Below are 71,217 nucleotides of genomic sequence, written 5' to 3'. Positions count from 1 at the left end.
GGCGTAGGCCACACTTTCGGACATTAGACTACTTGATGCAGATCCTGCATCAAAGAAGGCTCTTTTTTCTAGAAATCAATCCAGGGTTGATTGGTATGTCGATTGGCCCTTTATTGGTTTGGTTCTTTGTAGTCGGCCAACTTAATAGACCTAACATGGGTTGATGGGTTGACTACGGAAATTCCAACTTAGTTTATTAACTAGTCCAGTTTAGGTGAGGGTAGTAGAGTGTTTTTTCTATTTAATTTATGTCATTAGAATGGGAGTTTCAGTGAATGAAGTCCTTAAAAGAGGTAGTCTGGTGGTAAATGTGGACTGAGTAGTTAGGTTAATGTGGGTTATTGTCTTAGATTTCGAACTATTATATTTCCTTTTTTTTTTTTGGAATTTTTTTACTGCAATTTTCTTTTCTGTTTACAAATTTTGTTATATATCTGGCTATAATTGTTTCCATGGTCACTTCAGCCCATTTGAAGGTGGATTCACTGTCTGATTTATTGTCCATATTTTGCTAACAAAACCTGACTTTTTACGTGGGCTTCATTTGTTTCCATGCAAGTAGGAGAAAGGAAACTTCCCTGTAAAATAGGATTTTCCAGGTGCTTTTCTGATGTAAACGTGAAATAAAAACAAAAGATCAAATAAGTAGGTTGTGGATGATGTAAAATCACGAGCTCTTTGCAGGTGTAGCCATAGGAACAAAGCCTAAAAATCAGTTCAATTGATGTGGGATTCAGCTGCTGAGAGACTGCCTGGTTCTTGGTTGGTTCACTTGAGCAATAAACGTCTGGGATCACCCCCCCAATCATCCAGAAGAAAACTATTCATTCATTTGTGTAATTAGAGTTAGACATGATTTAGGATTATTTTTTCTTTATTTATATTCCCTAGTTTGGTTGGCTGTGACAGCTTGTGTGGAGTAGTTTGGTTGATTTTTTTAGTTTTTACATAGGGTTAGTAGTTTATTAGTGTAGTTATTTTTCAAGGGTAGGATTAGGGGTTCTATTTTAATTAAACTTTTGTTTTGGCATATTTCTAGAATTACCTACAATGCAATTGGTTGGGATAATAAATGAAGGAATAGGCTCATAATCAGCCAGGGCATTTTTGAGGGAAAAAAAGAGCTTCGTTAAGTTTATAAATTACAGTGAGAGGCTATGAGTGAGAGACCTGGGAGTGAGTGGGATACTGGATTCAATCCTATCTTCCTTTGTTCATGTGGATGTCATTCTACGTTAAAGAGGTTACGATCCTCCCGTGGAATTGGTTGCAACCTTGCTATTTTACATTGTACGGGAAATATAAACTATAGCTCTATTCATCCCAAAAAAAACTGTTAGCGCAACAGGAGTATGGATTTTCTAATCTGGTTATGCATTTTGGTTGGAGATGTATCACTAGCTCTTGCTTTTTGTTTTTGATATTGCAGGGCAGTCTAAAATTTAGTATTTTATTATTAACCATCATATGGTTTCTAATTTTTTATCCTTCTTTCTCTAGGCTTGCAGGAAGATCAAACTGTCCATCTTGTTCGTGGTTTTGCACCTTCATCTACCAATACGACTGCTACAGCCAATGTAGGAGGAGGTTCAACCACTACACCTGGTGTTGGAAGGGGTGTTGGTTCCACTGAAGCTCCGGGCTTTGGCGGGGGTCTTGGGGCGTCTCTTTTCCCTGGACTTGGTGTCAATGGGCTAGGTGGCAGTGGGGCGCCTGGATTATTTGGAGCTGGACTTGGAACTGGACTTCCTGAATTTGAACAAGTGCAGCAACAACTGACTCAGAATCCAAACATGATGAGGGAAATAATGAACATGCCTGTCATCCAGAACCTAATGAATAACCCTGATTTAATGCGCAGCTTGATTATGAGCAATCCTCAGATGCGTGAAATCATTGATCGGAATCCTGACCTTGCCCACATCCTAAATGATCCTAGCACTCTTCGACAGACGTTAGAAGCTGCAAGAAACCCTGAACTCATGCGAGAAATGATGCGAAACACTGATAGAGCAATGAGCAATATTGAATCTTCTCCTGAAGGATTCAACATGCTTAGACGCATGTATGAAACTGTTCAGGAACCATTTCTGAATGCAACTACCATGGCTGGAGACACCGGAAATGATGTGGGCTCAAATCCATTTGCAGCCCTTTTGGGGAATCAAGGTGGTGGACAGGCCAGAGACCGGTCAACCAACCCTACGACCACTGGTTCTGAAACAACAACTGGATCGCCTGCTCCAAATACGAATCCACTTCCCAATCCATGGAACACTGGTGGTAATTTGTTCTCTTCTGTTTCTTTTGTAATGGTTGTGTCGATCCTCACTTTTTGGATGAGCAGTTATTGGAAGAGAGTAACTGTTAAGAAAAGCTATGCCAGGGGCATGGCAGATCCTGGAAAACAGGATTAAAGTTTCTATTGGAGGATGATGATTTCTGATGCTAAAAGGTTTTCTGCCTTTAACATTTCAACTAAAGAATCCTTTATCTCATAAAGATGGTATATTTGAGGGCATACAACTAAATTAACTATTGCTTTGTATTTGTTCAAGCTAACCTAATGGACCATTTGTAAGATTGTTCTCCTTGAATTTAATTATTACTAGAGCAATTAAAGTGTACAATGAATACAAGTGTGCTTATAGAGCTCTTGTTGTTGCTGTATTTGAACATTCTACTGGCCCTTTTGCTCTTTAAACTGCCTCCATTCTTGGTGCTTTTAGTTTCTAGTTCCTAACATTCCCTCATTTGTTAATTGAATTCTAATCTTGCAGGAGGAACTCAACAGACAAATACTGCTGCTAGATCTACTCCTGCTGGGGATGGAAGGGCACCTGGAATTGCTGGCTTAGGTGGCCTCGGTCTTCCAGAGATGGAACGTATGTTCTCTGGCACACAGGATGCTTCTTCGATGAATCAATTCTTACAAAATCCTGCTGTTTCGCAAATGATGCAGAGCCTCCTCTCAAACCCCCAGTATATGAACCAGGTAGTTGAAACTATGTTGTTCTTCTGTTATTGCCTATATTATATAGATAGATAGATAGATAGATATATTTGTTTTCTAACCTTGTTGCTTAACTGTTAGATTCTTGGTCTCAATCCACAACTGCGGAGCATGCTGGATTCCAATTCTCAATTACGAGAAATGATGCAGAACCCTGAATTTCTTCGTCAGTTGACTTCTCCCGAGACCATGCAGGTAGCATAATTTTAAGAATAAATGTTCATTTCATCTATGATACTGTTGCATTAGATATTAGTCACGCACATACACCCCTCATTCTTGCAATGGTACCGATGGTGTCTTTAGCTTGGCATTTAGGTGTTAACTTTCAAAGTTTAGAGTTTACGCAAGTCAACTGGTAGTTTACATTGATGGTGCTTGAACTTGATGGCACTTTTGGTAGAAGCTTTTATGGTTGGGGATCTTGTGTTGCGTCCATCCTTAGATTGACATTTCTTCCTTCTATTTCCTTCAGCAAGTTTTGTCTTTGCAGCAATCACTTACGTCCCAGATGGCACGTCAACAACCTTCACAGTAAGTTGGCACACATCTTTTTGCTCTCTCCCTCCCCCCCCCCCCCAACGGGGGAAAAAAAACCCAAAAAAAATCTTAATCTAATGAAGAATATGTAAACAAAAAAGACCAGTAGGCTTTTATAGGTGTAAATGCACATAATAATGAAGGGCCACTTCTGGGCATTCCTTTTTGAATATTCCCGAGGCAATATTATGGCCAGCCAAATTTGATATTCATCATTTATATATAGTCTTTTTTGTGTTTTTCTGTTCATCCATCCAATTGTCTGAAGTTACAATTTTCACCGTCTCCTTCTCAAGAAATGTAGTTTCCACTGCTTAACATATGGTGTGTGTGTGTTTTTCTTTTTGGTTGCAGGGAATCAGGTCAGACTGGTGGGGCCACAGGTATATCAAATAAGCTCCTCCTGTTTAGCTTCACTTGGAGAATCTTCCTCTCTTAGATTGTTCATTGTTCAATATTGTCATTATAGTTTGTGATCCTCAGTGTGTTGAATGGTTTCATCAGCTATGTAATGGTGACTATCCATAAATTAATCTATCTGGAACCCTCTTATTAGGTCAAGAAAGTCAATACATACGTTAGCATAAATTATTACATAGTAAGGATAGATTTTGCTCCATTGGGAGGAATATTTCTTCACCATTTGATCTGCTAGATTTTGGTCTTTGACCCCCCTAGATTGAGGGACTGAGCTCCTCTGAATCAGCTGTAGGCATGGCATATCAGCACAGCTGCTGATCCAGAAGTCCATTGCTGACCTACATTTTTGAGAGCCACATATTGAATTTTGAATGGATGCCACCAACCAGCCGCTGGATTGGCATCTTTGCTGGTGTAGCACCCACAGTGTGTGAGTTCATGGAGGGACACACACCCATAGAGGTGCTCGATCCCTAGATTTTGCTTAGTTCAAAACCTGTGAGGTCCAGAGCCTGATGCATGCTCCGAATAGGTTGGATTGCATTAGCCCGTTAAGTGTAGCATTGCTGTAGTATCCCATATAATGTGTCTTAGGAGTTAAAATTTATATTGTATTTTTATATTATCAGCTATTTTGTTTGTGTTCCTTTTGGTCCTTGGCTGTTTGTCCAAATGATCTCGCATTTATAGGAACACCAAACAACATGGGATTGGAGTTGTTGATGAACATGTTTGGCGGGCTTGGAGCAGGCGGTTTGAGCACTCCAAACGCATCTAATGGTATCTGTTTCTCCCAAGTCTTTTTCTTCTTTTTCTTCTTTCCTACCTGTAAACGAGTGTATGTTAAGCTTTCCCTGCATTTCCACCTTCATGTTCGGCCCATTCAGACTAAACTGTCTTTGTTTCTGTAGTGCCACCAGAACAACTTTATGCTACTCAGCTGTCCCAGCTCCAAGAAATGGGTTTCTTCGACACTCAAGAGAATATTCGTGCATTGAGTGCCACTGCAGGGAATGTCCATGCAGCGGTGGAGCGTCTCCTGGGGAACCTGGGTCAGTAATTTGTTATATTTCGTGTTTCATATGTAGTCTGCTTTGCTCATGTGGACCAGTAAGATTAGCCAGATTGGACCAGGGTCTTTCTTAAAGACAGCAGCATATGCGGGCTCATCTATATTCCATTTTGGGCATTAATAAGTAATTCAATATATATATATTGGTAAAGCGTCGTAAACAAAGATGTAGGCTATATGAATTATTGGACCATTAGCCTCTCTGCCCTCCTTTTGAGATAGATATCTGAAGACCTGTGATCTCTTTTGCCTTTGTACATACAAGCTTTTAAAAGGGTTTGTCTTGTGAATTGTTTTTCAAATTTATTATGACTTTCTGTTATTTGGATCAGTTTTCTTTCTGGTAGCCTTTGCTTCTGATAAACATTGAGGTTTGGTTATGGGTAATGTTTCGTCCGACTCCCCTTTTTGTGCTTATCATTTTGATTGCTCTTGAGGCTCTCAGAGGCAGCGCACGGTTGGGATTTCGATTCGATCTTGATAGTCTGTTTCGCTTTTCACCCATTTACGAAATGGACGGTGATTTTGATCTTGACCGTAGGTAGCAAGTGCTGCGCGTTTAATGCGCAACATTCAAGTTCAACTGTGTCTTGAGAAGGGGGAATGGTTTCCTCCCCAAAGCTGAGATGTACACTTTCTACCTGGGGATTATCAGACTCCCATTTAAGGCGTGTTTGGATGGGGCAGGGTTGTAAGGTGGGATGCTTTCTTGAGTAAAATATGTTTTTGAGGGAAATCTCCCAGGTCCGAGATGGATATGGATAAGCTTTACAATTTTACAAATGCACACCTAGAAGGAGAAGCTGAGCATTAGATGGTATGCAAAATGGACTGAGAGAAGTTTTCACCGATGAACAAGTTAACCATTTCCTTTGGGCTTATTAGGAAAGAGGGAGTTGGAAGGCTCAACAAGGTTAGTAGCGCTCGTATCTCCTTTCACAGATCCTAATTCGAAAAACAATCCCTCCAAACAGCGCTGATACGAAATCCAGTGTGGTTCATGTTGTATAGTCTTTTTCATATCACGGTACCCACGTTCCATGTAAATTCTTCTTCCCTGGTTAGTCATGCACACAAAAGTGTAGGGTTCGGTGCCTCTATACCCCCAACAAAAAAACAAAAAAAAAGAAGAGAATTTTACGTTTGGGTTTTTTTAGTGGATCACAAACCAATGTTAAGTCCCCTTAGTGCAATATATTATATAAACTAATGCTGAGTCCCTTTAGTGCAATATATTATATAAACTAATGCTGAGTCCCTTTAGTGTAATATATTACGTGTGTGGGTTCTGATCACTAGCCAGATTAACACCATTAGTTGCTATTTAGTATATTCAAATTTTAAACGTGGAGTGACAAAAATAGCCTTTAGGTTATTTAATATGTTGTGTTATTATTTTCCCTCTTTTTTGGATATATATTTTGAATCATATAATTAACACTTAGTGATCAATTATCTCTTTTCAAACCATATATTAACATAATATATTAAATAACATGAGGGTTATTTTGGTCTCTTTATGTTTGAAATTTGAATATAGTTAATGGTGATTAACGATGTTAGTTTGCTTGGGATCCACATGTAATATATTACATTAAGGGGACCTAACATTAGTTTATGGTCTACGAAAGGAACCCACATGTAAAAAACTCAAAAAATGAAAGAAAGAAAGTTGCATGCTACATTCCTTTTTTCACCCCCTTCCAATAGTAATTGGCACATATCATATTAAATCCAAAGGCTATATGTATTACCAAAATTGGACTTTTTTTTTTATTCGAAGAGAACCTTTATCGAATTAGGTTAAGACAAAACAAGTACAAATATATTGAGGTGTGAATAATAGGACTATATTCCTAAAGGAGAGTTTTGTACAAAGAAAGGAAGTGGAGATTATCACTAACCATCATTCAAGGAGAACTTAAGATCTTCCTTTGCTAGGAAGTTTGCAAAAGTATTATCCACACCATTAATAAAACAAAATTGAATGAGTTCAAACCTACGAACATAAGTAGAAATGTCATCAGAAATACTGCAACTAGCTCCATTTAAGCAGCTAATAGGACTGCATCTCTAATCGCTTCCATCTCTATCATTCTTGCTAAAATATCACCGCTCACTCTAGTTTTTGCCGCAAAAAAAATTCCCTCTTGGATCCCATAAAATGCATCACCTTTCAAATTGTCGATTCCAAGCTCCATCTACAAAACAACATAATTCATTGTTGGATCTTGGATTATGTTAGAAGAGATAAAGGAGATTGAGGGTGTTCTCTAGGTGATACCTCATAATTAGAGTCGTTGATTCCAAATTCAATTACTCTTCGAGATAACCAAGTTAAGGCCCAATATAATATAATATTTCATGTGAGATAATATGTCTTTTAAAATCACCTAGTTGATATATTATTTGATATCGATACTTTAAACCTTGGTCATAGAGAGAATGATAGTTATAAACAGTTTCGTTGTAATGGGATTATCAAAAACCAAATATTTAATTAGACTGGTATATAATTCTTATACTATTTTTCATCTAGATAATCTTATTCTTCCTTTTGCTTTATAAGGTTTATATATAATTAATTTAAATAATTTTGTTTTTAAACCGAGACTCAACGTTCTATCCCCAACTGAGTGATGCTATGATAAGCTTAAAAGCAATGTTTAAAGTATCCCACGATACCATATGATATATATTGATACGTCTCTCCATTGAATTACACTAAAATACATTAGTTAGAGCGATACAATACTCGATACACATGGATCCTCTTAAAATCACCTTACCGATAGGCTACGCGATACTGATACTTTAAACCTTGCTTAAAACTATATCAATGTTTATAAATCATGGTGCTAAAACAATTTAATAAATTTGACGGTTTTTTTCATAATTGAAAAGAAAAAAATGCATTCAAAGAATAATAAGGATTTTTTTTTTTGGTAAATATAATAATGAGGTTTACACATGCAGATCTTTGTGTATAACGAGATTTTTCCTGCTAAAAGTGTATAACGACATTCAAAATCCTGTTGTGTTACATTAATTATCTTTTTACTTCTACGCTTACATTTGCTTCAGAAACCGTTCATTTTCTTTTAACCTTTTATGATTTATGGGAAAAAAAAAAAAAAAACTCATGGTTTCCCGCCAGTGTACCGTGGTTATATTTAATAATTATAATCGTTGGGTTAATTAAAAACACTTAAAAGGGATAATTAATTAAGAAAAATCAGAAACAAAGAAAACCTTTTTTATCTCGTAGTTTCTTTTAAAAAACTGAGAAGGTTTCGTTGAAGCCAACGTCTTCATCCGGTTTTCTCCACAACTTTTCCTTTTTTCTTTTTCAATAATCCCTGCTCTCTCTTTCTCGTGTCTCTCATTTGAAGCCTCTTCGATCGGATGCAATGCTCAGAGGTGATACTCTAACCAGAATTTCTGCATACCTCTCTTTTTTTCGATTCGAGCTTCCTTTCTGTTCCCTTTCCATTCTTAATGTATTGTTGCTTTTTTGGATGTATTTTTCTGTTTTCATTAATAGAGTGATTAAAAGATTTTCCTGCTTGGAAGTACACGGAGGCTTGTTCTGATTCGCCTTCTCCATTTGCCGGTAAATAATTACTTGATTTTTCGGGTTTCGATAAATCTTAATTTGGTGGGAATGGTGGAGAGAGGACAGTTGTAGAGTAGTGTCTTCTGCTTTATATCGGAGTAGTCATTTAAGAGTCACCGTTAAAATTCAATTCTGCGTTTGACTTCGTTTAATATTGTTGAACAGCAAAATTTCATTCTCTTTTTTGTTTGGATTGGGTAGGAGTTGGTTTTGCTTTCTTTAACTTACTGATATCGAAATTGTAGGTCTTGTTGAAAATTTTTATTTCAAAACTTTTTGGTAGTGATAGTATTTTAGAAATCTATATTTCAGTTTATTAGAATCTGTGGTTTTTATTCTCCCAGGATATTTGCATAGTTATATTAAAGTGTTGGAACATTTAGATGCACTATTTAATATAGGAAATGGCTGGGTTTGGAATTTGTCCCCCTTCCATTCTGGGTGGGGTGATTGGGGTTCGTTCAATTTCCTCTGATGAATTGAAGTGCTATATTTTCAGGATGGGGACTCTGGTGAAATTATAACATTTTGCATTTTACACTATTGCTACTATAGTATGCTGTTCAACTTGCCCTTCTTCCCTCTGATGAATTGAAGTGCTATATTTTCAGGACGGGGACTCTGGTGAAATTATAACATTTTGCATTTTACACTATTGCTACTATGGTATGCAGTTTAACTTGCCCTTCTTCCTCTCACCCCCTATGTCCATGGTGTTTATCTTTTATGCATCGATGCCATCTTTTATTGTAAGATTAGAGGTTCAGTAGCATCCATATAATTGCTTAGAGAAAATTGCTGCTATAAAATGGTGATTTGTGCTTTTGTAAGGAAATCTTCTGATTATCCAGATGCGGTTCTTGATGATTTACTAGGTGGACTTTCTTTCTGAATGTATCTTGATTTTATTCAATTCATATGTTTCTTATCTGGGAAAAGAGCTATTTTTATGATTGTATCTTGATTTATTCAATTCATATATTTCTTATCTGGGAAAAGAGGTATTTTTATGAATGTATCTTGATTTTATTTGATTCATATGTTTCTTATTAGGGAAAAGAGGTATAGTCAATCAATACACCAATAAGATAAGACAAGATTTAGTTTCCAACCAATTTCAAGGGGATGGGACTCCGGAATTGTATGTTGCCATCTTTCTACAATTTGACTCACATCATGATTGGATGAAGTTCCAAGAGTATCTTAGAGGAGTTTTTTAGGTGTGGAGGATCTGGAAGCTTATTTGAATACTAAAAGATGAACAAAGAAAAGGCTTCTTCTTGTTTGCTTCTATAATCTTCTTGGGGTTTGTGGTGTAATTTTTTCGTGTTCTCAATCTAAACAATGTTCAGTTTGTTTTAGATTAGCATATACTAGGAAAGCTTGAAGTATCAATGGACCTGGAATCATTAATGGCTCTAGTGAAAAGCTTGAAGAATCAATTGACCTGGAACCATCAACTGCTCTAGTGAATGTCTAATTGAGGAGAACACTTACTTGAATTTAGCAATTAAATTAGAAATACCTGGCACAACCAATTACCAAAGCAGAAGAAGTGTGGAAAAAAAGGAGAGCATAAATAACCACATTGAAGAGACACATTCGATGCATAGACAGTCTTCATTTCATACTTATAAAGATATCATAGATTAAAAATTGCAATACTGCAAGGACTAGCTAGTAGATGACAAATTAGACTAAAACATAACTGCTAGGAATTGTGTCTCTACCTGCTGTATCTATGCTCGTATACCTCTGAGAATATCGATCATCCTTATTTGGATGCCCTATCCTCCAAGCTTTGTAGTGGTCTTCTTGCTCATTGCTGGCCTCGCAGGTGAAGGATTTTGCTATTTTAGCATGAGTGGATTTGGGTTGACATGATGCTTGTGGGCAAGCTAGTGTTCATTGCTGGTGTCCACCACATTTGGATGGAGCACATTCTCGGAAGACAACTCAAGATCTTCAGATGATTTGGAACTTCATCTCTTTTGGTGCCAAATACAAGCTTCCAACTGTGCCCTTCGAATGTGGTGACTCCCTGAGATATCATTGTATTGTTTGCTCCTAGTGCCTCTCATACTCCTTAAGTTGTAGGATTGCTTTTTTAATTTATCTTTATTGGGCCTGATGCCTTGTATTTCCTTACCCTTCAGGGTCCCTCCTTGTTTCTTCTTCCTTGGAATGATTTTTTCATTGATCCACTACCCACCCACCCACCCACACATCAAAAAGCAAAAAACTAATTGCCTCGTGGTCTGACATCAATGCCCATGGGGGTGTTAGTAAAGCATCCAAAAGTAATTGAGACAACTGTTCTACTTATAGTAGTCTTAAGAAGCTTGACATCAAGCTAGAGGTTTATCACATATTGCCAATTTGTGCTCTCTGTCAAGAGCCTTCCTTATTTTCTTATTTTAGCAAGAAGAAAAAGAAGGCAAAAAAATAAGTAGGACCTTGTGTATGGGTTACACAAGGTATTGCCTTTTTATTATATATATATTAATTGTTTATTTATAGACATACTTTTTGTTTCCTGTAGTGAAGTGAAACTTAATAATGAAATATGAGATTATTTGGAATTAGCGTTATAATCATAACTTTTTTATTTATGATTATTTAGATATTATCTTATTTTGCTTTAATATAGTGGAATTTGATATCCAAACATGAAATAATTTGGAATCTCTTTGATAGTCATGTTGGATAATAATTACAAAAGCTTCCGTTTCAAGCTAAAAAAATCTGCTTCCCTTACCTTTGATTTCTCCTGCATCCAAGTGTGGCCTACACGAATTTGGATTTTTATCCTGATATTGCAAAATTGTAAGCACCATCAAGTACACAAGACTTGGACTTTGCCTCTCTAGAGTGGGTTTGTTTTTTCCCCCTTTGATTGGTAGGCCGCAAGGAGTTTTGAACTTATAACCTCTTAACCATGAAGTGTTGGTCTTTGCCAACTCAGCTAAACCCTTGAAGTAAAGGTGGTTTATTATGGTGATTGTTTATTTTTATGGAGGCTTCACTTTTAATTTGTTTTGTTGATAACTTGTAGAGCACTTGCTAGGCACTTTTATAGCGGATTTGGAATGAAAGCACAAATTTTCCCGGGGAATCGGTTCTTTTAACCTTCGTTATAAGATAGGATGTTTGAGTGATGATTTAGTGGTGTGTATGTATATTTCCAAACTGGTGAGAACATAAAGTGTAAGTCTGTTATACTTTTTATTATTGGTCTATTATTTTCAACTTAGGCTTTATTTTAGGACCAAAGAAGCATGAAGTTGGATTATTTTTCATGTAGTAGTTGTAGGATTATTAAGAATGTCACATTTTATCGCATGCCCAAAGATAAAAGCTTTCAAAGTAGCTTCCAAATGAGAAGCTTGTTTGGACTTGAAACTTAGGGTTTCTGGTGGTCAGGTGGGGCAACACAGGTAGGCTATGTGTCGTGGTTTGAATTTGAGAGGGTTGCTATGGTCTGTATACAGCTATTGTGGATCCCAATGAATGAGGGCCTCCAAAAACAAAAATAGAATTTAAATGGGAAAGAAGTGCAGTGGGGATCGATCTTCCTTACCTGAACAGTGAAGGAAGGCGGCCGAATATATGTAGATAGATCCACAGTCAGCAAAAGGAATTAGGTATTCAATTCTTAGTGCCTTGAAACTTTCTTGGACTTCAACCACCCCACTTGATGTCCACCAAGGAGGACCTCCATGCAAGAAGTAATGAAACTCAAGTTTGCAGTGCAAAGTTTTAATTCCATGTGATGCAGCCTTGCTTAAATATGTTGAGGAATTTGCACGAACGCTTGAAAGATTATTGTAACGAACTTTGTCAGAGCTGAAACGTACTAGAAGTACTTTCTTTATGGTATTTAGACACCCTGATTTGTGCAATACGGGTACCAAATGTGTCTTCACCATTAGTCAGTCCAAACCTTTAAGGATTCACCCAGAAAGGTTACTTCAGGTGTAATTAGGTTGTTTTCACTACTTAACAGAAAGACAACAAGGGGAGAGAGGAGGAAAATTCATTGTAAAAAATGAGCTCGAAAATAGGTTTATATAGAGCTCCAAAAGCTGTGGGTGAAAGGGTAAGGTCATTGTCCTTTGTGAGGGTACCTCTTCAGCTCAACTCCCTACAGGAAGATACCTATTCAGCTGACCTTCTTAAGGGAAGTGCCTCTTTAATGACATCTCCACACTTCCACCCAATAGTGGGCTTTCCGGATTAGGGCTCATGACAAAATGGACTTTCTGGATCAAGGCCTATGACCCAAGACCCACGTCCCAAGTCCCAAGTCATATAGAAATATTAATATCAATTAGTATATAGCTATATAGCCGTGGTTGGGTCACACAAGGGTTCAGGCTTGGTTCACGTCACACATGGGTTCGCATTGTACTGTGTGAGTGCGATCCTTAACCCCAAAGATATATTACATAGGTCCTTACTAGATGTAAACGAGATAACCATCTCCTTTCTACCTGATGTGGGACTAAAGTTTCCATTATAGAAATCATAAGATAAAACAACATAAATAAAATATATATTTTAAATTAAAATAATTTACATAAGTTTTAAACATTTTTCAACAGAATATGGCTGTAGCTTCAAGGATCTCTAGGGCTAGACTTGAATTCCAGGCCCAAAACTAGAGTTGGGGTTAGGGTATATGGGTGGTTTTTTCCTCAATTGGTTCCTAACAATTGTGCTTTGACTCCCTAGTTGGTGTTTGATTTGTTGATGGGATATTGATGGTTAGAGCTGGAAGGATATTTAGGGTATGAAAGATACTTAGGGAATTGATATAAAACTTTAAAGGAGCTTATATTTTGTTTTTAGAACAGCCTCTTCAAGTGTCAATGACTTTGGATTGGTGGATTGGGAGATATTGGGTTTCTTGATTTTGGAGGAAAATAGGATGACAATAACAAGGATGGGTAGATCTAGGGTTTGGTTTGGTCCATTAGGGCTGAGATTAGGATCAGAGGTCACTAGGGTTGAGGGGATGATGTTCTTAAAGTTTGGATAGATCTAACAGGTAGATTGGTATATATCTGACCTTGAATTTTTGGATCTCTAGAAGAGTTCCAAAATTCAAGAAAGTTAAATGATGTGAAAGAAAAGGGGGGGGGGGGATGATAGGTGTAGGCTATGGGATGGATTCTAATGGTTAGTTTGGGCTGGAGATATGCTTTAATGCCTAGGGTTTAAGGAAAACAAAAACAGAAAGAAAGGGGAATTTAGGGTTGGGGCATTTTGAAGTTTAGAAGAAGAATCAAGGATGGGGATGATTCAACTTAGAAATTGCACATGTGAGAGAGAAAGAGGGGGGGGGGGGGGGGGATGCTTTGTCCTTGAACCTCACTGTCAGTAATAAACAATATTGCAAATTCCAATTCATCGAATCATGGCTCAGTTGAGCAATTTATATTTATAGCCACATCGGCTGACATGTTTTCAAACTCAAATTAGGACTCAAAATCCTCACTCTAAAATAGACTCCTACGCTAAAAGGAAACACCTAATCCAATCCTTAACCTATTTAGTAATATAAACTGATTAGGAAATTGAAAATAAAGGAGAGAGATTTAGAATTGGATTCAAATTAAACCAACAAATGTAGGAATCCCATTTTCCTATTTCTACCCATATTTTAGGTCCATCAAATTGGCCAATTACAAAATAAACCCATGGTATCAGAGGCCAAATATGTATATGACCCAGTCCTAAACCATTCTTAGAAAGAAGCCAAATTTGTGTGATTCTGCATTACTATGAGCTGAAATTTTGTTCTTCCCTCGTGGGGTTTTATATAGTTTCTAATCTGCCTTGCAAGTCATAATTCAAATAGGAATTAGACTCCTAAAAGAGATAGAGCTTAAAAACATATTAGACCAAGGACTCCTTCTTGACCTCTTTTTTTTGGTTAGACCTTCTAGACTTACAACTTGGACTTTTAAACTGAAATAAAACATAGGAAAAGACTATTCTGCCTTTATAACTTAAATTGGGCAGAATTTACATAATTAAATGAACTAATTATACTATTCTTCGTACTTAAGACTCGACACTCAAAAATGGTACAGAGGCCCAAGACCCATATCTATCAACTTTTGTTTTTTAAAGGAAAATACTCTAATTTGGTCCCAGATCCACATCAGTTGATTGCATGTCTCGTCTAATACTTCAGATTTTAATTATAATGTTTATTTTATAAGCCAAAATATGCAAGTACTTTTTGGCACCTAAGCATCAACAACTTGATTGATGGAAAAGCAATTGTAATTGCTTGAAGTCTAGACATTTATTTTTTTGTTGGTAGGTAGTGTTATAGTAAGGTGCAGGCAAGACTCAACCTTAAGCCTTCGCAACAACATGCTGCACTCTTTTCCTGCTGGACCTTCTAGCGCATTCATTTTTGATAATTCAACAGGAAACTGACTCCGGAGCATTGCTTATTTATCCTAGATTGTTCTCTGATACCTGGGACATTGGTTGGCACATTGTAAAATCCATGAGGATTTAAATGAGAAATTGCTTTGAGCAATGTCTAATGCAACACTCAAGATTGTTACAGGTACTCAATCATCAACTTTGCATGTATAGATTGATGAACAGTAGCTAACTGATGTCTGAGAAATTTTCATGTAGCCTTGTCCAAACTTAATGGGGGCTGGCTACATGGATCTAAACAAAACAAAGTAGGGAAAACTGCGCTGCAAGCATAAAAAATGTCTGAAGAGATGGGGGTAAGAGTGGTGGGAAATGAGATGAGCAATGAAACTTTAAAATGAGCAGTTAAAAATGAAAATGGTGATAAGAGGGATGAGGCTCAGCCTGCCAGAGCGGAATATCTCAGCTAAATGGAGTTGCTAATAGATCTTTGTACTCCAAAAAATCTCTCTCCGTGGTCATACTAAGCAAAAGCCTAGATTTTGCATGTCATGACCTAGCTCCGGTCATTTTAGGTCTGACCCTGTTCTTTTGACTCCTTTAGCAACCAGAATCATATCGCTCCTCTTCGTTGGAGCATTAAGCAAATTGTCCCACCTCGGCTGACTTTCTTGAAGTTTGTCATTGATCAAGGCAACTTCCAAGTCATCTCCAACACACTGATTTCTTACTTTATCCACATCTATCTTAACATCCTCATCTCAACTATAGAGAGCTTTTAAATATGACGTCTCTTAACTACCCAACATTCTACTCCATACATAATAGTTGCTGTTATGTCAATCCAATAGAAGTTTTCTTCAAGCTTTAAGTCCTTCACAACACGCTGTATGTACCTCTTCTCTACATCCAACCTTCTTTGTTTTTTGTGAAATATCCTCCATTATGTCACCTTCCTTGTTTACTAAAGGCCCCAACAAGCTGAAATAATCACTTCGCTGCACCTTTGATTCCCCAATTGAGACATAGTGTTCATCATAGTATGACTACATTACAATTCATATACCCCACCTTTGTTCTATTAATTTTAAAGCCTCTTAATTCCAATTTTGATTTTTAAATCTCCAGCTTAGCTTTTGTTGTAATGTGAGTGTTTACAGTTATTTGGGTTTACTAGTAATTTTATCATGCTATAAGGGCCTACTTGTAATTTCCTTCTCTTATTATAATTGGACATTGCTTTGAAGACACAAGTCATTAGTTTCCCCGTTCTCTCTCTCTCTTTCTCTCGCTCTACAGCTTTTAACCCTGCTGTGGTCTCATCCACCAAGATGACAGTAGAACCTGGTACAACATCTGGAAATGGTTGCTAATACCTTGTATGCTGAGGAGCAAAAGTAGGACCAAGCAATGAGAGCAAATTTGGTAATGAGGTGGGGGTTTTCAGTGAAATGAGACTCTGGTTTCTGTTTATGGGACGTGTTGATTGTATCTTAGAACAGGGCTTGACTGGAAAAGTAGTGAAATGGGAAACATCAGCATCAAAAGGAAGGAAGAGGAAGGGAAGAGGAGAAAGAAGACACAAAAAAAGGGAGGGAAAAGAAAAACAGGAGAGGGGAGAACCAAGGAGAGAAAAGGGGACGCAGGGAACGAAGGAGGAAGCAAAGGGAGAAAAGAGGAAGAACGAGGGAAAGAAGAAGGGGGAGAAAGGAAGAGGAGCAAAAAACACGCGGGCAACGAGGGGGCCGAAAAAAAAAAAAAAAAAAAAAAAAGAAAAAACCACCACCCAAAAAACACCCAAAAACAGTGGAAACATTTTCTGGAAATTTAGTTTGAATAGCCAGGTCTAAGCACAAAAAAAGATATTTGTACAATTGTACCTAACCTGAATATGCATACTCATGCACTTTTTGTTATTGACTGCATATCATTATACCTGAAACAGGTGGATAGATTTGTGTCTTCTAAATTTGATCTTATTTATTATACTTCGAGTGTATATCCTGGTTTCTGGAATTGCAAGTTACGACAAAATGAAAGGAGAAAAAATTTAATCCTATTTTTGGCACCAAAGCTGGATTCACAGGGTTCATGTGATGAACTGTGTATTCACTCACAATATGACTTTTCTTCACTTCTGTTTTTTCCTTTTCTGCTCATTTTTCAAGTGCTCATAGTTCTAGGCTTTTAGCTATAGAGTTGTAAATGGAAAAGGGAGCCAAAAGCTATGAAACCTAGTACTCTTGGTGTCGCCTTGGGTAAAACTGAGGGCCAATCAAACAGGACCTCCCAAGAACCAAGTTAATTTGTGTAGTATTAAGATATGGGGTTTCTTAAAAGATGAATTTGTGGAACTGAGGTTTCTAGTTGTCTTATAAGGTTTATGGTTTTGATTGAGTTTAGGGGCAAGGGGAATGTTAGTTCGATAAACAATTGAGAGAATTCTAACGGTGGGAAGTATGTTTTTTGAAAATACGGGTTTTGGGTGACATTGTGGTTTAGGTGGTTGGATGGGGCTGTATCGGGGCTTGAGTGAAGGTGTATGGGGTCGTATTATAATTAAAATATGGAAGGAAGTTGATGGTTAGTTGGGCTGTAACAGGGATCAAGTGAAGGGCTGTATGGTGGCTGCTTCAAAATTAGGATTATGGTTGGATGGGCCGTAATGGGAGATTGATTTTATCAGGGTTTTGGAGAAATTGATCTTCAAGAAAAACTTTGTATTATTTCCTTTTGAAAGGGGTCGTTAATGATTGAAAGATGAAGAAGGAACCATGAGTACTAGGAAAGTGATGATCAGGCTACTGTACAGGTTAGTGATTACTTATGCAAGGTATTGCAACCAACTTTTGGGGGAGGTGCCAGATGTATCGAACTTGGTGACACACCTGCTTGGGAGCCTTATGAGTGTGATACCTTAGAGGAACACGAGGATACAGGTGCGTGACTTGACAACAGAAGGGTGAATAGTTTGGTTAGAATCCTAGAGCAGTTGGCTAATTTGGGTCGTTTCTATCGCCTTGCTGGCTAAGTTGTAGCAGTCAACTCTTGCATTATATAGGTATTGCTGATTTGCTGTAAAAGCTAAATGGCTATTGCTAGATTCACAAAACTGTAGAACATTTTGATGTGTGGCATACCAAATTTGACTTGTATGCCACTGAAGCATGTTGTTGCCCTGTTGATCTATTATCAAAAAGGATCTTTCTAAAGACTGCAGTTACTACTTGTTTTTGTGTTGCTATAACCTGTTTGCAATATCTGTGTCCAGTTGTCTAACCTTTTTGTCTTGTGATTCACTCAAGATGCTACACTGAACTCTTTATGTTTTGTTAATCCTGTGTTCTTTTCTTCTGTTATTTACTTGAGGTCCTTTTATCTCCTTTTGTGTGATTCCATCCATGATTTTTGTGAAGATTTCTATGGCGGCTTTTCTACGTAGTGGAATTCTCATATCTGTCTTTTTCATTGTTAGGTTTCTAAACTTGATGTTCTTACTTTCTTTTTCATAGGATTATGCATCACAATTGTTTTTTTTGTCAATGAGGATCCCTGTATTATCCTTTTTATTGTCAGTCCTTGACGATATTGGTGTCAACAGGAACAGGTAGGGTTCAGCCGTTCAGGGTATGTCTATGATTTTGTGAACCTATATATTATTATATTTTGTGGCATGGGACTGAGGGTGCTACCTTGGTGACTGTATCCTGCGAAGAAAATGAAATAGAGAGAACTTTATTCTTTATTTTCTACTACGTTGGTGGTACATAATGACAGATGCTCAATATGTTCGAATAGAAATTAATCCAAATTTAGAAATATAGAAATCAATCCTACCATAGTGGTCGATCCTACTCAAATCTCCCTGTTTGGTAAGTTCCCAATCCTAGTATATAGATTGTGACCAGATACATCGAAGACACCGATTTGGTATGCCACATTACATAGACATCTCTTTAATATCTCTAATACTCCTAACTGGTATTTAAGTTGTACACTTGTACCTGATCTGCTGATCATAGTTTTAACAACTTTTACTTTTTTTGGGGTTTTTTTTTCTTCCTTCAAAGGGATTAGCATCAGTCACCCCTTGCCCACATATTTCACACTCAGGAGGACTCAGAAAAGGTCACTCCCTAAATATTGCCCATATCAGGATGATCTTGATTGGCTACCTGTTTTGGTTTATTGATTGGGCTGGCTTTGGTGCAACTGTAAGGTTACTCCAATGTGACCAAGTGGTCGTGTCTTTTATTCAGTAAACAGCCTCTCTGTGAATGCTGGGTTATGGCTGTTTACATTATGAACCTTCCCAAACTCCAGAGTGGTGGGAGCCTTGTACATTGCATACACAATTTTTTTATAGGTAGATCTTGACTTGTGTGATTTCATGAGAAAAGTGGTACAAAAAAATTTAATTATTGTATAAGTTGGATCTCCATTTAGCTTAATTGTTTTAATAATAAATTGCTTAGTCTTAAGTATATTCGGATTTAAACAGGTAGTGGATGCTTAGCAAGCATCATGGTTCCCTAAGTTGAATTTGGAGTTATACTGGTTTTCTGTATTCAAATATAGTTCGAGACACTACCTGCCATTGATTGTGAATACGTTATTTGGAACTCACAGTGCATTTTTTGGGAGCAGGTCCCTAGGTATTGAGTTTAACACATTAATGGGTTTCTAAGCACCTAAAAAACCAAGGTAATTTCAGTACTACGGCGATAAGGAACGGAATCAAATTTAAAGAAATCCAGTAAATTATCAACAATTTGGTTGGCAGAAAACCCTGGTCCAGTGATCTGTCTAACAATGGGAATGGTTCAGCAAAGTTTGACGGCAACCCCACAGTTTGATGCTCAGATATAGAGAAGTTACTAGTTCTAGATAAGATTAATAGAAAACAATGCCCATAAGACAGAAACAGAGTGTAGAAAGGATAAGTAGAAATAGACTAGAACAGGATTCAAATCAATAACTGGAACACCTAACACTTGTACATGGCTGAACATTGGATAGAATATTGCCTAGAACCTGCTGGACCATTTACTCCAAAGCTTGCTTGAACGAACAATTGGTCAGTCCTAACGATGATGAACAAAATTTATAACTAGGAAGACAGAATTAATTACTGAAAACAAACAGGAATAACTCTTGAACCAGAAGTGATGCTTAGATCTGTTAAACTGTTGGTCTGTCACTCCTGATGATGAACAAAATTTACTACTAGAAAGACCGAATTGTTTACTGACTACAAACGAGGATAATTCTCAAACCAGAGGTCTGGCAGACCCTTAGTTCTGTTTGGAGGAGACACCATTCCAATAGTAGCAGGGGCATAGTAATTAAACATAGAAGGGGTTGGGCGGTTGGGCCTCTAAAGCCTAGCATCCTGGTCCAACCAGTCAAGTGATTCTGCATCGCTAGGACAAGTAGAAGGGGCAGCACAGTAAACATGGCACAGTCCGTCTCTCTCGTGGCCTACACCAATCATCTTCCTTCTGGAAAATATTACTAAGCAGGTGACAAACTTGGTTAACACACTAATGGAAATAAAACTATATGGAAATGCAAAGCAAGCAAAACAAAAGAAAAAGAATAATTAGGATTAAGGGGAAATATAACATGACCATGAACTGATGTAGAGGTGCCATTTGCGAGAATGACAAGTGAAGTGCCATTGGAAGAAAAAGAATCAAATAATGATGACTCACCAGCTGTAACCTGAGTCAATAACCTAGGGTGTAGTGTTGTTGGTGCAATTCAAGTGAACCTGCATGGGCTAAAGTTGCAGTTGAATTGGAAGCCCCATTGGAAGGTAGATGTTGCAAAATGCTGTAATTGGCACATTAATTGATGAACATCTTCGTGGAGATTGGAGGATGAATCACTTGAAGACAGACTAGGTTTATTAGCAATGGTAGGCCAAATGTTGAGCGCATCCTAGCTTCCTACACTTGGCCTAACAAATCTTTATTGTATGATTAGGCTTGCCACTATAAGAGTGTTCTGCATGAGCATGGTAAGAAATTTCGCTCTCGAGGGCAATCTCACGCTTTAGAAAAAGCAAGATCTCGCTCGAGTGAGATCTGGGAATTTTTTGATGGGTCAACTCGAGTGAACTCGAGGGCCCATCTTGGAGGGTTTTAAGGCCTAGGTTGGGCTCAAACTTGGTATTTAGCCTATATTAGGCCTTCTGAACACATTGGTGGCCTTAGATTTGTGAGAAAACAACCCTAAGTATGAGTTCTAATTTGACGTTAAGTTTGAAACTGAAATGCTGTAGGAATGAACATGCAAGGTTATAAAAAATGAAATATAGAACCTTTAAGACGTATAAATGAAAAGCAAGTGATGAGGTATATCAAATAACTTAAATACCAACAGAATTTGAGTACAATAGAGTATCACATTCTCAACTCTCGAGAGCACAATAATACAAGCATTGTAAGTTTAATATAAGTCATAAATTTATAACAAAAGATGGTGAGATTAAAATCAATCAAGCCCCAGCTCCAGCACTAGGTCCACCAACACCACATCTACAACCACGATCACGTCCTCTACCGGCGGTCAATTTGGTAAAAAATCAGGCAAAAAATGGTGTTTAGGTTGATTTCAGCAAGTTGGGAGGCAAGAGACAACGAGAGGGCAGGTCAAGATCTTGACCTATCTTGCTTGAGAGTTGGGATTTAAGGCAACTGGGTGGACTGAGATCTTGGTCGAGTTGTGGGATATTGGAGGTCTCGCATGAGATCTCATCTCGAGACTTCACAAAAGCGAGATCTCGTGATATCTCATACCATGCACATGAGAATGATCATGTTATAGGCCCACCAGAACCAGGAACAAGAGAGATATTGCTTGACTAGTGATCGATAAATGAAAGACTAGCTAACGAACCTTGTAGACTAGGCTGACAAGGTGATTGTGTAGCTGTGAGCTGCCAAATTTGCAAAAGAGAGCTATTGGCTGTGAAACATTTGAGTTGGGTCAGATTTTCTGGTATTGCTGTTTTCATTCCCCATGGGCTGACCATAGAACCTGTTCAATAAGTAGACTGCTTTAGCTGTCTGCTCTCAAGTTGGGCAGCCCAAGGAGGGGTCAGAGAATGGCAATCGCTCATTTGTAATAGCAGCATCATTATGCTATCAGACATTTAACTTTCTTTTGTTGCAAAAAATTAGTTCACTTTCTTATTTTTATCAGAATAAATCCTACCACCTCTGATCCCCCGGGGTTTCTGCATTTGAAAAGAAAAAAAATCCTGGGGCTTGTTACAATCCATTGGTTCGTATAGACTCCATGTCCTAGGACCAAATTTGATTCAATGTGATCTTTCACTCACATATTTTTGTACCAAGAACAGTCTATGAAACTCGTTGACTCTTGAATTTGGAGTATCCTACTTTCACGCGATTCACAGGGTTCAACAAGCAATTGGTATTTCATGATAAAATGTATTTTACTGCTTGTAGTAGTTGTCCTTCTATATTAGTATGGGATATAAGCATATTCATCAAAAAATAAAACAATAAATATAGTCACCTAGTCAAATAAACTAATGAAGTGTCAGCAGGGCATGATTTGCCTTGAACGCAGGAAAAAGCTAGGAAGTCTAGGTAGTGTATAGTTTGTCAAGGTGACGACTTGATAACCATGGTTGGACCTAACAAATCATATCAAATGAAATGCAAATCAATAGCCCTATCTTCTCTTCTTGTTGGAATTCTGCATTCATAGCCCTTCACAGTTCACACTAATCAATGCAGCTTTGGCACCAAATTGGCTTATTTCCTTTAAAATCCACCTAGGGATAGATATGGGTGTTGCTGTGTTGGGACTTGGGACTCTGTTTCTTATGTTTATATGGTTATGGGCCTATTCTATGCGCCCATTAGTTTTGTCAGGAGGCCAAGTGCGAAAATAGGTTATTTATCTGGTTTAAACGTAAGTCATGTCTATTTAGAGTGATACACATTAATTAAAGAGACCCAATCAAGGACCTAATACACACTAAGTAGATAGACCTTATCAGGGACCTGATACACGTTTATCAACTAGCCCCTATTGGGCTAGTTGTTATTATTACAGTTATATTTCACTTCAGCTTTCTAATCAAGTACAACTAGGAATGCAATTCTGCGGCTACAATAAGCCCCTATGCATGTAATAGTCGACTGATTTAGATTAATAAAATTCGGTTTTTAACGTCAGGTTTGTGTTTGCTTTTGCTGTTCCATCGAGAATAGGGTTCTCAGCATTTGTAAGGAACCTCCAAGTGCATGAGGTTAGGGTCTCCTGTGAAGCCAAGCAGGGATTCCTCTATGGCTGTGGATTCAGTGTTCACTCAAGTCATTTCATGTCCTCCTCAGTTCGAGACAAGGCTCCTACATCCATGTAAGTGGCAGCCAGCGTACCTCATCCCCCCTTCTCTGTCACCTTTTTTACTTGATTTGTCTTGAATTCTCAGATCCCTTATACACCAAAATTTCCAAGTCAGATCTACATCAATCTGACAATTGAAATTGACTCGAACTTGGAGGAACCTTCACCCATAGTAGGTTAGGCCAAGTTACAACTCCATTCAAGTCCTCTAGACCCATTAACCATGGAAGTCCAACTAGGATTAAAACTCCTACCAAATTTAGGACTCTCAAAACCAGCCATCAGATCTAGCAATTTTCACACCATATCCTCTGTAGGGTCTGCATACCGATCTCTTTAAGTTTTATATAAATCCAACCATTGGAAATACCCAAAATAACCCTCTACAGCCGTGTTCCAAAATCTGGTTTTGGGTTGATTCGATAAGGATCTTGGAACTTGGAAGAACGGGCCCTCATTCAATTGATGCTACATTACTAATTTGTAGAATTGAAAAAAGTTGTCTCAGACTCAACGTGGGAAAGGCCTCAGCTTGACTCTAGAACCCCTTTCCAATGACCAGCATCTGTGGAGAAATCCTAAATTGATTATGATTTTCGACATAAAAACATCTGATTTTAATATGACTAGATCTTTAATTTCCTAATTCATCCTGAACTAGAATATAGATAATAACAAAGATAGGAAAATAGGAATGAATAAACATGTTAGAGATTGGATTCCAGGAGGAATCAAGAACGTTAAAGCGACAGTCCAGATTCTGGAAGAAATATTGAACCCTATGTGTGTTAGGTCCCAGGTCTAACTACAAGGTCATCGTCATCTTGGGTACTAATTCTAGTGTTTAGATTCTGTATCACTCACTGACATCTCTACTGACAAAGGGCTGTTACAGTGTTGATTGAACATGGTGATATTTCAGTTGCTCCATTTTGAGTTCTAAATCATATTGCTCATCTACGTGCCTGTCTCCCTGTGGCTTGTCAACGTGCTTTCATTTTCTATAGTAAGATTTTACTTTTTGAATTATCAGTAACCTTATGTAAAAAGAGTTAAAACTTCTCATCTGAGTATGTGTTTACATTTATTTCTCCAGCTTAAAAGGGTTTCTGTAATTCTAATCCTTGATTATTTTCTTATGTAGTTAGTTCCTTGATTATCTTTTTTAGTTGCTAAAATGGTATTTCTGCAGTAGAGAACCATTCTTTTCATATCACCTGTTCCAAATGCTGAGTTACAATATTTTATTCTGTTTTTGCAGGTAGAATTCTGCAGTAGTTAAATTTGTATAGTGAAATTGCAGAACGAAACCGGGAAGATGAACGCATATTGGACATATTTGACATATTTGACATATTTGGGCTGAGCTTGAACCTTGACGGCTGCAAAGGATCTTACGAATTTTGCACAACAGGTGAAATACTTCTGATGGTTCAACAAATGATGGACCCTAAAACCAATGAATTGGCGTTGCCCAACAAAGAACATGGCTTGCCCAGATCTGACAAGCAACAGTTGTCAGTAAAGCAAACAGCACTGAGAGACCTGCAGAATGATAACATTCTCAGACCAAAACCTATGGGGAACTCTCACTTTCTGAAGGATAGAGGGCACACTATGACTGCTATTAAGGTTTCTGGAATCAAGAGAACCACACCTGAATGCCCAACTAGCCCCTCTGCTCAGCAGTCTTCAAGCAATAATAATGCAAATGGACATCTTGTGTACGTCCGAAGGAAATCTGAATCGGAAGTAGGAAAGAGCAGCAATTGTGAAATCATGGAAAGTACAGCTAATTGCCCACCCCCTGGGCAGCTTAAACATGGGGAGCAAGGAAATTCACAGCAAGAAGCACAAATTCAGGACTCCAAGATTCCTTGTTCTACAGCATTGGCACCCATTCCAATGGCACCACCTATGACATTCTCATCAGGTGGACCCACAGTTCCTCGTTCTCTTGGGAAGAGTGGTAATGGACAATCACTAGAAGAACCAAATTATCCCACAGTTTCTACCACAGCTTCATTCTTGGCTAGTCCTCCAGTAAGTAATCAATCCTGGAGAGAACGGTCCTTCAGGCTGCAGACATTCTTAAGGAACTGTGACCATTCAAGTCAGGAGGAATACATCCAGAGTAATCTTCTATGAATTTCAACAACCTTTGGGGTTTCTTATATTGTCCTATTATTTCTTGACATGCCAACTTGTCTGTTTATTTGTTTGGTTAGTGCTTAGATCCTTATCCTCAGCTGGTCGTAGCAAACAGGCTGTTGAGCTGGAGAAAAGAGCAATCCATCTTTTGTTTGAAGAAGGTAAAAAGTACAGAAACAATAGGAATAATTTTTTTGTTAGCTTACTTGTTTTGACCTTCTCTAGTAACCCAAGTATCTTGGAATGAGAAAAGGAAATGCCAAAGACTAAATCTAACAGTAGATGGCGCTAGATTCACTTATGTTTGCTGCTTTCTAGATCATTTTCTTTCATTTCTATAAAAGATTTATATTATTCTTCTTCTTATTATTATTATTATTATTTTGGGTTGGGGGGGGGGGGAGTGGTGCTGGGCTGAATAAACACTGCTGGCCCTTGACCTTCATGTAGTGTTATACAATGGTTATTGCAGTTCTAATAATGGTGACAACCTTTTTACAATGGAAAAGTGACTGTAGGTATTCCTTTTTCTAGCTTGCAGTACGTTAAAACTAAGACTCCTTATGCATTTAATTTAATATAAGCTTAAAAATGGCCTAAGTTGCGACACAACCTTCATGTTTTTTAAGTACTAGTTTAATATTTTTACTGTCTCTAGGTTTTTAGCACCTGTTAGTTGGTTGAGCGGCTTGAGCCGCAATTATCATATGCTTTTACTTTTCTTGTAGCTGTACTAGGACTATAGCCTGCTTGTTTTATTGGTCCTATTGTAGAAATTATCTTATCTGCGATGGTTCATATTGTAGAAATTATCTTTTCTGGGGCTGTTCATATTTTAGAATTAGTGCATCATTAGAACGAATTCCATGTGGGGAGTGGCTCAATTACTCCCATTTTTTTGGATAATTTGCATTGCCGTACATGCAAGCACAAGCACTAAAAGGTATTTGAGGTGTCTCATTCGACTAGAACCCAAGTTCACCCATGACCTAATTTAATTTAAGGAATATCTATGCATCTTTACTGTGTGCAGTGCACATGGTGCACATGCATAGGTTCCCCCTACCTTTGGCAGATTCTGTATAACCTTTAGGACATTGTATGTTTGCCTCTTTCTATGGATTGACAAAGATTAAAGGCTTCTGATATTGTTTTTCAAATTTACGGCGAGCCATCAGTAAGTTCTGATGGATGTTGATGATCATCTTGGTAGCTTCACCTCAATAATCTTATAGTTTTCATTTAGTGGTGGATCCAGTCCTCTGATAGTTTGTTTATATGAGAAAAGCAGGTCAGTGGATGAATAGAAGATGTCTCAACCTAGTACTCTTCCTGTACATAAAGATTAATCAGTATTTTGCTTCTCTGTTGTGCATATCCATCTGGCTTGTTTTAGGTCATTTGTTTTTCTTTTTTCTTTCAGGGAGGGAGTTGCAAAGGATGAATATTCTGAATGTATTGGGGAAATGCCCACCAAAGAGCAGCAATTAACCCTTTACCCAACCAATGCATTCTGGGAGTTGAAAAGATAAAGTTTGAAATCAGTGATAAGTGCTTGGGGCTTTTCCAAACGCGCTGGATTGTCCCTTAGAGTCTGTAATATTTGGTGGGCTGGTGCACCATTCATTCTCCTCTCCCAGTACTGGAGGAGAGAAACCTAAACTTGAGCAGTAATTGTCAACAAATGTTTCTGTTATAAAATGTACTTTGTATGTGTTAGTCTTTGTAATTGGCAGTTAGGCACAGAGGCTTGTCAGGGTAAATTGGATGGATTTTGATCCTGTGCTGGCTGACACCCTTTCTACTTTGTCCATCTTTCAGGTGGTGCCATGTATTTTTTTTATTTTTTTGGGTAAAAAAAAGAGGGGATGCAGTAGCGGCGACCTAGCGCCCCCTGCTACGCAATGTTCGGTCTTTTTATCGAGGGCGATCCTATGCAAGCATTAGCCCTGTGCACTACCAGCGCAAGCACTGACCCCATCAGCGGAGCGCCACCGAAGGCCTATTAAAGTTCACATGATACCATTAGAATGACGGATACCAAAGGTTGTCAAGCAGTAGTAGATTTGAGTGTAAATTTTGTGGACAACTAGACTAGATTGAGGGTCAATATTTGTCTTACATAGCTGCTCGAGGAAAATTTGATCTTCCATCTAATTTGCAATTTTCTCCCTATGGCCGAGTGCAAAATCTTACTTAAAAAATTTAACGTAGAAAATTCTTATTTATTGTAAGATGTTCCAGGTTTTTTTTTTTCATGATAAAAATGAGATAAAATTTTTATATTTATGGTGTGAAAAGGGAGAGCATTAATCCAAGACAACCGATATTTATTGAGGGGAGGTCAAAGTGAACGGTGGAACCCCCAACAAAAAGGGAAGGGGCAAACAGGCCAAGGAGAGGCCACAAAAAAAGCCGGCGGAAGGTACTAGGCGTCGGATGGTAGTCATTGATATGTACGCAAAAGATGAACTTATTGATGAGGCATGTGATGTTTTTTTAATACAATATGCTATTCCTAAACATTTGTGTCATGGAATACCATACTCATGGCACTTATAATAAAAGAGGATTATTTATATATTAAAAAAAAAAAAAATTGACATCAGACTTACAACGTCCTTCACCTAAACGGGAACTTAAATTAGCGGTTCTTTCTAAAAGTCACGAATGCAAATTAAAAATATCTCCTCAATAAGCTTCATGACTGAAAGATAAGCTTTGCGACCTGGATGTCGTCATAAACTAATTAAAAATTAGATAAAATTAATTTCACTTCTTTCTTCTTTTGGTAAACAATTAATTTCACTTAGCTCCATGTGCAATCAAACCACATAAAAAGAAAAAAGATTCCTTTCCCACTCTCCTTGCAACCAAACAAGCTCTAAGTAAAATCTCACTCATCGTGGCTATATAACAAATCTCTCGGTCCAAATACGTTCATGATTTTCTACCAAAAAAAGGAAAAACAATTATGTTGTGTTGTATACTTGTATGATCCATTCCATCGTGCCGATTGGGCCCATACTGACGTGGAATCACCTTTTTTTTTTCTTTCTTTCTTTCTAATAACGGACTCAAAATTTTATCCACGATAAACGGTTACCTTCCAAACCCAAATGCGTGGCAATATTGTCCAGGTGTCATACTTTCATTGGTCTTATACTCTCCCCACATTACCCTCGAGCCTTTCTCTCTCAAAATAACTGACAATAAACCGCCCCATTCAAAGCTTTCCCTGTTTGTAGTCTTTTGGAGGGAAACGCAAATAACCGCTCAGCTATAAATCAAATCCTCTCCCCCACCGTTAAGCTTTTTTCAGTCTCACTCTTTCTGAATTTGATTCGATTTCCTTCATTTTTACTAATCTTCCTTAACTGATGAACGACGCTACAGATTTCCCTAGTTCGCCTAGGCAAGAAAGCTTCGAAAGTTTCAGGCCAGAAATCGCCGGAACCTCCACCGGTGACGGTGGTGCCGGCCCTAGTGATTCTCACGAGATCATTCGGAGAAAGAAGAGAAGAAAAATGTGCCGTTTCTCCGTTGATCCCAGCGATTCTGCATTACGAAAACCTAAACCATGGAAGAAACCTGAACCGATCGCTCCAAAGATTGCTCGTCCTTGCAGCGAATGCGGCAAGCAATTCTCTTCATGGAAGGCTCTGTTTGGACACATGAGATGTCATCCTGAGCGTACTTGGCGAGGGATTAATCCGCCGATCAATTCTCGACGTCCGTCGGAGAGTACTTCAGAGAATCCATCATCGAATTTCACTGACGAAGACCATGAAGTGGCGACGTGTTTGGTATTGTTATCTAATGGTCCTTTTGTAACTGCAACTACTGCTGTGGATACGCCGTGTTCTGTTATAGTTGATAGGGCTTACAGGGATTGTAATGAAGCATTGATCTCTGCAGATGTTGATGGACTAGCAGGTCCTTCAGGGTTGAATTGTCGATTTGAGTGTTCGAGTTGCAAAAGAGTGTTTGGATCTCACCAGGCACTTGGTGGACACAGGGCTAGCCACAAAAATGTTAAGGGTTGTTTTGCCATCGGTGATCATGGACATGATAGGAGTGGAGAGGGAGATTCGATCTTGGCTGCAGAAGACAGAATAGACATGGTTCTAGGGCACCAATCCAGTAGTTGTATGAGGTTATTCTCTAGTAGTGCTCAAGCTCTTGATGCGCAGAGGAGGTGTCACTTGGAGAAAGGGAAAGTACTGGCACCACCACAAGGATTGAGTTTGAATCCTTTTAGAAAGAAAGAAGATCATGGTGATGGTTTAGACTTGAATTTGCCTGCGCCATTAGAGACTGATGCGTCGTCTTCTTCGTCCTCTACGTCTTCTTCAGGGCTTGTTTTGGACCTGAGATTGGGAGTATGAAGAGATGATCTTGAAGTCCTTTCTCCCCCTGTTCAAGGGGATTTAGGTATGTAATATCATCGTTAATGCTCTAATTCCTAGTTTACCAGATATCCACTACTCCCAAAACTGGGAGACATAAACATGATTCGCATGTACCAATATTGTTAAACACTGTTTCCATATGTTACTAATGAACTGATATCTACTCACTGTTTTGATTTGTACATTGACAAGAAGCTTGAAAATATGAAAACCCATATGTAATAGCATATTCAGTTATTATCGATTGTGGTTTTACTACTCACTGAGAAATTGGAAAATTGAGAAGGGAAGGGAAGCGTCAGATTATTTTACAAGGTTCTAATTAGAGAGTTAGAATCCACCAAGCATTATGGCAATTCAGAAATGGCTTATTAATTTGTAATTCTTGTAACATTGATCCAAGATTTTATGGCAACAGTGTCAAAATAGGTTTTCTTCCACACAGCATCCCTGACAGACTTAAAATTGAAGTAAATCCCACTAAATTGAAGTTGTGGATTTGAGATCTAAGACCACTTGTCATGTTATGATAATTAACTATAGTAAGTACTCATTTCTATGCTAATTTGAAGGGGAACAAGGTTTCCAGTGTTTGTAAGATCAAAGATGTGTGAGTTAGCAATTTAGACATCTAGGTAACTGTGGTGGTCACTGTAGGTATTAACAGAGACATTTCGAACTGGCCATGCGTGGACTTGTCAAAAACCATGCAACCAACCGAGTTTCTTTTTCCTATCCATGAGTAATCGATTTCTTTGATCTCATACAAAAGTTTTTTCAATAAATAAACAAGTTCATGGTGCCACACCCACTTCTGCATATCTCCTTTATGAACTCCATACAGTTTCTTCTTTACTATTGACTTGACAATATAAAATGGTCAATACAAGCAGCATTTAATAAAGTTTTGCTTCGAATCATAAAAGTTGGCTCAGTTAGTGAAGATATTATGTGTTCTGCATTTGTTTGCAAATGTGGGGTGAGAAGAAAAAAAAAACATGTGAGTCTGATGTGTAGTGAGGTGAAGGAGAATGAAAGGAAATTGAGATATTTTGTAATAAAATGTTAATTGTGGGTCTTAACCCATTTTGTAGAATTTTAAAAAAGCTTGGAGTGAGAAAGTTGGGTTGCCACTTCAGATAAGTTTTCTTAATTTAAAGAAACTTGTCTTTAACTTTCTCACCCTAAGTAACTAAACAATCTACACTTGTAGGATTTACAGGAAAAGTACAACAAAATTTGTTTTTTTAAAGAATTTTCCTACCCCCACTTCATGGTGTATGTAATAGTCCCGCCCTTTCCCAACCTTTTAGATATACAAAATTTCTTGGTACCAGAAAATGTTTTTTTTAGGAATGACATTCTTTTTGGCAAGGAAATGACATAGTCATTGACAAAAAATTGATGATGAATCTATTGTCCGACACATTTCGCTATTCTATTAAGGTTATAAATGAATAACTAAAATTCACTTTCAAGTTCGCATAAGTTAAGAGATTTCCAAATTTATTCCATTACTAACAAGATGCATCCCGGACAAATAAAAAAATGATTAAATTCTTTAAATTGAAGAATAAATAAATAGTAGAGAATTTTTATACAATATATATTCATTTTCATTTAGAATAATCAACATAAAAAAAATGAATATCATCCGAACTAGATTGATCCATTCAAAAACTCATAAAGTATTATTTAAATTATGTCAAACAAAATAAAATATAGATAAAATATTACCATCATCCTCCGATCTAGTAGATACTAGTGGTGACTATGCACCCCTTACTAAGCAATGGTTTGACTTTCAAGGTAGTTGGCTGTTGCATCCGAAACTTAGTATAATTTACAAAAATAGATAAGGATCCAATACCAGATAAAAAAAAGTACACAATTAACCAACCTAAGAGAGAGGAAATCTGAACATAAGATATAAAGACTACCAAACTACAAGAGAATGAACTTGAATTACACAACAACCACCTCGGGTGGTCGTGTATTGTATTTGTTCACTGGTTTGTTGGTGTTACACTGGTATTTCTTTCCAAAATCTAATCCAGCAAACAGTTTGTTGATCTAGAAATTCACTTACAAAATGAAATCATCAATTTTCAGATATATAATTTTTTGGGTAATTTTCATCTGGACCCCTGAGGTTTTGGTCCAAGTCACTTTTAGTCCCGTTTAAGTTTTCTTTTGCATATGGCTCTCATGTAGTTTCAATAAATGATTAAATAAGGACAAGTTAAACAGAAACTGTTAATTTAATTAAATTTGTGACAAAAATACCATCGTTTGGAATTTTTTATTTTTTATTTGTGCTTCGTCCCATGGACGCTTCTTCTTCAGCATCGAATTTTCAAGCGAGAAAGGAAACCCTAACAGCAATAACTTAACTCTGATCGTTTTGAATTCAGTTTGGATAGGGATAATCTGGTTGATGAAGTTTCTTAAGCATATACATTTCAAATCACAACTTCTCAAACCCTAAAAAACATCAAAATGGAAGTCATGAGTAACAAATTTCAAATGTCAATTCGATTCGATCTTGAGATGAAAGATTATTCGTGAAATACCATACCTATTCTAACCACTGGTTCTCTGAGAAAAAAAAAATTCAAAACGATGAATCCACGATCCAAGAAAAACAAAACAAGAGCACCTGCAAAAAAAGAAAAAAGAAAGTCAAAAGCCAAAAAAAAAAAAAAAAAAACTGACTTTTTCTATCTAACTGTAGAGGAACTTCAACTCGAATCCATCTAAAATAGAAGGAAAAAAATCGAGAAAAAAAAAAAAAAAAAGAAAAAGAAAAAAGACCATCAAACAAAGTCAGAAACTGAAAAAAAATTGAAAATTATAAATGGGTATATTCATGTATTCAATAATCTCCCACAACAAAAGAACCGATTGTCGATGCTTGCCTCTGCGATTTTACAGAATGAAGCAAAATATCCACTTCCAAGAAAAATAGCAACTGATCCAAGCTTGAAACATGAGAAAGGTAACACTTTTGAAGAGCGGTTACCCGGTTGCAAACAAAGACCAGCAGTAGTAGCAGAAGAAGAGTAAGTCGTCCTCATTTTTTTTTTGTGCAGTCGCATGAGGATCACAGATATGGTTTTGATCTCCAAATGTGGCTCACTCTCAGATCTTCTTCTTCAACGGCGATGTATTCCGATTCCGATCGATAACTGTAAAAAGGGAATCGATGACTGTTTATTATTTATTTATTTTACGGTATTTATTTTAGTATATTAAAATTAAAATAAATAAATCCAAACGACACAAGGGTATTTTTGTCACAAAATTTATTAAACTAACACTTTCTGTTAATTTTGTTCTTATTTAATCATTTCTTGAAACCATAGGGGCCATATGAAAAAGGAATCTTAAACTGGACTAAAAGTGACTTAGACCAAACCTCAGGTCCAGATGAAAATTACCCTAATTTTTTTTGTACATCAATTTTCAGATTTATGAACTTAGCACCAGATGATCTACGCAGTCTGTCACATCTGCGAAACGCATGGTTCTTACTTCTGCAGTTCTTCCTAAACCTTCAGCGCTGCACGAACCAACGCAGAGTCCACACCTTACGAGGCGAACCAGAGGAATATCCTCATTCCTCAGAAAGGTCCAAACCAAACCTTGCCTGAACGGCACACGTCTCAAGGATATCGCATCTACGTGTTCGCCAATCTATGGTCCACGTCATCTTCAAGATAAGTGATTGTAACGGTCCTTTAAGAAAAATACAAGAAACGAGGATAAGGAGATGATGCATGTATGCCTCTCATTCACACTTATCTTTCTCTTCCTTCCATCTTTAGCTGTCAATCAATTATAACCTTATAAATATATTTTATTTTATTTTATTTTATTATAATAATCTTATAAAATAATTTGATTTCTTGTTAGTGCCAGGTTTTACTTCAATACTACCCACTGTCGGAATTTAAGATTTAGTTGTCAACTATTCATTTATCAAAAATATAAAAAATATTTTTCAAAAAATAGACAGTCAAGATTGAAATTTAGATCAAGATCTTAATCTCGATCATTTATTGTAGATAGTACACATTAATTACACAACATCCAAACAATTTCTCAGCCACTCATATGTGCTAGGACCTTTTTTTAGACGTTTCAGATACTGAAACATTAACAAAAATCTATTTAATTTTTTCAGGATTAGATTCATTTTCCTTTTCAAACCAAAAATAAATTTTTTTTTACTAATCTTACATCATAGTGATAATGGTAAAAGGATTTTAGGCCTCATTTTGTTTCTATATAAAGTCGTGGAAAAGAAATTTCCTCAGCTTTTATCATTAAAAGAATTTCTAATTTAAAAATTTTACAACCAACCAGAACCAAAGAAAAGATAGAGAAAGCCAGAAATCTATGTATTTGACGTTTTACTTCAATGGTCCTGATTTTACTATTAATCGTATTTAAGAGTCGGAGCAGGTCCACCATATCGATATACTAACACACCCGCACGAAAGAGGAAGAGAGGGCTCTTTTCTGTTCTTATCGTGGACTTGCAGAGTAGAGATCTTTCTTTCTCGTCATGGATCCTTACAAGGTAGCTATGTTTATGCTGTGAAGTTTTCATTTTTATTTTGTTTCTTCGTTGATTGATGTACTGGTTTATTTCTTATTTAATTGTTCGAGTTCATTGGAATTGCTTTGTGGCATATCTATTTCGATTTCCGGTTCAATTTGAGTCAAATTATGTAGTTCTTAATCTGAACGGGATAGTTTTCTATTTTCTAATGTTTTCGATGTGACTTTTGTGTGGTTTATCTTTCATTTAAGGTATCCGATTCATTCTCTGTTCTTTTAGTTTATGTTTTTTTAGTTTGATTTATCTTCTCTGTAGACAGGTTCTAGCTTTAGATTCGGCATGTTGAGTAATCGTTCCATGTTTAATAACATCTCTTTTACAGTGTTTGTGTACATCTTCTGATTGTGTTTTCTATGTTTTTTCCTTAAACGTATCCTATTTCATTGGATTAGGTTTGGTTTTCTCTTGTGTTGTCATACATTCTCTGTCTTTATGTGGTTTCATTTACTTGTTGCAGCTTCGCCCATCGAGTGCTTTTGATTCCCCTTTCTGGACAACAAACTCTGGTGCACCTGTTTGGAACAATAACTCATCCCTGACTGTTGGAACTAGAGGTATCGGATCAGATGATCTATCTTTTGTTGATGTGATATCAGGGGGGTTCTTTGTCGTAGTATGTTTGTTTGACCATTGATGCTTCCTGTTAGCAGTTTCAGTTGCCATTGTCATTGATTTTTATTTTATTTGGGGGGGAATTATTATGAAGATTTACAGCCTTATGATCGGATATATGGGTCAACTTGTCTGTGTGACAGGTCCTATTCTTCTTGAGGACTACCATTTGGTGGAAAAGCTTGCAAATTTCGATAGGGAACGTATTCCAGAACGTGTTGTTCATGCCAGGGGAGCTAGTGCCAAGGGCTTTTTTGAAGTCACCCATGATATTTCTCACCTGACATGTGCTGATTTTCTTCGTGCACCTGGAGTCCAGACCCCAGTGATTGTTCGCTTCTCCACTGTTATTCATGAACGAGGCAGCCCTGAAACCCTGAGGGACCCACGAGGTTTTGCTGTGAAATTTTACACCAGAGAGGTAATTATTCTTATGGTGTCCTTTTTTCTTTTGTATCTTCAACCAGGGTGGATGTGCTCTTTTATTCATTTATTAAAAAAAAAAGTTGTCAAGCTTTTGATGGAAATTGTTTTACTTATAAACTTCCTTTTTTGAAGGTTTCTCAAAGAACTTAGGAAATTGTTTGGTCTATAAGTTTAAGAAATCCTAAATATTAGTATTACACCTCTGAGATTATATGTTTTCTTCATAAATTTTATTGGAATTCGCAGTTAATGTTTTTGAGTTCCATCACCTTTTTTTATGCTTGTATGGTTAACCGTAGAACGTTAACTAAAGTGTTTGAACAAGTCAGGCATTCATAGGCTGTATCAGATGGTGGCCTAGGCTTATCATGTTTAAAGCCTTACGCCTTGCTTTTTCTCCCACTTCATTTATAGCTCTTGGTTTACAAAGTGCTTCACTGTTACTTACGGTTCACATTGGTTAGGCTCTAATCAATTAACATCAAACCATCTATGTATAATCATTGACAGTTTTTACATTAATGGTTTTTCTTTACTGATTTTTACCCTTCTACCATTATTTGTCAAGATTTCTTGGATGTTTCTTTTTATTAATAACTGTATGCTTGAATTACCCCCCACCACCACGCATATTCTTTTTGGGACCCATTTGATTTCACATACTATTAAGTTATGCTGCTGATTTCATGGGAAAATCTTGTAATAAAATTTCTCAATATGGATGGTATTGATGAATCATTGCAATCAAAGGTCAGATACATTACTCTTATAGGCAACCCAGGATGGAACTGTTGATGCCCCTAGATGATCCAATCTAAATTCTTGGAAACATAGATTGGAGTGCATTACTTGAATTGCAGCTTCTCTTGAGACCCTAATGACTACCTGTCGTGCTCTCGTACCTTGTTTCTAGATAACTTGTTTGAAATGCTGAGTTCTCCCGACATCTCTTTGATGCCATTTATACTGTTGTTCTCTATACCTCACAGCTGAATAATTGCCTGAATTCTGCTGTTCTACCAAGACATAGAGATTGCAGTTAGGCAAACTTCATTTTCTTCTAAACTATTAGGATTAGATCAAACTTTACCTACTGCACTTGTTAATACACTAACAAGCTGAAGCTTTTATCTTGCATTAATCACCTTCTTGTTTGTGTAAATGTTTCTTTTTAAATTTGCATTTATTTTCTTGTTTGGATACTTTTTATTGTCCCAAAAGGAGCATTTATCCACAAGGAAGTCTACCAAATTGGCCTCCTAAATTGAAAGGACAAATAAATCTGGAGCACTGGAACAGAAAACATGAGTCCTTCCCCCCCCCCCCCCCCCTTTAAATAAAAAATAGGATGGATGGGTTACATTGCTTTGTGAATATAGAACTAATTGATGCTTTTTGGGGGTCAATATTCACTTATTTTCATCATTTCATTTGTAATGCTCAGGGTAATTTCGATCTAGTTGGAAACAATTTCCCAGTGTTCTTCGTACGTGATGGAATGAAGTTCCCTGATATGGTCCATGCCCTAAAACCCAATCCCAAGTCTCACATCCAGGAGAATTGGAGGATCCTCGACTTCTTTTCTCACCACCCAGAAAGCTTGCACATGTTCTCCTTCCTCTTTGATGATCTCGGTATTCCCCAGGATTACAGACATATGGATGGTTCTGGTGTCAACACTTACACTCTTGTCAACAAGGCTGGGAAAGTGCATTATGTAAAATTCCACTGGAAACCCACTTGTGGGGTAAAGTGTTTGTTGGATGATGAGGCTGTAAGAGTTGGAGGAACTAATCACAGTCACGCCACCAAGGATCTCTATGATTCAATCCAGGCTGGTAACTACCCTGAGTGGAAGCTTTACATCCAGACAATAGATCCAGATTATGAGGATAGGTTTGATTTCGACCCACTTGATGTGACAAAGACCTGGCCAGAGGACGTCCTCCCCCTGCAACCAGTGGGTCGTTTGGTCTTGAACAAGAACATTGATAACTTCTTTGCAGAGAATGAGCAGCTTGCTTTCTGCCCTGCTATTATTGTGCCTGGTATATACTATTCAGATGACAAGTTGCTGCAGACACGTATATTCTCCTATGCAGATACACAAAGGCACCGCCTTGGGCCAAACTATTTGATGCTTCCTCCTAATGCTCCCAAGTGTGCACAGCATAACAACCACCATGATGGCTTCATGAATTTTATGCAGAGGGATGAAGAGGTAACCCTTTCTTGTTTTTATTTAAACTATGTTGTGCATCTCAGGCATTTTTGTGACTTTTTTGTTGATGTTCCCAGAGATTGGTGTATGACAAATGAATGGCTCGAGATACTATGGTTTTTTCCTGTCTAATATTGCATTCAAGTGATTGATTTTCTCATGAGTGAATTCCAGGTCAATTACTTCCCTTCGAGGTTTGATCCTGTTCGTCATGCTGAGAATTACCCCATCCCATCAGCTGGGTTGACTGGGAGACGCAGTAAGGTCAGAATCTAACATCGACCTGGTTTCAAATTATTATTGTTTCATGTCTATCTTCCTCTTTCCTTTTGTAATGCCACTCCATTAAAACCAGCTTCTTTGTTTTATTTCCCATGATGATAATGAACCTTAATCTTGACCTTCTCTGTGTAGCAGTTTTGATTTCTAATATGACGCACGTCTACATGTTGCCAGCATTGGAAGGAATATGTACTATAGTTGGCTGATCAATATTCTTATGCTGAAAACAGGTTATCATAGAGAAGGAAAACAATTTCAAGCAGCCTGGAGAGCGATACCGATCGTTTGACCCAGCCAGGTACTGTGCTTGCACCATTCCTATGAATATGAATGAATAGTCGTTCAAATTCTAACGTGGCTTGGTTTTCTCTTTAATCTGGTGATGGCAGGCAAGAGCGCTACGTTTGTCGATGGGTAGATGCATTATCTGACCCAAGGGTTACATACGAAATCCGCAGTATCTGGATCTCATACTGGACTCAGGTGAGGCTGACGTAAATTATTATTTCACACCCATGCCAATTATACTCTTTTTGGAATTGCAACATTATATCTACTTTTATAGTTCTATGTTGTGCTAGAGAAATGTGGAATGATGGATAAGAAGACATTAAGACCTTAAATAGCCTAATTTAGATGGATATAACTTTTCCCTTTCAACAACTATTCAGAAGGGGAACAATGAAAAGAAGAAAAAATAGATTTTAGATGGTTCCAAGGAATCTTTGTTCTCATGAATGCTGGTTTTCAGGTCAACTTTTTCTTCCTCACCCAGTTTTGCAGAATTAACGTGTTTTGAGTCTTGTGGTCAAGGTAAAACGAGTCGGCCTCTCAGCTAAAGTTGCTGGGATAAGGCTGCATAGGAAAATTGCCCCTTCTGGGCTGTGCTTGTGTAAAACCCGTCGGTGCTGGGTTCGCCTTTTCTTAATTCAACTTTTTCTCTGTGAAAAAGTTTTATGTCTAGGCTTTTCACATTCAATCAGATGGAAGATTATTTCATATTCCAAATCCTCTTTTGGTTTGTTTTAAAATGATACATAATCGAAGTCATCACTTCTGATTTATTCTCAAATTCTTCTTTGGTGTGGTGTATGTCGACAGGCTGACAAGTCTCTGGGTCAGAAGCTAGCATCTCGTCTGAACGTGAAGCCAAGCATGTAAGAGTTGTTGCATGGATGGAAGTTCAAAGAGTTTGCAGGAAGGAAAAGTTGAGAAAGTGTATAGAAAGATATGAAGGGTGTCTTGAGTGGACTTTCATGTCAATTCATTAATCAATGTGTTAGAATATATTAAAAGATCGTCACCTGTTGATACTTCACAGTATGTTGTCTTTGTGATGGCTTATGTAATAAGGAGATATTTAATACATGAAGTTTCAAAATGCAGAATTTTGATTTGAATATATGTTTATCGTGCGAGTAACCTGGTCTGGTCCATACATTTTATGGTTTTATCTTTTATGAAGTGCTGCCAAAAACTCCTCCGTTTAGTTTCAGCTTTTTTGTATAAAATATTTCAGTGTCTTTGTTCCTTTTGTCAGTTTTCGGCTCGTTTTGGTACCCATTCTCAGTCTCAATTATTGGATTTTTTTTATTATTTTAAAGTGCTAGGAATCTAGGCTATTATGGATTTTGAGTGAGATTTCATTCACCTCTTTATGGGTAGGTTTACTTGAAAATTTTCAGTTGAGATGAGGGTAAAATGGATAAAATACATCTTTTATGAAAATTCAATGTAAAACATATAGTTGAAAATCAGCGAAATTTTGGTCGATTTTCGGTAGTTTTGGTGAGAGCGACGTAAAAAGGGGCCTAAAAACGAAATTTTCTAAAATTGCTGAAAAATCATCGGTGAACCAGCGAAAGATTAATGAAAATCGCTGAAATCTAACTTGGATCTCTCCCTTTTCATTTCAATCTCTGAGTTGGATGTTGGATTCTTGGATCGATCTCTCTTTTGTTCGAAAATCTCATGTTTTAAGAGGAGTTGGTGAATTGTTGGTGACGTAAGTTGCAGGAATTAAACGAGAGAAAGAGGAGCAGGCTCTGCTGCCCTAGCAGATGCCACGGTCACCGTCACCCCCGCTGCCATTTTTCAAGTGGGATCTACTGCCATTTTTCAGGTTGGATCTAGACATCTTTCAGCTCCTTGTTCTCTCTCACACTGCTAGAAAGTACAAACCTGGAGTGAGAAGAGATGAGAAGCCGAGCAACAACATGGAAGTCCGAAGAATGGAAAGATGAGACGCAAAAATCCATTTTGTACCTCGCAGCGGAAGACTGAAGCGGAGATGACCTTTGTAGGTTCAGAGAAGAATATTCAAGGAGAGGTTGACCGACGACCTTCGTTGACGGAGATCGAGCAGGTTCTCTTCCTGCATGAAACAACAAGGGTTTTGGGCGATTTTAATCGTTGAGGTTGAGCCGTTCAGGGTTTGAGAATATGAGAAAATTTAGTGAATTTAGTAAGAACGCTCTCGGTGGCTGGGCACAATTTAGTGACCCTTGCTATTATCATGAATGAGAAAATTTCTTTTGCAATCAGAGAAGTAGATGGGAAAATGCTTGTTTTTTTGTCTCATTCATTTCATTTCGGTTCCCTCAATCGATTTATTTCCTCCCTCGCCCCTGTTGAAGATAGATGGGTGTCACCACAGTTAATCTTTAGGGTCTTCTTCGTCTTCAAACTAGAAATCGTGACCCCACAATCAAATGGACTAAAATTTCTCATGCATATTTATTCAAAACAAGTGCAAATGTGCAATTCATTCGGATCTAGTAATTACCAACACTGGTTGACTGCTCCTGCAAATTTTCTGCAATGAGATATGCCCTCCTTTCGTCTGGTGAAATTCCTCACTCAAATCTAATCACTTGGAGCCTCATGATATAAAGTTACAAACTCAGCTCAAAATTCGAGGATGCTTGGAGAATCTTTTGCAGAATCCATTATTGTGGGCTTACTCCTAAGTCCTAACTACGTCACAGATAAGAGTGTTCTGTCACTTGTACAGCCTCTCAAGGTCTGTTTTGTGGCAAGCAGGTTTAATCTCTTGTAATAGAAAATGATTTATTTCTGATGTTATGTAAGGAGTAAAATGATAAACCTCTTTGCCAAAAAATGGTTGCTTTGAAAATTCATTTGGGACTTTGTTTGTTTGCGTAGGTGGGGGTGGGAAAAAAAATATGTGTGCTCCATGTATAGTGGGGTGAGGGAGAAGAAAATGAAAATAAAGGATTTTGTGGAAAAGTGATAGTGGTGGGTCTCATTTTTTACTTTTTCTAAACTTTTATATAAAATTTCACCAAATTTAAAGGGTTTTAAAATGACTTGGGGTGAGAAAGTTAGGCTGCAACATTCCTCTTATTTTTAGCATGTTTTTTTTCCATTATATTACTAGAGAAGGTAATTTGTTTGTGGACTTTCTTGTGAAAGGAGCTTCTAGGTTCTCTTGGTTCGGTCTAGGTGGAATGTTCCACCTCTGTTTATCTACTTTCAATTAATACAAATTTTAGTATTTAACCAAAAAAAGAAACTTGTCTCTCAGTATAAAGTAAGAAATCTATACTTTTTTCAAGATTTTCCCATTCTTTTCTTTTTTTCCACCCCATTTTATTCAATCAAACAAACAAACGACAGCCTCAGGTCAGGTTATTTTGGGATGTTATTTGTGAGAATATGGTTTATTGGAACATTAAAATTACTAGTACCGTTAAAAAGGGGACAAACTTTGAGGCATTAAAGCTTTTTCGCCAAATGATCGGTGAGATGTTAGTGCTACAATTACTGGTGCCGTTAAAAAAGGGGAAAAACCATGAGGCATTAGAGCTTTTTCTCCAAATGATCGGTGAGATGTTAGTGCCAAATAACCTTTTCAAGTATTTGAAGTGCTTGTGCTGCAAGTGGAGCCTCGGAGGGAGTTTTTTTCAATTCCTCACAAAAACCATGATATTTAGGCCAAGGTTGAATGTGTATATATGAAAATTGTTAACTTAATCAAGGTTTAAAGTATCCCACGATACCATACGATACTAGCTGATACGTATCAATATTTGACCCAACCGATACAATACATCTCGATACGTTTCTCTATTGAATTACACTAAAATATATTAGCTAGAGTGATACAATACTCGATACAAGACGATACGTTTCTTAAAATCACATGACCGATATGATACTCATACTTTAAACCTTGAACTTAATACTTTGTTGAGTTTTTTACACAATATCTACTATTATTGGGTTAAACGTAGTGATCATCTAATTTATGCTCAAAATTGCATGTAACCCACTGGCAAAATTACGTTAAATTTGTATATCAAGTGATAGATAAAATAATTGAAATGCCTTTACTTTTACTTAATTCATTACTCAAATGCCTTTTGAACATTAAAATAACATTATTGTTTGCAATTTGACTCTTTAAGGGCCTGTTTGGTTACGCGAATCCAAAGATTCAAACCTAGATCACAAATAGGAGATTTACCGTTGGTGGGAATCCTAGATTCATGAAATCTAGAGATTCACATTTATACCCTAAAAACATGAATCTATAGATTTATGGGTATGAGGTCTCATACTATCAAAGCGTTAAAGATTTGAACCATAATTCAATAAATTTTTTTTAGGATAAATCTATAAATTTCATTCCAAAAATTCAAACTAACCAAACAGTTAATTTTACGAACCATGACTCTAGAGATTTGAAGTCTGTAGATTTGAAATCCATAAATTTTTGAAATCTACAGACTCAAGTAACCAAACAGGCCCTAAGGGTATGTTTAGTTATATGAGTCTAAAGATTTCAAATCTATAGAGTCATAATTTATAAAATTAACTGTTTGTTAACCTGAATCTATGGAATGAAATATGTGAATTCATCATGAAAAAACTATTTAGTCGACGTAATTTTTGTGAATGTGTAAGTGTTTAATACTTTTATATTAAAGGTGAATAGATGAATCTCTTTAATACTTTTATATTAAAGATAAATAGATGAATCTCTACAATTCATGAATCCAAAGATTTTCATAATCAAATGAGTATAAATCTCATATTATGACCCTAAAGATTTCAAATATCTAAATTCATGTAACCAAACCGTTCTAAATGACCTGAGCAATTTTCTATCAAAAAAGAAGAAGAAAAAAAAAAAAGGAGGAATTAGTAATTTTCTATTTTATTATTCTAAAAATTATTCTTAATTCCAACAAAATAAAAACCGACGTGTTGCAGACTTGCAGATATATTTCAGAAATGCAAAACAAAACGAGACCGTTAACGTGGGCCACAAACCACGGGCGTCTATTGAAAATCCAAATGATTCAGTTGGATAATATTTCAATTTTCAAGGTGGAACCGTAAAGTGATACCAGATAGATTCTAATCTAACGGCAAACAGTATAGTTTTAAACCGTCTGATCACCAGATCTTGCCAAATAGATTCTTTAGTCTTTACCCATTAGCTTTTTTCCTCTTTAAATAAAAAATAAATAAAAATAGGAGCAGGCTCAGATAGATTCTAATCTAACGGCATAAAGTATCATCTTAAACCGTTTGATTACCGGATCTTGCCAAATAGATTCTTCACCCTTCTGCTTTTTTCTCTTTAAATAAATAATAATAAATAAATAAGAGCAGGCTCAGCACGAAACCACGACGACCTTGTCTTCCCTCGCATTTTGATTCACTGAATATATAAAGACGTTTCAGCTTTGCATGCTGTCGTTAGGGCTATTAAGGGCGGGACCCCCGGACCACTCAAATCTGAGTTTCAGATCCAACATTCCCGATCCAAACCCTCGTTTTTCTCCTACTTCAACTCCTCTCCTCTTCCCTCTTAATAACGTTTCTTCAAGAAAACCTCAACTTCTTTCCCGCCTTACTCGCCTTCTTTGCATTAACCGAAGACCAGTTTCCAGGTTCAGGAGTTCGCGTTCACTTCAACTGCAAGGTATTTCCTATCTCTTCTTGCATGAATGCAATTCAACTTTGTTACATTTGAAATCGAATCAATAAGGAACTTTGATTTTTGATTTAGCGTTCACCTTTTTCCACTTATCGAGTAGTGAATCATGTGATCTGGTTCCTGTAAGTTTTGAAGTTAATTACAATCTTGCTGGTTTGGTTTACGATAAGCTTCCAATTCAGATGATATGTTTCAATGTGAGGATCTGTAGTTATTTATTCTGACGCTGAATTGGAGATGAATATGTGTGAATTTTGATTCACTGTTCACCTTTTTTCCACTTATCGAGTTGTGGATCATGTGATCTGGTTCGTGTAAGTTTTGAAGTTAATTATAATCTTGCTGGTTTACGATAAGATTAAAATTCGGATTACACGTTTCAGTGTGAGGATCTGTAGTTATTTATTCTGAGGCTGAATTGGAGGTGAGTATGTGTGATCTGCTAAGTCTTGTATATGTTCGCTTTATTCGTTTGGCTTTCGCTAGTAGCTGATGTAGTCTGATGTTGATATTTGGACAATTTATAATTTACTTATTGGGGCGATTTGAATTATTTATTCCAAGTTTGTATCCGAAATGATAAGGGGAAATATAATAATCTGTTTTATGCTTGTACTTGGTTCACTAACCATCTCTATCTGTTTTTGGATTTTTGGATATCTATTCTACATGATTATGCATCTTTTGCTTAATCCAATGAAATGCTAAGCTGAGCATTGTCCCAATATATAGGTGTTCTTTTGAATATATTTATCAGTAGGTTTTGTTGGCTTATGGAGAAAGAATTCCACTCTCTCTCCATGTTCTAGTTTGTGTGGGCCCTCAACAGTTTATGAGAGAGGCAGTATCTTACTCTGGATGATCTATAATGTATTATATTTTATGTTTATTTTCCCCAAGAAACAAACTTCACCTCTTGTTTGCAATTCAGAAACACGACAAGAATCTGTATTGCATTTTTTTATGGGTACAATAAGCAACTTGATTTCTATCCCTTCAGGTATGCTAAATAGAGAACTCTCATGAGTTTCCGTGGAAATAGTTAGCTCTAATGATAATCATGTTTACCTCTATGCATTGTTCCATTTATCCTAATGTATGAGACTAAACATTTCTAGCATCTCATGATGTTCTACATTTCTTGTTAGAGGCTTTTACTCTGATATTGTTACGTGAATGCGTAATCCTTTTACATTTCAAATATTTTCCATCAACTCATGCTTGAAATTTTATATTTACAAAAAAAATACTCATATTAACTTGTTTCTATTTTTCCGGTCATGGATTGTCTCATAGTTACAATGGAGAAGGTTGATTCTGTGCTTAAGCTTCATACACGGATGCGACTATGGGAATTCCCAGATCATTTTGTTGTTGAGCCAACAGATGGGTCTTCTAGTTCTTGTTTAGCAATAAGCCGGGTGGACGGGTCAATGAATGCGATGGGTTAGCTATCTACTAGTAGTGCCTTTTCCAATTTGAGAAAGCTAATGAAATTCATTCTTGTTTTCTTTTTCTTTTTTAATCATTTTATTGGGGGAAATTCAAAATGGTTGATTGGTTGTTCTCTGCAGACGAGATTCCACATTGCGATTCTGTTCGGGTTCCAAAAATTCAAACAATTTATGGTGTAATTGGAGTATTGAAGCTCTTGGCAGGTATCCCATTTTTGTTGGAAATCCAAAATACATCAATTTCTGCACATAGTGATATGTATTTTCTTCTTAATTTTAGGTAATACCTATTCTGATATATATTATTAGCCTAAATTTTTGTGCTCATGTTTATTTTCATTTGTTAGTTTGTCCATATTCAGTCTGATACATAATATGAAGTCCCCCATCTCCCTCTTTATTCCCCTTTTATTTTCTGTTTGGAACCCCCATCCCCAAGTTCAATCCCCTCTTTCATCTACAAATCATGAGCCATCATAACTTCACAGCCATCCATCAGAATTGATGCAATCTCCAGCCACAATACCACCACCATACCCCTCACCTTCGATCTCGTTGTAGCTCTGAACACTCAATCAAACGCTAGATTTTCCCTTTGTTGATCTTCACACCCTCTTTTCCCCCCAAAATCAGGATCCTTCTTACTTTAGATTCTACAATCTAAATTTGATGAATCTTGGTGAGCATCTCCTAGGTAATCAGCTTTAGACTTTATCCCATCCCAGTGTTGTTAGGTTCCCCCAAGCTATCTCAAGAAATCTATCTCTTTCTCTCTTTTTACCCTATTGTTAATACTTTAGACATCCCCTAAACCCTCTAGACCTGGCTGGAAGTTAGGTGTGATTATGAGACCATACAGATCTTGCGGCTTACTGCATGCTGTTCAATGCTATGGGGTTTCCTTTAAATCAGTGGAAGATTTTAGAAATTTTCATGTGTAAACCATTAACTGTTTGTATTTTTTATGGTTGAGTAAATTCATTATGGAGAAGAAAGGAAACAACCTCCAGAAGAACAAGGGAGAAAAGGCAAACCAAAAGAGAAAAAAATAAATTTCTTAGCTTGACGCCATAGTTAATCATAATTTTTTACAGCAGATTTTTCAGTCTCTTTTCTATGGCCTTAAGCTGTTTTCTCTGTATTTGTAGGGTCATATGTGCTTGTGATAACAGGGCGTGAACAAGTTGGATCTTATTTGGGGCATCCTATCTACAAAGTTTCAAGCTTAAAGATTTTGCCATGCGATCATTCTCTGAAAAATTCCCCTACAGATCAGGTAATGGAGTTACTATTTCTTAGACTTTTTTCCTCCTATGATTGGTTGATCTGAAACTTACTCATTTTACTTCTTTTGACAGAAAAAGATGGAGACTGAGTTTTCTGTGCTCCTAAATGCTGCAGAGAGAACACCTGGTCTCTATTTCTCCTATGATGTCAATTTAACACTCAGGTGAGCCATTTGTTTGTCCAGGTATTAATATTTGACGTGAGAGCAAGAGAGATGCCCAAACATGCAAGAGAAAGTCGGACATGAGAGATAGAGGTTGCAAGAGATGAATAGAAAGAGAGATTTGTCATCCACTCGATTAAATTCCCATGCTTCCTATTAGTACCTTACATATAGAAAAGCACTAATACATGCAACTAAACTGCCTCTAGTAGATATCACAAAATATTCAGAGTCGGGAAAAGGTGATTGGTACTTCTCTTGCTAGTGGCACCAAGTTGTATGCCACCACCCTCAGCTGTGGATGAAATCAAGCTGACAAGTGACAACCTTTCAAGTCTTAGGATTAAAATTGTTTGCTGTGATCATCTCTCTCTGCTGTGCATTGCAGTGTGGCAGCAGAAGTTGGCACATGGAAGATGCAAAATGTAGGGTTGAGATTAAAAAACACCAAATTGCAAGAGTTAAAAACCTGAACCAGATCCATTTGCTTATCCAAATAAGAGAACCCGATATTGCAATTCCTTTGGAAACCCTTCTTCATCTTATTCGTTGCTCTACTACAACTCCCTTGCTTCCCCTCTATTGATTTTTTTTTGGATGAATAAATAATTAAATTAACTAAAGAGGAGCAAACAAAAGCAGCCTTTAAGAGGAAGACCGAAATGAAGAGTTAAGACCCCAGGAGACAACAATAAGTCTGTTCCTTGGGGAATCATCAATTTGGGGATGGGGAAAAGCTACAAATCTAGAAGAAACATCAAAGTAGATGTCATTCCAAATCATATCTTTGGAGCGGGATTTAGAAGTCCATCTTTGAAGATTGCACTCCCACCAAAGATGATGGATAGTGGCACAAAACACAAGCTTACCAACCTGATCACAAATAGTAGAACCTGAAAAGTTTCTCAGAATCCAAGACCCACCCTAGCGAAACCAAATGAGTGCTTCAAGTGGGGCCAAATGAAATATAGGGCTTTTCTCCCAGGATAGATCGGGAAAAGGGCAAGAAAAGAAGAGGTGATCAAGGTCCTCCGAACCATTCCAACAAAGGATGCAGGGTTTACAGGGATATGACGGCCAATAAGAAAGGATTGGGTGGGGAGGGCAAGGTTGACGACCCTCCAAAGGGTAAGGGAATGCCGGAGAATGTGGCCTTTGAACCAAACTAGGGAGGCCTAGGGTTGTGGGCACAGAGAAGGTTCCAGGTTGAGGAGGTGGAGAAGGTTCCAGGCTGAGGAGGTGGAGAAGGTTTTGGTAGGAGATGGAAGCCAAATGGTAATGTCACGGGGGGAGTTAAAAAGGGAGGGAAGGGAGTCCCAAACTTGGCTGAGAGCGGGGAGGGGAATGGGGGTCCAAGAACCAACAGAGATGAAGGCATACAAGGGGGTGGTTTTGGGGATGTGGGTACAAAACAAGCGGGGACCAAAAGAGAAAAGAGAATGCCCAGGAGCACGGGTCAAGCCAAAAGGAAGAGAGGAACCGAACTAGTGGAGATTGAGGTAGAGATGGCAGAGAGAGCACAGGGACGTAACAAGAGAATTTCCTCCAGATCCAAGAAGGATTGGAGGGCATGGGGACCGTCCAAAAGGAGTCTGACCGGAGAAGGAAAGAGTAGACCCAGGTGACCCAGATATGTTTTGAAGCAATTTTCCAAATGAGCTTGAGAAGACATGCCAAATTAACATCAGAGATTCGATGAATGCCGAGGCCACCTTTGGAGGTTGGGCGACGGATAGTTGACCGACTGACCAAGTGGATGAAGCGTGACTTGATTTTGTTCAAACTTCTACCTTAAAAAAATTGTTATGATTCTAAAACTTTAAACCATTAAATTTTATCCATAAGATTCATTAGAGTAAAAGAGAGCATTGGGTTGATGAGGCAAATGGATGGAAAATCTTTTTTTCAGTTTCACAAGTAGTAGATCGCGAAATAAAGGCAGAAGGAGAAAGGGAGCCGGAGGCAGCGAGTCAAAGAAGGCAATAACTAAGTCCATTAAGGCAGGTCTGCAATTTCCAGGGTTGCTATTTTGCTGCCTAAAAAAGTGGAGAAGAGCGATAATGTTTTCCAATTCAAATCTCCTGAGAAGGCTGCTGCTTGAAGTTCGTTGGAAAACTTATCATAAACATCGTAAAACTAGGCTTGTACCTCCACAAATGTCTTCATCTTGTTAAAAGGAATGTAAATTTGATCAGATCTTTTGCCATTTCTTGAATTTTGAGAGAATTTCTCCAACTCCTTGGTTCAACCGGTCAACAACCTGCAAATGCATTTCTTCTTTGCTTCACAAGATTTCAGTTTAATTCCTTGGTTCAACCGATCAACACTTGCAAATGAATTTCTTCTTTTCTTCAGAAGATTCAGTTTTGAAACAATCGGAATTGGATTTAACCCCAACTTGGCCATGAACGATTCAGTTGATAGGAACGTATGATCATCATCTGCGTTTGCTAGAGACTATAAATAATCTTCTGAGCTTTGTCCATTGCAGTTCGAGCTCCTGCCGAGGCTGTTACTAATTCTTGTTTGCAGAGGTAAAATGAACAAATCTTATTCGGTATGCAGTTGTGTCTTTCCTCTTGTTCCAATATTGGGTTTTCTTATTTGGAGGGGAAATAGATCCAGTTTAGGTCTTAACCGTTGCAAGTTGGGGTTTATAATCTCAAACCTCTGTTTTGCATGTCACATGTGTCACCTTCTGCTGCTGCACTGCAATGCATAGGAGAGAGATGTGCATAGCAGACGATTTTTTTCAATGTCTTATGCTTCCTAGAGCCAAGTTGTATATCACTTGAGGCAATTTGGGAGGGGGGAGGAGCATGGTTTTTATCTCAAAAGGAGATGCCTTAATTTTTTTAAATTTCTTGGGTCCAATCTCTTGTGTTTTGCCTTCCTCCCCCTAAAGGACATACAGAAACCAGTTTCATCTGATTTGAAGCAAATTTTCTGTTGTACTTCTAAGGAAAAAATCAGAATATACCAGACTCAAGTTTTACTCATTTTTAAATTGTAATTGTTCAAATAATTATCCTGAATTTTCTATATTTTAATCTCCTTCCTTTTGATAGTTCTTTTTATGGGAACAGTGAAATTCTTACCCTAGACTTATACCATCATACAAAATAGCTATAGATTTTCCGTGCATTCTTTTTGAGGGGAGTCAGTGTAGCACCACTCCCCACCCCCCTCTCTTCCCCTTTTCTCTTTCACTTTTGTTCTTTGTGTTTGTTTATACTTCTGGTTCTTATGCCATTCAACTACAGTGCTCAACGACTGCATGAGTTGGGTGATGAGTCAAAGCAGCTTCCTCTTTGGAGACAGGTAACTTAATTATGATTCAATTTATTGTATCAGATGTCTTGTCATTTCATTTTTTCTGTGTTTGAAAAAACTAATTGATATTAGCTAAGGCATTCTACTTTCTGTTGGCTTCTCCATGTGCAACCAATGGTCATCTCTACAATGATGAAAAATGCGTCCCTGTTTGTCATACACATGCTCTTTAAGAAATGGCTAACTTCTGTTATTGTTTTACAACAGGCAGATCCTAGGTACCTTTGGAATAACTACTTACTGGAGATGATAATAGATAGCAAGGTCAGATATGTTACCATAGATAAATGTATGGATAGCACACATTTCTGTCAATAGATCATTCTACAGTTGTCAATTCTGCTGACCCCATTCTTTTTCTCTCACTCTGTACAGCTTGATTCTTATGTGCTTCCAGTTGTCCAAGGGAATATCCTTATTTGAGTTGCTTTCAGTATTATTGGATGTCATTTGGAGCCAATACTTTAAAATTTACTTCAAGTAGATAATAATGAGCCATTTGATTTGAGGTTATACCTTGACTGCTAAGCAGGTTTTCATTACTTTCAAGCAGCAATTGGCAAAGCCATAGTTGATGTCAGTCTGATTGCACGGAGATGCACTAGGAGAACTGGTATATAGAATAATATCTTTTCCTTGTTTTGTTGGTTTTAAATTGTTTGAGATTTACCTCTTTTTTTATGTTTAGATCAAGGAATTCTGTTGTGATGTTTGACCTGATTCTGGTCATGGTTGAAATGGAAATATTTCCTCTGAGATCAAGAGTAGTATTTATGCATTGAAAACTTTATGGAAAGTTGGAAACTATGTCCGACCCTTTTGTTACTTATGACTTAAAATCTATTGAATGTTACACCTGGAAAAATTATAAATAATTATTGTTGGCAAGAATGTATCAAAATGTTTGATGCCTTGAGGGCTTTTTTCTTTTCTGTGCCACATTTTTGCATATGAAGTCTGTAACAGTGTAAACCATCTAAAGCCACCCATGTTACGGCAATGCATATATCATGGCAGTTATGATATACTATTGATGTAGATAGAATCTTAAGATCCATTTTGCAACGTTGAGTAATTCATAGCAGAAGGCTTTCAGGAGTTGGATGTATTTATAGGGAAATTGTCCTTTTCTTTGTTGTCAGTTTTGTCAAGTGCTTCTGTTTGCCAGTGGCTGGTAGGAACTTGGGAGGAGGTAATTTCAGAGGGAAAGGATCAATGCAGCCAATCCCATTTAGTTGTGATAAGGCTAAATTGAGATGGATTTGGTGCCGTTAATTCTAATTTCCAAACCGTCAGACTGGAGTTCAACTTATAGCAACCTCTATATATGGCATTAATGCCCTTGGAATGCCATTCCTACCTGCGTCAGAATCTCTAACACATACTCATATCTTACTAAATATTGCATTTTCACCATTTTGTACTTGGACTGAAATCATGCACTTCTGATCTCCAGATTTCATTGTTATTAGTTCTGTGCTGATAGCAGGAGGCATGGATTTTGTGTATCATGGTGTTACTTAGCCCTTACTTTTCTGTAGTTTGTATTTTATACTTTTAGGACGCTTTTCCCATATCTGCAAGCATGCCAACAATAGGGAGAGGGAGGACGGTTTTAGGAAATGATTTTCATAAACCAGCACATTGGATTTTCATTTCTTGTTCAGATGTCAGCTGATGTTTATGAGTCTACTTGATGTCTGATAAATAAACTAAGAGTTCGAGTCGTTTTTCTTTTTGATAGATGAGGTAATTGTGGAAGTCAAGTTTGATTTCTTAAGAGTAGCTGATAATTTGTTGTGGTAGATATATAATGCTTTGATAATTTATTCTGAAGTAAGAAACAGCTTCAAAATAATTCCATTTCAAATGTAATTTTTTTGAATGCTTGTTTTTAAAGGTACACGGATGTGGAGAAGAGGAGCTGATTCAGATGGTTACGTTGCCAATTTTGTGGAATCTGAGCAAATTGTGCAAGTAAATGGATGTACAGCATCATTTGTGCAGGTGACCATGTTGCATAAGAAAAATTCTGTTATGGATGAATTTTTTTTCCTTGTTTAGTGCATGATTAAGTAAGCTTTTGGGGTGGCTTCTAGGAACCCAGCATCTGGGCTTCTTGCTCTAAAACTGTGCATCCATCATAATTAATGTTTAATTTTTCTTGTACAAGCACGGAAGACCTTAGCTGTTGGCTTCTGGGCTTCTTTCTCTAAAATGGTCTAGGTTCTGAATGAAATAATTTTGTTGGATAATCTTTTTAAACCCCAAAAGCTTACCCTAACTGCATAACACAACTAAAATTCTTTGCCTTCTTTTGTTTGGAAAAAGGGGTATAGTTCCCCCCCCCCTCTTCTTTCACAAGTTCTAGTGGTGTGATTAGTTCCATCATCTGATCTGATTCCATCTCAGCTGGCTAGGGGATGACAAACAGTCTCATTTACCAATAATTCCAGATTTTGAGCATTTTGATTCTTGGTCACATCTTAGATTTTACTTGGATAAGAAAAATCTTGTCTGAAGGTGTAATTCAGTTTGAAATGGTTCATAACATTCTGTTGAAACTAAAGGCTGGTCTTACAGGAAAGAGATTATTATTAGACTTTTGGGACTGAGTTCGAACTCACTCACATAGGCATGATTGGCACTGGGCAATGCCCCTTTTTAGTGCCAGGAATCTTTTATTTTTTTTAGGGGTGTGGGGGAGGATGGGTGGATAGTCCAGCAGGAAAAGATTCTACTGATAGAAAAAAAAAAGTTGCAAGGCCCAAAACCTTTGCATGGGAGCAAGAGGCTCACTAAAACCAGAGAATACAAGATAGCAACTGCATACTTCCCAATTCCCACTGGATCATTATGTGAATTAATTCACCTGATTGTAAGGCAAGAATCCATGTAGCTGATCCCACTAGTTGGGACAAGACCTGTTGTTGTTGTTGTTGTTGTTGTGATTCACCTGAGACCCAAATCTCCCCAGTGAGTACTCTCACCTTCCCCTGCAAGCTAGTTTGCTATTAAATTTGCAGGTCATGGGTTTCAGTTGAATGAACTATTCATCCAGGAAGCCAAGCACCTAATGTGTCTTATAATATGATAATGCACAGCATTGATGGTAAAATGTCAATATTTTATTTCATTTGCAGGTACGGGGGTCTATTCCTCTACTTTGGGAGCAGATTGTTGATTTGACATATAAACCTAAATTTGAGATTGTTAGACAGGAGGATGGTGTGAGTATTTTTGTGCTACTTCTTACTATCAATTGTTGTTTAGTAGTCTCTTTCCAACACTTAACTATTCCATTATTTGATAAGCATTTCATTTTTTAATTCAGATGATTACATTGTTGAATTGCTTCCTTGCTAGAGATTGATAGTATTTGTGATATGCTTCTTGCAGCCTCAAGTTGCAGAACGCCACTTTTTTGATTTAAGAAAAAGATATGGGTCTGTTTTTGCTGTTGATCTTGTCAACCAGGTAAAAATAGATTAGCTTCTCTCTGTATCTTCCCTGAGGTGGTTGCATCATTATCTCATTCTTGAATTGTATGGGACTGTTTGAAGTAATGGATTTAGTGGTTTAATAAGACAACGTAATAGAGACATGTTATTATAAACCCTTATTGTATACTTACTCTATCTAAGAGTGTGATTAGTCAAATGCAAGAATACCAGAAAGTATCCACAGTAACTTCTAGTTTTGGAGTGAAATATCCAAAATTTCTTAACCCCTCCCCCCCTAAAACGCCTCCTGAAAAGAACACGCAGAAAGAAAAATCTGACACTTTAGGATCTTTGAGCTCACACTTTGTACTTGACCTTATTGCACATTAAGTAAGGTCCATTGCATTACCATATCATTAACCTTGCCGTTTTAGGCACTGGAGTTCAATAAGTACATGCTGAAAAGCATTCTCATGAAGCCCTAATAGTAAAACTTACATCAGTTCGTATTATGTTCTGTATACGTATGTTGATATTAATGTTGTAACTTTTATTGAAAAGGGCTTCATAGTGTCAATGAAGATAACTTTACTTGGACTATAGCCAACTTTACTTGGACTATGGCCAACTTTACTTGGACTATGGCCTTCAGAGTTCTGATATACTCATCAACACTCATGTACATTAATACATGTGCACACACATTTGTGTATGTGATAAAGTTGCTTATGCATTTTTGAAATGCTCATTTATCAATCATCTTTATTGTTCCTCAGCATGGAAGTGAGGGACGCTTGAGCGAGAAATTTGCCAATGCAATGCAGCATATCAGTAGTGATGACATCAGGTAAATCATTTCCTTGCGCCATGTAAGTGTAATTTTTTTAAAAGTATTATACTGCTCACTGCTTAGACCTACTGACTTCTGTAGATATCTGCATTTTGATTTTCACCGGATTTGTGGTCATGTTCACTTTGAGCGCCTATCCTTCCTTTATGAACAAATTGAAGATTTCCTCAAGCAAAAGGGGTATGATTTTCTTGTTAAATTCCAAAAAAACTGGATATTTGTGTTGGATGAACAGGACAATCTCGACATTCTTTGACAACCAATATTAGATATAGTTGTATTTTATTTGTGTAAAAATGAATCAATGAGTTGATGCTGTTTATGAATTTTCTCACATGGCTTATTGATGCTCATTCGGTTCTTCATCTTGGTTTATAAAGATGCCAATGAAACCCAAAATTTCCATTTGATAGTTTATATTTAATTTTATGAAAGTAGATAAACTTTAGATGGTTTATATCCTTCAGGTTTGTGTTGGAGAAAGAGTTTGTCAGTATAGTTAGTGCTTTCACATCCCAAGCAGGATTGGGTGAAAGAAGCAACAATATGGGGAACACATGGATGGATTAGTGCAGATTTAGAGTCAACAAGAAACGATTATTATAGAAATTTATATGAGAATGGACATGTTGGTTCAAATCAGTAGAGGCTATGATTTTGGAGAAAGGAATGTGGAGGGGATGTAGCCAAATAGATTTCTTGTCCATTCTAAAAGGTCAATATATTGTTTTGGAAGGATTAAAATTTTATACTAGGGCAGCACCTAACCTCACAATATTGTATATTGGACATGGATATACGCCTCTCTGCGCAAAATTGTTGCCCAAGGATGAGGTGGTAGAGCTTAAAAGGAGATACCTAGAAATCATTTCGTGATAAAGTGATCGAACAAGGGAAGTTGAATTTTGAGTGGGATGCTTATTCGATGTGGAACAAGATGACTGCTTGTATGAAGTAGGTTGCTAAAGCTGTCCTAAGAAAATCAAGAAGAAGTTGTCATTCCTCTAGGGAGACATGGTGGTAAGCAAGATCTGAAAACTCATCTTGAACAGCCATCTTGATTGAGCGAGATAGTACATCTTTTTAAATGTGTTTCAAAGTCCTGTTTTAGTCTGAATGGCCATGGTGGTTATGAAACATCGAGGGAAGCTCGTTTAAGCTTAGTAAATATATTCAAATCTTTAAGCTGGAAAATAAAAGAAAAGAGGAATGATTTGTATGTGTAGTATTTCCTATTCTACACATTTTTGAATGATATGAGACAAAACCAGGAAGTAAATTAATAGCCTAAGTAGTTGCCTGATGATGTGAAACTAAATTCAAACCCCAAGGGTTGTCTCAGTTGGCCAAAGACCAATACCTCGTAATTAAGATGTTGTGCATTCAAATCTCCTTGGGCCCCACGCAACACAAAATAGGAAGAAGTAAATTAGGCAATAATGGATGAAGACACGGAATCTGAAGACTGAAATTTCTGCTGCTAAGTACAATCTACAGTGATCAATTAGTTAATGAGTCATACTGTCATAGAGACCATTCTACCAAGTATGGTGTAAGGCTGCAATAGGGTCGGGCTGGGCTGGGCTTTTGCAATCCCAAACCCAGCCCTATATGTTCTAATCTGAGCCCATTCCCACCCTGATCCTAGTTCAGGGCCAATGATTACTGTCCCTAGCCCTAAGCCCTACAGGGCCAAGCTAAGCCCATTCCCACCCTGATGGGCCCTAATTGGGTTGGGTCGGGATAGGTTGGCTCTAATTGGCCATGTCCTTGGCTGGCCCTGGCCTTGACCCTGATTGGCCTTGTCCCTAGCCATAATTGGTCCCTATCCTTGGACCTAAAATATCAAATGTAAATTCATTAAAAAAAAAAAATAATAAAAATAATAAATAAAAATATCACAAGTAAACTAAAAATAAAATTCATAGAAATATAAGATGATTCAAGCTCCTACAAAATGATAAAATAGTCAATAAGTTGATAGTGTTGCTTTAAACATAAATAAATTCACATTCCATAATTCTATATTGAGCTCTAAAGGTCTCCCATTGCTTTTGTGATGGAAATTGAACAACCTTACACAAAGTTGTAAATTTTCAGTCAACAATAAATAAAAGAAATCACCAAAAAGTATTGGTGTTACTATTAAAATGAAGAAAAGTTTTATTGCATCCTTACTATAGTCCTTACCTTCAATGAAAAATAGAAAACTATGCAATATCATGTTTCAATTCAAACTTGTAACTATGCTGTCTTCATTGAAATCTAAAGATATTAACAAGATATTATTTCATCTTGGTTTTGTAGTTATCCTTTTTCAGTCTCCTCCAATGTGGCAATAAATATGGTCCCTGTCAAGCATCCGTTCATGTGCTTGTGTTCTTATCTGCAAATGTTATTCTTTGTGTGTTTTTCTTAGTGTATTGTTGTGGACAACCCTACAAGTTTTTTGACTATATATCGTGGAGCATCATCTTTATTTTCTTCTGCCTTTATGATAACCATTCTGTATTGCTGATATTTTCTTTTCTTTTTTTGTATTCTAATGTACTAAAACTTAACAGGTACTTTTTGTTGAATGAGAAAGGTGAGAAAGAAGAAGAGCAACATGGAGTTGTGAGAACCAATTGCATTGATTGCTTGGACCGTACAAATGTTACCCAGGTAATGTTAAGTTCGTGCAATGAATCTAAAAGTGATATTCACCCAAACGATCTAAAAGTGGCTGATGGTGATGAATGGTCAAAAGGATAGTCATTGTTTTTTCATATTCATTTCCATTCTTGGTTCTGTAAGTATTTTGGAGTTTTCTCTTAGTGGTGGTGTTAGGACCCTCTGAGAGCTGAACTTGTCTTTCCCCAAATCAGTAAATAGAAACAGTGACTACTCAGAATTATAAATGAAGAACAATAAAACAGCCGAGAGTTGGCTTTCATTCCATTGCATCACTATGACAATCATACAAGAATTGAAACAACCTATATTCTCATCACTGATATTCAGTTCTTGGAATAATAAAATAAACAGAACTAAACTGTAAACAATCACCACACAAGACCATTCCCTGTGCCTGAGAGGCTCCCTCTCCCCGCAAGCTCAGTTGGCTTTCATTCCATTGCATCACTATGACAATTATACAAGAATTGAAACAACCTACATTCTCATCACTGATATTCAGTTCTTGGAATAATAAAATAAACAGAACTAAACTGTAAACAATCACCACACAAGACCATTCCCTGTGCCTGAGAGGCTCTCTCTCCCCGCAAGCTCAGCTTGCTGTTCTCCCTTTCTTCCTCCCCCTCAACTCTCTCTTACTATCCTCATATATTCCCTCCTCCAGCCTGCATAACAAACTCTTACTCTCTTATCCAATGTCCTTCTGCCACCTGGACTGTCGTTTCTGTCCCTCTGCCCATATCAGAATGTTGGTTGCTGTCCACTAAGGGATTGCCACTTGTCCTCTCTCTTTCACTTGTTGCGAGTGTTGCTGTATTGTGCTCCCCTGCACCAGCTGCTGGTGTTGCTGTATTCTCCCCTGTATCAGCTGCTGCTACTGCTGTCTTCCCCTGCATATTTCTACGTTTGTACACCTGAGTAATAAGGGGCGTATCAGGTGGTAGTTGTCATTGGATGACAACTCAGGTGGAAATTTTATTGAAGTGTTAAGTTCTTGTAGGAATCAAGTGCTTTTATATATGTGGGCAAGAGTTTAGATGCAATGTCACTTGATGAGGGCTTAAACTAAGAAGTCCTAATCACTCTATGACACTCGAACTAGAACCAGGACTCAAACTAAAGCTAGGATTCCCAATCAGATTATATTTAAAATCACACATCCAAAATAAAGGGAGCTAAATAAAAATTAAATACTCCTGACTATTAATCCCGTGTACTAACGTTACTCCCACTGTAGCTTATAAATTAGATCCATTATTTCAAATAAATTAGATATAAGAAACTTGAGGCCTATAGAACCCAACAGTTGGCTAAATAAAGTCTTCTCAGGCCCAATGGAGACATTACACGGTAGCGGTTTGCCAGAGGCAAAGGGCGAGGGGAGGTGGAGGGGTTCATTAACGTGATTTTAACAGACTAGGATTATTGAAATGAAGAAAACAATTTGACACAAGGCTCAACTCATGGTTCCAATCCAGTCCTACCAACAACTTTAGTAACAACTAAAATAATAGAATCTCACTCTAACTAGAACCCACTACTTACATAATTGTATAAATCTCGTACCCATACCTCATACTAGGCACCCATTGAAGTGACCTATTTGTACCAAAGGCCCCGCATTTGCATTTTGCAAAAACCCAATGCCTTTTAAATGCATCCACTGTTATGTTCTCTCTCTCTCTGTCTTTCTCATTCGACTTCAATGCATGAATCTTTCCCCATCTCTCCCTTGTGCTTTTTAATGACAGGTTGGCAGGATCATTGGTTTGATCCTATTTGTAAATCATTCTTGTAGAATGCTTGTTTAGAAATAAGTTTGGATGATAAGGTGCAAAATAATAGATGTTGGGATCTTAATTACAGTTAAAAACAATTTTTTGGCCGAGTCCAATAATTTGTATGCATGTCAACTACATCTGCATTGATAACTTTGTTGCTGGGGAGCCAAAACAAAATGAACTCTTACATGAATTACAAAGATGTCAATGTCGTGCTGCAATTGTCCAGTTCTCTTGATTGAAATGAACTAGTCTCAGAAGACAGGAATGGAGTCTCTGTGACTTGATTTCTGATTCTGTTTAGGTTGTAATTGCTTAGCGCTTGCAGTAATTGTTTGTTACTGCTTCATGGTCACAACATAAAATCTGGCAGTAAGCAATTCCAGGTTTAGTTTCATGTTTTCTTTGCTACTTTCAGCTTTAATGAGTGCTATTATCATTCTTGTGAGGCACCATTATTTTCCTCAGTGAAGGCATTGCCCAATCCCTTTTGTAACCATCATTCTGTTATTGATTTGTCCGTGAGATTTTTCATCCAGTATTGAGAAAAAATGGGAGAATATTTGCGCCAGGCAGGGGATTGAGGAGGGTTGGCTGTTTCAACTCACATTTTTATTGTACTTCTGTTATAATTTTTTCTTTTAACATCCTTGGCATTTATAAGTCCAATATAATATCATTTGGGTGCTGTATCTGCCCAGTTTGCACTTGCAAGTACTATTTGTAAAATAATAAAAAATAAATAAAAATCTGTCACATTTTGTTGCACTTGCGCTGATATGCTATACTTTGTTGTTATACTGAACTGTGGTGGTGAATGAGGCTGAGTTGTTGTTTTTGTCGTTACTGTATACCACACATTGGTCAACAGAGCATGATTGGTAGAAAATTGTTGGAAGTCCAACTTCGAAGGATGGGGCTCTTCAGTGCTGATGAAACTATTAGCACGCACTCAAATTTTGATGAGAAATATAAAATATGTGAGTTCTCTACATTTTCTCTCTAGTGACTTCTGTCAGATAATATGGTGTTGACACTCTCAGTAATAGACGTACCTATTACTGTCGAATTAAAAGGTTTTTCAAGCCATACGGAATAGGGCTCTAAGTGATCTTTTATATTTCTTTCTTTCAGTATGGGCCAATCATGGTGATGATATAAGCATCCAGTATTCTGGAACTCCTGCCTTGAAAGGAGATTTTGTCAGGTACTTGTGGATTCTCTTTGTTTAAGCTTTACAGAAGTTGTCAAAATGGAAACCAGATTAAAGATTATGCACATTGATTGATTTAGTTTGGAATTTGTCTTATTGATTCTTTAATGCCATTTCAAATATAAAGGAATAAGGATTCTGCATTTATTTTTGTCTTGTTCTTTTCTAGTTATACTTTTGTTTTGCTAGACCTTCGGAATCACATACTAAATGCCACGAGTCTCATCCCATTGTGAGAAGAGTTACTTACTATTCATTTTCCGATGACTTGTTTTCCTACCTTTCAAGATTATATCACTTGGAAAGACATTAATGAAGATATTTCTTTTTAAATATTTTGCTTTTGTATGCAGAATATAAGGTGTTAGGATGCTAGCCCATTGAGGGTGAACACCGTTGGGGGTAGAAGAGTTGTAGGGGATCATAACCATCCAGACATGAGGGGACAGGATCAGCTACAGGGACATGGGCTTAATCCTATTTGAGAGCAGCCACTCCCATGTTGTCCTACATGGAAAGGGGAATTGGTAAGGGTTTGTTTTGGGCTATATTAGGGAAGAGAGAGGAGGGGTAATAATTTTGTGAGGGAAAGGGGACAAGCTGTGCTCGTAGGGTAGAGGTAATCTCTCAGGTTAGAGGTGATTGAAATAGGATACTCAGGGTGTGGAGTTCTTGTATTTGCAGACTGATTGAGCCAATTCGTTAATGAACTGAACGAAGTACTTCCCATCACATTTCTTGTGTATACATTTCAACTGCAGTATATGTGTGTGTGAGCGGGAGTGAGTGAGTTGCAGGGCTGCTGTGAGTTGAAGTTCAGGTGAATTTGCTACTAGAGAAGGGCTCATTGTAGGTGGTTCTATCCATTTAAGTGAGGGATTATTCATGGTTCCTATCACAAGGGTATGCAATGATGCATGGTTAGATGGCGTTCCCTTTGGATAAATTCAATAATGAACATACGTTCAAATTTTTTTTCCAAAAAAATTATTTTCCAAGCGTTTGCCTCAAAATTTGGTTACGTATGATGATCTTTGCCAGCAGGTCTGAAGAATCCTTCTCAGCATCTTTCATTGTCATAGCAGTTATTGTTCTTCCATCAGTTCTACAATTCCATGTTTGTTGGATTCACGGGTGCAACTGTGCAAGACTATTAACCTCTCTTTCCCCATGAGGTGGGAATTGTTTGGGTCTTAGCGAACATAGAAAAGTAAGGGGTGGGACAACTCTAAATGTTCATGCAGGTTATTTCCCCTTTTACCCTTTTGATTGGTAAAATTTTTTTAGGGCAAATGACAGTTATCTCCCTCTTAGTCAATCAAATTGACGTGAACCCCTTCTTAGTTGAATAATGACAGTTACACCCACCCTTACCTGACAAAGGTGACTAAAATCCCTCCCTAGTTTTAACTTTCTCAGTTAAGTCATAAGTGATACCTTTGCTGCTAAATTTTTTTTCTTTCAAAACCCTAAAATACCTTTAACTAGGATGATATTTTAGTGTAAACCACAAACTACACTCAGTTACCCCAGTAGTTAAAACCCTCAACTACCCTCAATTTAATTCTTAAAACCCCAAAATACCCCTAGTTTGTTCTTCTAGTTCCTCTGCTCTGTCTGTAATTCCTCAGAGGTTGAGGGCTCTCCATGCTGTGAAGTATCAGGCATTCTGCATCTCAGTTCATCAGTTTAATGTGATCTGTTTGAATAGTAAGGAAGAATGTTTTGGATAATCTGTGCTGGAGGGTTTTAATTTGAACCACTACCTGTGTATGCGGCAAGGGCATGAGGTTGAATGGAGAGATCTCTCCGTATATTGATGAGAGGAGAATCAAAACAAGATCAAAGCACTGTCCTACTTGATTGGCTCGGGATTTCTGCATTAACGGAAACTTGTGGTTGGATAAGCTTTAACGTCCAAGTAGAGAGCTTTTTGCAGCCCAAGCTTCAAGGACTGGCTAGGTAATCAAACAATCTCAATCCCAACCTCCCGTTCTCTTCTCGAGCTACCCCCTCTGGAGCAGAGAACCACTTCACAAGATACATTTTCTGATACATCGTCATGGTGAAGCGCTTGTCTGGAGGAAATTTTGAAAACCAACATTACCAGTTATCTTCTCTTCAGCAGAAACTCCATGACAAACATACCTTAGAGGCATGGTTAGGACTTTGGGAGCAATGGCATCAACACACCTGTCTGTGATGCCAAGTTCTTTTGACCACAAAGAAAAGGATTTGGTGCTCTGTCGCGTTAAAATAGGGTCCCCTCATTCCCAGAGAACACATGGACTGGAAAACTTCAAGCTTATATAAGAGATTTCCCTTCTCTGCATCCTCTGTCATCTGGACATATTGCGCTGCACATCTTACTGAAACAATGTTGAAGGCACTTACAGTGATGGTAATTCCATAATAGAACTTGGCGCAGGTCTCAAAGGCCTCAACTCTACTAGGGAATTCCGGGGGGTTGGACTATTTGGTGTTGGAAGGAATCTAGTGATTCGGAGGATAGCTGCTGTAAGCACAAGCCATTTGGAAACCAGAGGAAACTGTTTCACAACCAAAAAAAAAAAATGTAGTGAATCAAACTAGTACGGTAATAACAACCCCAGCAGAAAAACGGTTTTAGAATATCGAATATAGCAAGCAAAATCTCAAAAAAAGAAGCTTCAATACAGGTCTATAATCCAAAACTCTCCTGACACTTGAAGGAGCTTCAGTTGGAACTTCTTAGCCTTCGCAGTTTACCACTGGAGAAGAAAAGAATACTTCTTGTGGTATTTATGGTCTTTTGGGTAATTTGTAAGATAAGGTTATTTTGATCTTTTGATCAGTTTCAAGTACAAAGTTGTTATAATAACTTAACAATGTTACAGGTAAAATAGATATTTCATACCACTTAACTAAGAAAAGTTAATGGTAGGGAGCATTTTGTCACCTTTGCCAGGTAAGAGTAAATGTCATTATCCAGCTAAGAGGGCATCTAAGTGTCACTTGGTCAACTAAGAGAGTTGGTAACTATCATTTACCCAAAAGAGTATGATGCTTCTCCAAGTGTAAACTGAAAAGTCTATTTAGGGAGGCTTATTCTAGTTGCATGAACCCGTGTTGAAAGTTCTGCCAAAATTTTCACATAAATATTTCAACTTAGCAAAATGTTGATACAGAACTCCAATCAATGTGTAATGAGTTCAAAGTTTCAGTTAACATTTTGTTATTCTGCAAAATTCCAACATTATATAGATTTGGTATCACAAACATTTTGTATATAAAAGAATTTGAAACTGTTACATTGGTTTCTTTGGATTTGATTCTAAGGTTTGTGAAAACTATAGTTTTGTGGTTATTCTTTCGTAATGCATATATTAACTGTAATTGAGTTGCATGTGGAGTAGGCCATATGAGAGAATTAAAGAAATGTAGGACATATAGTTTGGAAACTGCCTCTCTGTGAAAGCAGGGGTAAGGTTCTGTGTGTGATGGCCCCCCCAGAGTGCACAATGGTGGGAACATTCTGCATCGGGTACACCCTGTTTAGCTTTAAGCACATACATCAATATAGGGGTTCAAATCAAACTACCTTGTGTATGCTCAATTTCCCCTGTTACTCTTAATCTCATCCTCAAATGTTGTGTAGCTAAATGTTTCTAATATCATTATCTCCAATCACTTATTTCTTGAAATAATTTGCTTCCTTCATCCTGAGTTTTATTTTGTGTCAAAATATTCTTGTCTCCTGCCGAAGCCTTGTTGGTTGGCCTGCATGCAGGTTGCATATTTCTCTGTTTTGATGGCTATCCCATTTGTCTGGATATCTAGGTATGGCAAGCGGACAGTTGAGGGAATTGCCAAAGATGGGTGGAACGCCCTTGCTCGTTATTTCTTTAATAATTTTCGTGATGGCACAAAACAGGTTAGTACAGTTTATTTAACTATTTGTATTGTTTCTGAGTTTGTGATGTAGAACAATGTAGTACTGTATTTGAATGATCAAAACAGTAGCCAAATAGGACCTTTCACAGGGAATCAACGTCAGATTTGATAGACTTAAGATAAATAAAATTCAGATATAATGGAAGGCTAAAAACCGAAGTGGTAGAACAAGGATATTGGTTTAAGAACAAGGACTAACTAGGTTTTCAAAACAACAGTATGCTATAAAGAAGAATGGATGGAACAATATAAGAGAATTAAGAGAACAATAAGGACAACAAAGTAACATGCTAACACCCGGCCTCCCCCCCCGCCCCGTGGATCAATTGGATCGAACACCAATCTACCTTGATCAAACACAAGGGTTCTCCAAGAGGAGGAATGCTAGCAAGCAATTTGATTTCATTTCACAAGTTGTTTTTTCACCATTTACATAAGTCTCTTTATATAGCATTCTAAAGAGACAAAAACATTAATGGTAACATCCAACCACTAGCTAACACAACCTACTACAAACATTAATGGAAACATCCAACTACTATCCAACACCACTAGTCAAAACAACATTGGAAACATCCAACTACTACCCAACACCACTAGTCAAAACAATAATGGAAATATCCACCAACTATACCCCACCACTAACCAACACCACCTACTAGCTCATTTTGTTGACTTTTCAAAGCTAGACTTGGCTTAGTTCAAAATAGTGGGCTGATATTCTTCTTCCACTAAAGTGATCCAAGCCCATGAAACCATGGGCTCATTTTAACCCACTCCAATAGTCCTAGCCCATGCAAGCCATGGGCTGTTTTGGGTCATGTCCTTAGGCTTTAATGGGCTTGAGCTTTGGGCTTTTCTCTCTTTTGTATTTGCTACCAATTCTGCATCAGAAGTAGTGGGCTATTTTCCCTTGGCTGTCATTGTATCGTCTCTGATCATCCATACCTTCATGGACCATAAAGATCTCTTTTAATATGTCATGTTGAGTAATTGATTCATCTATCTAGCTCTTCATCCAAATGGATATGTATTATTGATCTACTGAATTATACGAGAAAATGACAGAAGGTAAGTAATAGTAGGAGTTGGTTTTATGCCTCTAATACAAGCGAAGGAGCTACAGAACAGGAGACAGGACTACAAATAATGTATGCAAGGTGATTTGATGGGATTTTTTCGATCCGTACCTAACTGGATACCACCTAAAGGATAAATGATGGAATGAATATGAAAGTGCCGCCATAGTTGTCAAGGTGTCTGGTGCTTTTGTGGAGAATTCAAGTTATTTCATTTACTTAAGATGCTATTCATGAATAAGCAAATAACCCATCCTATTTGAATCCAATAAAAATAGTTAAAATATCAAATAAAGAATAGAAACCATCACCCTTGTTCAAGAACAAAAACTGGATTTTTATTGGTAGGTGAAATTTTAAACTTTCTAATGTTGGTCTTTTTCAAATCCAAAAATTCAACAAGTCTTATAATGTTAAAACATTGTAGAAACCTAAAGTGCTATTAAATATTCGTTGTTATCATATAAAATTTTTTTTAATTAAATGTGACTTCAACAGCATTTGTTCACATCAAATAAGATCTGACCTTAACATAACTATTTCAATTTAACAAATTTATGTACTCTCGGATTTGCAGAAAGCTGGTTTTGTGTTCTACATAATGCTTTTTAAAATAGTTTCATGTAAAGATAAAATCATTTGACCAGTCAAACTTCTCAGAGAACAAAACTATTTATCTAAATCTAGAGCAGTTTAATTATTTATAATTAAGATTCATGATGCACTGAATATCAAGCTTATGGGTGATTAATGTACACATTCATGCTGTCAGTTTGCCAATTCAGAGGGTGGGGATATCCCGACCCTACTATAATTATGCCTTTTTCCCATAATCTTCCAGAATATTTTTTTTCTTACCCGTGTTCCTGTTTAATTTGATTCTGTATGATCATTCTATCTAACTAGTAACTAATCCTGCTTGTATTTGCTGTTTATTTTGTTCCCCTTTTTTCTCCAACTATTAGTTTCTCAATTATAGTCGTTATTAAAATTTCTGTTGCTCAAATTTGAAGGATGCTATTGATCTCCTCCAAGGACACTATATTATATCTGTTAGTCGAGATATGGCTCCACCTTCGCAGAAAGGGAAACTTGAGGATATTGCAGTAAGTATATCTTATATGGTATAGATTATTTCTCTCTATTTCTCTAGCGAGTGATCACCTCCTTCCTTGTGAAGCACATAGTATTAAGTCTTGTCTTGGAAGGCCACTTTGGCCATATCAAATTTAGCTGAAAAACATCACATTTTTTCTATGAAGCAAACTGGCAATTTTTTCTTTAGCCATGTGCTTTGTGTTGTCGTTTGCTTTTTCTTTTCTGTCAAGAATGCTCTTGTTTACAACAACAAGCCTTCTCCCAACTAAATGTGTTCGGCTACATGGATCCTTGCCTTCCAGTCAGGTCTATTTAAGGCTATAGCAGACACAAGACCTTAAGCTATGCACATCATTTCTCACCACTTCTCCTAAGGCTGTCTTAGGTCTGTCTTTAGTTCTTTTAATTCCTTAAATCTGGATTAAAGCTCGTTACTTATGGAAAATATATTTATGACATGATATGCATCCTTATTTTGATGAATAATTATGTATGGTTCCTCATGGTGAAGCCACATTCAAATTCTTATTATTACAAAAAGTAGTCATTCATGGATTATTATAAAAAGCAACTGCATAAATTTCTCTGTATTTGTGATCACACAATCAGGGTATTGACATTAATCATCTAATGAAAATGAGAATGCAATGCTTTTCTTGCCTATACTAAAAGAAATTCCATGTCCTCTTCAAAGTGATGATGACCATTCTTGAGATTGTACATTATCAATCTAAAGCAAACTAAATAGCCACATCTGATTTTTTTTGTGTCTGTTAACCCCAAATTGCTTGAATAGCAGCTGTTGGTGGCCCATAGAACATATAATTTCTTTGATTGCAATTTGTAGTGAGGACCATCCAATATGTGCTCCTGTTCTTAGCTGCCTTGAAGTGTGCCAATGCTTGCTATATGTTGAACACCTGCCATCCTGGGTTCAATTCTTTAGTCTAGTCTTCATATCTTTTACATCTCAAGGTGATTTACTCATCTGCAACCTTACATTTTTACCCTTGTGTCTGTATACACGTCTTGCCATACCATTAACAATGTATCATGAGTTTTATAAATAGATCGCTATTCGTAGTAGGTGTGCTCCATGTCCGTTTCTGCTTACATCCTGTTTTGATTGGGTTAACGAAGGTTTAATGAAGTCACGTGTTAAATCTCTAGGTTTTAACCATATATCTAACTGGCATTTAACAAAGTTATGAACATTTATGCTACCCACTGAAATTCATGGTTGTTTTCTTTTCTCTGTGCTTCATGTACAATAAATTCTCATGCCCTCCACCCCGTCCAAGTGGAGGGAGGACTGGGGAAGTGTTAGTTGATTGGGTGAGTTTTGAACCTACATCTTGTCTTAAACCCTCAAGCTAATTATAAACATCAAACCACTGGACATAATGTTAACCTTCCCATGGCCTAAGTTCTCTCTTTATTTTTTTCTTTCTTTCTCTGGTTAAATAGATTTTTATCTTAATGTGACCCTAACAGAATTTTCTGAACTACCAGCAGACATGCATATTGGGGTGTGTTTGTGTTTGAGTTTAGAAGGTCCCTGATTTGTCTGATTGCAGATATTTTATTCATTTATATCCTATTCCTCATTATGTCTGCATTATTGTACTCTTTTGAATTTAGTTGCATGGCAAAGCTAATTAGTTGCTTTTGTTACTCTTGCAGTCTTTCCCAATTGCTTTTGGGATAATCTTGGCTGGGCTTTTCTTTGCGATCATGTCACTGAGGCAAGGTTAGTTGGTTTCTGGTTCTCATGAATTCTGTAGGCATATGAGTGTATCAAAGTGCTAGAATTTTGTTTGGTGTATACCCTACTTCACATTAGAAAATTAATTTAACCAACTTTAAATTTACATTCTCCTTTTGGAACCATAGGAAAAGAGAGGGGGAGGGGGGGCTTTGCATACCATTACGTATAAAAGATCATATTTTGTTAATTCTCCATTCCCCCAACACCCCCCCCCCCTTCTTTCTTCTGTTTTCTTCCAAATTCTTGTCTTCAATGTTTATTGAAAGTATACTACAATGTCCTCCATTTCCCCTTTCTGAAAATTTAGTGTATAATACTGCATTCATCCTTCCTTGAAATGCTGCAGACACTATCCCCTCCCCCTGGTTGCTCGCCTTTTTTTCCTGGATGAATAGAAAGAGAGAAAAAAAGGAGACACACACACACACACAGAGTTGTGTGCTGGAATATTCTACTAAAAGCTCATGTCAAGGTTGGAGCCTTGTGTTCATCAGCATCTCAACCAACATTGGCAGTAGTGAGAGATGTAAACTTGACCTTGTGTGTATTGCCTAAAGAAATTAATTCAAATTAGAAACTCTTGGAACCTTCCCAGGGGTTTCAGTGAGAGCAATCTAGTAATCTTGGACTATCCTGTAGGGTGAAAATCTGTGACTGGCTCAATTCGATGTGGAACTGTTTGGATAGTCAGAGGAAGGCTCATAAGAAAAGAAAAACATAGAAATCTAGAATCATTGCTCATTCCCTCTAGCTTCATAGGTGGATTCCTGTGGAAGATCTCTTTGATTCTAACGATTGCAAGCTGCTGGTGTTGGAGACAGGTCTCAGTATCTCCATAACATCTAGGTAGTATCCAGTTTTCATTTGTTTAGCTTCCACAATCTCATCACAGTCAAAATCTTCCCCTCCAGCTGGTAACTAACTTCCTTAAAAGTTTTACCTTTGCTTCTAATCCCATTACCCTTTTCTATTCCAGTATTCCATATCCAGTCATTTTCCTTATTTATATCTTGACTTCTGCAATTATCCGATCATTACTGTAGGGTGGTTTAATTCCCCCATCAGCAACCCATTCACCGAAAGTACATATATTATATTTGGATAATGATGAATTCTGAAATTTAAACATTATTCTTTAATGATAGAGACTGCAAGCCAGGAACAAATTTAAACTATGGATGAAAGTGGATTGTCTAATTGTTCCTTTCTAGCAACTTTGCTATCAATTTAATTGACAGTTCATGCCTAGTGGTATGGTGCATTTGGTTAAGGGTTGATGCAGTACTGAACAGGTTGATCAACCCTTGGAACTCCTTTGCTGTGCAACCGGTTGACTTGGCAATGATATGTTGTTCCTTGTTGAACTGCTAACTAAAATAATCCAATTTTTAGCAAAGCTGCTGGATCTTCATACGTGAAATAGACAACAACCAATAAGCCTTTGTCCCAACTAAATGAGGTCAGCTACATAGATTCTTACCTTCCGATCAGCTCTGTTAGAGGGGTCATACTAGATGTTATATGCATATCCTTTCTCACCACTTCTCTTAAGGTTATCGTAGGCTGATTTACATCTATAAAATATGCCACATAAAAAGTTTAAAAAATATTTTGACTGCATTAGTAAGGCTTAGACCCTCTAACCCTTTTAGTCTGTCACTAGTTTTTTTTTTTGGATAAACTATCTCAAGTTAACACATTTAACCACTGGCAAAGGTTGGTTTTGCTAGTAGTGCTCATTATTTAAGATCTGCTTTCCTACACTAACACTAGGGGATCTCTTCTTCAGCTGGTAATCAGATCTGCCAAATGGTGTACCAGTGAACCCAGCTTTAGAAGAAATAAAAATATATATTTTTTTAAAGTTTTTTGGGTGCAACAGTTTCAGAACTTTGATTTGACTGTTTATGGCATGCAAATATTTCAACCATGTCAGAATTAGGATATGCTATTTCCATTTTAACCACAACAGAGACCGAGTTGGTATATTGTGGCATACATGCATGCCTTTTCTTGCTTTTACTTTCTTGTTCACAATTTCTCTGTTGAGTATGGTAACATTACATATACTCAAAGAGTACAGTGGAATCTAGAATAACTGCTCTTCTTACTTTTGTCTTCCTGCAGTCCGAAGTGATATTCGCAATTTGTTCTTTTCAATCTTGTGGGCAAGTCTTACTTTGTGTATAGCAGCATTTGTGAGAGCCAATGGTCGAGTATTTTGCAATCGGCCCCGTTTGCACAAGCCACGATGTTGAGGGACCTAGTTTTCTGTCCTGTTTTGTGACATATGTTGTTTATTGTGCAATCTGCGCGCCTATTTTATTTATTCTTTAGTTTATGTTTTTTTGTACCATGATCATGATCAGCTCATCCAAATTACATGGTCCATAATTTTATAGACTGCCCACGATAACCACTGAAATAAAAAGGCCTCTCGCTTGTCCCGCTGATTCTGTAGAACTACAATTTAATCCTGTGTTTAATTTTATTTTCCCAGCTCATCTTTCTTTGATTCTTGGGTAATTTTTATTAAGACCCCTGACCCTGAGGTTTGGTTCAGTCACTTTTAGTTCAGTTTTAAGTTTTCTTTTGCATATGGCTTTCCAGTAGTAATTTAATTTTTTTTAGTAATTTTATTTTATTTTATTAATTTTCTCAATTAGTAATTAAGAATAGGTTCTTGGAAGTTGGAACACATTGAAAAATCATCTGCAGATTTGGTGTAGCAGGCGCAGAGAAAGTATTAATTGAATTATGTGCATGTGAAGCCAGTTTAACTTAAGATTGTTTCCTTGAAATGCCCTAGAGAGGTGTTAGAACTGAGTTTTTGAGAATTGCAAAAGCACCCATCTTATCTTGTTTTGGAAATATTCATCCAATGCGTGCATGCAAACACACGTAGTTATGAAAATCCAATACTTAACCAGTTGAAATACAAAACTGTTGCTAGTCCCAATCTGGAACACCAAAGAGGCAA

The 71,217-nt window shown here is 37.3% G+C and overlaps 5 protein-coding genes across 9 annotated transcripts in view; all 5 read left to right on the top strand.

Annotated features, from left to right (window-relative positions):
• Positions 1-5,376, top strand: part of LOC149017376 (ubiquitin domain-containing protein DSK2b-like) — a 7,672-nt gene extending 2,296 nt beyond the window's left edge. Inside the window, exons 2-8 of one of the 2 annotated variants that reach the window (XM_089151719.1) lie at positions 1,501-2,280; positions 2,781-2,995; positions 3,095-3,208; positions 3,489-3,547; positions 3,908-3,936; positions 4,664-4,753; positions 4,885-5,376. In XM_089151719.1, the coding sequence (XP_089007845.1) occupies positions 1,501-2,280; positions 2,781-2,995; positions 3,095-3,208; positions 3,489-3,547; positions 3,908-3,936; positions 4,664-4,753; positions 4,885-5,033 (1,436 nt within the window). In that variant the 3' untranslated portion in view covers positions 5,034-5,376. Of the gene's footprint in view, positions 1-1,500; positions 2,284-2,780; positions 2,996-3,094; positions 3,209-3,488; positions 3,548-3,907; positions 3,937-4,663; positions 4,754-4,884 lie in introns of both variants that reach the window. The other variant, XM_089151718.1, reaches the window with a different exon arrangement.
• A 2,934-nt stretch (positions 5,377-8,310) lies between these two features.
• LOC149017375 (uncharacterized) lies at positions 8,311-27,324 on the top strand. Of its 3 annotated transcripts, XM_089151715.1 has the most exons (6): positions 8,311-8,465; positions 8,590-8,658; positions 9,273-9,327; positions 24,716-25,588; positions 25,683-25,766; positions 27,029-27,324. In XM_089151715.1, the coding sequence occupies exons 4-6, from the start codon at positions 24,883-24,885 to the stop codon at positions 27,094-27,096; spliced, it is 858 nt and encodes a 285-aa protein (XP_089007841.1). In that variant the 5' UTR covers positions 8,311-8,465; positions 8,590-8,658; positions 9,273-9,327; positions 24,716-24,882; the 3' UTR covers positions 27,097-27,324. The 3 variants fall into 3 exon arrangements, with proteins under 3 accessions (XP_089007841.1, XP_089007842.1, XP_089007843.1); XM_089151716.1 differs by lacking the exon at positions 8,590-8,658; XM_089151717.1 differs by lacking the exons at positions 8,311-8,465; positions 8,590-8,658; positions 9,273-9,327 and adding an exon at positions 23,339-23,466.
• A 1,661-nt stretch (positions 27,325-28,985) lies between these two features.
• On the top strand, positions 28,986-29,993 carry LOC149017374 (zinc finger protein ZAT2-like). The gene has a single exon (XM_089152951.1). It carries the CDS (start codon positions 28,986-28,988, stop codon positions 29,991-29,993), a length of 1,008 nt encoding a protein of 335 aa, XP_089009077.1.
• A 4,498-nt stretch (positions 29,994-34,491) lies between these two features.
• LOC149017373 (catalase) lies at positions 34,492-39,587 on the top strand. Its single transcript, XM_089151714.1, has 8 exons — positions 34,492-34,602; positions 35,102-35,198; positions 35,400-35,677; positions 37,127-37,903; positions 38,078-38,167; positions 38,416-38,483; positions 38,575-38,668; positions 39,287-39,587. The coding sequence occupies exons 1-8, from the start codon at positions 34,588-34,590 to the stop codon at positions 39,344-39,346; spliced, it is 1,479 nt and encodes a 492-aa protein (XP_089007840.1). The 5' UTR covers positions 34,492-34,587; the 3' UTR covers positions 39,347-39,587.
• A 4,303-nt stretch (positions 39,588-43,890) lies between these two features.
• Positions 43,891-70,832, top strand: LOC149017372 (phosphoinositide phosphatase SAC7-like). 2 transcript variants are annotated; one of them, XM_089151711.1, is made up of 21 exons: positions 43,892-44,141; positions 45,453-45,602; positions 45,731-45,814; positions 46,759-46,886; positions 46,969-47,060; positions 50,324-50,381; positions 50,601-50,657; positions 50,769-50,802; positions 50,926-51,006; positions 52,294-52,400; positions 53,537-53,623; positions 53,793-53,870; positions 54,613-54,683; positions 54,768-54,866; positions 57,251-57,350; positions 60,018-60,126; positions 60,281-60,353; positions 64,179-64,272; positions 66,385-66,477; positions 68,153-68,219; positions 70,365-70,832. In XM_089151711.1, the coding sequence occupies exons 1-21, from the start codon at positions 43,907-43,909 to the stop codon at positions 70,493-70,495; spliced, it is 2,028 nt and encodes a 675-aa protein (XP_089007837.1). In that variant the 5' UTR covers positions 43,892-43,906; the 3' UTR covers positions 70,496-70,832. The 2 variants fall into 2 exon arrangements, with proteins under 2 accessions (XP_089007838.1, XP_089007837.1); XM_089151712.1 differs by lacking the exon at positions 54,768-54,866 and having other exon boundaries at positions 43,891-44,141.
• The last annotated feature ends 385 nt before the right edge of the window (positions 70,833-71,217 follow it).

This window comes from Hakea prostrata, chromosome 4 (assembly GCF_041222555.1).
Source record: "Hakea prostrata isolate BN-2017 chromosome 4, UWA_Hpros_2, whole genome shotgun sequence".
In the NCBI taxonomy this organism is placed as follows: domain Eukaryota; kingdom Viridiplantae; phylum Streptophyta; class Magnoliopsida; order Proteales; family Proteaceae; genus Hakea; species Hakea prostrata.
Note: the sequence above shows the minus strand (reverse complement) of the source record. Positions and strands in the feature narration are given on the sequence as shown.

Excerpts from the sequence above, each read along its gene's own strand:
- LOC149017375 (XM_089151716.1), top strand. The coding sequence starts at position 24,883 with ATGGTTCAACAAATGATGGACCCTAAAACCAATGAATTGGCGTTGCCC. Across the intron at positions 25,589-25,682 it reads TCAGGAGGAATACATCCAGA|TGCTTAGATCCTTATCCTCA; the intron begins GTAATCTTCTAT and ends TTGTTTGGTTAG. Across the intron at positions 25,767-27,028 it reads CCATCTTTTGTTTGAAGAAG|GGAGGGAGTTGCAAAGGATG; the intron begins GTAAAAAGTACA and ends TTTTTCTTTCAG.
- LOC149017374 (XM_089152951.1), top strand. The coding sequence starts at position 28,986 with ATGAACGACGCTACAGATTTCCCTAGTTCGCCTAGGCAAGAAAGCTTC.
- LOC149017373 (XM_089151714.1), top strand. Across the intron at positions 35,678-37,126 it reads TGAAATTTTACACCAGAGAG|GGTAATTTCGATCTAGTTGG; the intron begins GTAATTATTCTT and ends TGTAATGCTCAG. Across the intron at positions 37,904-38,077 it reads TTATGCAGAGGGATGAAGAG|GTCAATTACTTCCCTTCGAG; the intron begins GTAACCCTTTCT and ends AGTGAATTCCAG.
- LOC149017372 (XM_089151711.1), top strand. The coding sequence starts at position 43,907 with ATGCTGTCGTTAGGGCTATTAAGGGCGGGACCCCCGGACCACTCAAAT. Across the intron at positions 57,351-60,017 it reads ACCGTACAAATGTTACCCAG|AGCATGATTGGTAGAAAATT; the intron begins GTAATGTTAAGT and ends ATTGGTCAACAG. Across the intron at positions 68,220-70,364 it reads GATCATGTCACTGAGGCAAG|TCCGAAGTGATATTCGCAAT; the intron begins GTTAGTTGGTTT and ends GTCTTCCTGCAG.